This window comes from Coptis chinensis, chromosome 5 (genome assembly GCF_015680905.1).
Source record: "Coptis chinensis isolate HL-2020 chromosome 5, ASM1568090v1, whole genome shotgun sequence".
NCBI classification, from domain to species: Eukaryota; Viridiplantae; Streptophyta; class Magnoliopsida; order Ranunculales; family Ranunculaceae; genus Coptis; species Coptis chinensis.
In genome coordinates, this window is record NC_141460.1 from 11247826 (window position 1) to 11319914 (window position 72089).

Here is a 72089-nt window from a genome sequence, read left to right on the forward strand (position 1 = left end):
TCGGGCCTGGCCTAATTATCTTTATAAAGATACAAAACTGATATTCTTAAAATATCTTTTAAAAAATGAAATTTACTTATATACATATCATTAAATCAATTACAAAAAGTTATTTTATTATTATAATTATATTATAATTTTATCCCCTTTTTACAATTTAGATAATTAAACTAATTTAATAATTTTTTTTTATTTGGTTTTTATAATTATAAAATAATACATAAATATAATGTAAAATAAAAATGGTTTTATACTTTTGGGTTTTACACAAATATATAAAATAATCATATCACCTCTATTTTGGGTTTATATTTGAAATAATCATAATTCACTTTTTTTTTATCGTTTAGTTCAATAGGGATAATTGTATGATGCTACATATATAATGTAAAAAATAAAATATATCTTATCGAAAAAAAAATACCGGCCAAGTGAGAGGGCTTGGAAGGGCCAAATCTTGGGCGCCTATGCTTTCAACCCTGAACCCTAGCCCGCCCCTAACAAGCATGAGGGCCGGGTCGGGCCGGGTTGAGGGCCTGAGGGCCAAATTATCACCCCTATTCTCGACGCCCCATAACACAGTTGTAAAATGTGATGGACCATTTGATGTGCTTGAGAGCTTTGATTCCAAGGGAGGGCTGCTAAATGACTGCCACGTATGAATTTTAGCTTTATTAACTTTGCACAACCAAAGTTGGGACGACAAACTTCAAAAATCGTTCTAATGGGGTTTTAAACTTCAATATGTAAATTGATAATGACCTCCGTTCATTAGTTTGCAAATTTGATTGGAAATTTATGTTACAGGTAACACATTTTCTGCGGAATTTAACATAGGCAGAAAATTGTGTTCCTTCTCTCATAACTTAATTTTGACAGCTGTTAGATAAGACTCAAATTTGGTTGGATATATCACATCCGTCAAATTTTAAAGTCTTTTAATAGCTCCATTAGAATGGTTATTTAGTATTTGGAGTGCTATACGACCATTAACAAGCCCATATAACACTACCATTGGACTTGCTTGGAGAGTATTTTTTATGAAAGTAATGGTAAAATCAATGCGTCATTCGATATATACTCATTAGCCCATACACATCAATTCCATAAGCACTTTGATAAGAAGTTCATATAGAAATTTTTTGTGCATTAGAATCAAGTCTTGGGTCATTATCAAATGGCTTCAACTTTCATTATTCTTTGATTTTCTTGGAGACTAGGTACCTCCAATCCATTGGTTTTTAAAAGCATGGGGAGGAATGGCCCGAAAACGCATGTTACACGAGCTTCTCGCTCAATTAGTTGTGTATCCTTCTCTTCATGGAAGATGTTACAAGTTTGAATCTCACCAAGTGATAGTTGGGATTTCTTTCTTGTGTAATTATGTGATGGGCCAGGTAAACCTTCGGGTGTTGTTACGATAGTTGGACCGAAGAACGAAAGCAAGTCTTTCATGGACAAGGTGGAGGCTGTTGGGTCTACTCAAAATGGCGCATCGTGCGAGAGCCTTTAGGCTAAATTTCCTTCGGTGTTGATGAGCTTTCAGACAATGTAAGCCTTCGGGCTAGGGTGTTTCAATCTAACTGGTGTGGGTGTGCTTTATCTCTCTAAAAAAAATGCAGCTGTTTAAAAAAACTAATAATAATAACATATTAGGTGCCTTCGGGATCAAGGAAAAACTAAGACAATCAGTTAAACTAGTTGAAATTTGCAAGAGAGTACAGATAATATATTAGAACTAGTGTTTTAAAAAACGCTAGGCGGTAGTCGAGCGGTGGGAGAGTGCCTAGCACTTAGGCCTTCTAGGCAGTGCCTAGACGGATTAGGCGCTAGGCGGTTTTTTTTTAATATATATAGTAATGTACACCTATACTACAAGAAATGAAGAAAATCATTTACCATAATTCAAAAAATAAACACAGACAAAAATACTTATTACAAAAATACATAATAGTTAAAGAATATTGATTTCATATAAAAACATACTCTTTGTTATAGTGGTATATAATTTATATTAGACTTTAGTCTTTTAACTCATTCAAATCTTAAGTCTACACGGGATTTTAATTTTCGACATTTAATCATTCAAAAAAATAAAAAAACTTGATTGGACCGTCTAGACCCGCCTAATCGGTCCACCGATTTTTTAAACGACTTGGGCCTTAGTGCCTAGAGACTGTCTAGGCCGCCGCCTAGACTGATATTTAGAACAGTGATTAGAACAGTTCTGAGCAATATGTAACATATTCAGATACATCATTACTGCCAAATGGTCATTGTTTTGTGAGCACACATGAAGTACTCTTTAGCGAAAGGTTAGCTCTTGTTTCTGGTAAATGGTAATCTCATCGGAATCCTTTCATAAAATCGTAGCATCCCAAGATTTGCACCACAGAATATTTCAAGAAGTAATGATAATCAATATTCAATATTCAACTTACATCACATATGCAGTTCACGTACAACTATAATTTAGAACTTCTTTTGAGACTCGTCTACGCCTATATGTATCCCTAAAGTTTAGGCAAGGATAAGATGTATTGATTGACCTCCTTACCTGTGAATGTCAAAAGTGGTAGACAAAAAATTAAAAATGAATATGCAATCGTCATCGAATTGTACAATGTTCGATATGGATGTACAATTAGTTCACTCTGATTCACGAAAACTTGTTGCTTTGCAATCAGTTTCATGTTAAGCCATAATTCTTTGTTAATTTCCCATCTCTATGCCAATTACATCAACACTTTTGATTCCTATTGATACTTGGTCACGGCGTCACGCATCCTCAAAGTGTATCTTTAAACAGAGGTACACAATCAATCTGGAATTATAGATAACAATTCAGTTGCTTTCAACAGTTTCAAGTACAAGGATGTCCGGCACCAATCTTCGTTCTGTTTACGTGGTGTTTGAATCGCTTTCATTATCGCCAAAATAAATAAATAAATAAATCACTTTACCCTAGTTAAAGAAACAAAATACAATCTATGCGGGGAACTGAAATGATAATCACTTTATTGAGTGGACTTCTTGTTTGACTTCCGTAACAAATGGTTGGGCAGATCCATGCATCCGTGAAACCATGTCAAGCAAGACCAGGAGTGGCGAGTTCCTAAATGGGGCCAATGTAAAAGAGGGGAAAAAAAATAAAAAATAAAAAAATAATATATATATATATATTAAAGGAGAAAGTGATGTATTTTTCCATGATAAAAATGTTTAAAACTCAATTTAAAATTAGAAAATACAACAAAAAATTAGTAGAAACTAGAGAATGAGGAGTATTTAGAAGCACTTATTTCGTTTAAATATACAAGCATATGGGATATAAAGGTTATGAATCTTCCAAGGAAGCGATGTGGGGTTTGGTCTTCGATTATGTTCTAAGGGCGTGTGTTAATGTGGGTGATAATGAACTCGGAAAGCAAGTTCATGGATTGGCATTGAAGATGAATAATTTTTGGTTGTTGTGTATAGCAGAGGAGCAATTTTGAAGAGGTACTTGAGGTTTTCAAATAACTGGGAAGAGCAGGTACGAAGAGGAAAAACAACTTACATTGTCAAGCGTTATGTATGTGGGAGACTAGGAGATGAACCGAGTGGCAGGCAGGTTCATGGAAATGCCATCAAAATTGGGGTAGAATCAGATCGTTTTGTTGAATGCTGTTTAGTAGACATGTATGGTAAACGTGGATTGGTGAAGGATGCAAGAAAAGTGTTTGAAATGACAAAAGGTCACCCGGTCCAAGAAGAGAAAAAACGATGTGTTGGAAACTTGGAATGCCATGCTAACTACGCAGAATGGATTCTACAATGATGCCATCAAGTTTCTGTAGCAAATGAAATCTGCTTGAGTGCAACCCTCGAAGGCTCGAATCAATACTTAGGCTAGATTTTACTACTATTGTATACGGGCAGTGTCAGGCAGTCAGGGTACCAGGTTGTTACTTTGGGCTTTTGCTCCTATTGACTGTTGCATATTAATCGATTCGGCTTCTAGTATGAAATTTTGAACATCTCCTCGTTATCATAACTTTATCATAACTTGGATCTAGGATTAACGCCCCCGGGGATGGGGGTTTCCTAGTTAACCCTATTTATAGAACACAAGTCTGGGCAAAGGCAAAGAGAGGGTGAGAGACATGCGGCTTCTCAATATAAATAGTATAGATATGTTTCTTCTTACAATATAATTGCATTACAGAAAGCTAGCAGAGGTTATGTCAATGACCACTTTTGAGCACAAGAGCTAGATTATAAAGTTCGACACGAATTTTGAGGCGCCAATCTTAAGAGGTTATGCCAATTCAGCCTGACACAAAAAAGTATGGACCTATCAACTTTCTGAAGCCAATTGAATCTATTTATGTCCAGGCCGCGATCTTAAGAGGTTTGTAAGGTCTTCTGTATGATTCTGATCCTTAATAACATACGTTTCCGTACGGAGTTTTAATTTAGGAGCAACATGGCATTTCAAATATTATGGGCGATTGTACAAAAAATGCATGTCAATCCAAGTCTCCTGGGTATGAGCATGTAGAATTAGTGGCAAAAACCACACCTTCTGGGTATGAGCCCATTTAGCTTTACAAGTCCTACCAAACTCTAGTTCCGAAGGGCAGTTGAATACCTGCTACAGTCACCAAGCCGTGTGAACCTTGAATCCTTGATTTTTCTTAGCCATTTCCACAGCTATCTCTGCAACTTAAGCCGTGTATAGCAGTTTGTTGGCTTTGCATCTTGGATAACTTGTATTTGCTGCACCATTTTGATGATCTCTCTTAATTAGTCCAGCAGCTCCTCTTCCTAAGTGATTCCAAGGTGTACAACCGTGAATGACATAATTCACAGGCACAATCCAAAACATACTAATGTTAAATGAAAAGGAAGGCTGTATGGCAACACAAGTTTCTTCCATTTAAGGCATTGAGAAAGTATTTATGTTTGTTTGAGAACCGAACAAAGTAATAGTGAACTATGAGGAATGATAACATGAAGCAGGACCACGAAAACCTATCAGCAAAGGACCAAATATTTTTCTTAAGATGCCCAAAAAAGTACATGACAGTTTGGATTTTCAAAATCCCAGGAGTTTCTTGTCTCTCATATAGCTGATTTTCCTACATGCTAGCAACAGAACATAACCATCGATTCAAAAGATCCAGTGCCCAATTAACAATCCTGTTTGAAAAATAAAAAATTTAAAATGGAGTATTCCTCAATTTCTACCAGACCTTCAGCCGAAGGAAGATTAGCCCTTTGATTGAGATAATGGCATCGTCCACAGCTAATGATTTTCTACAGAAATATATCCTACTCTGCTCCTCCCATATGCCCCACATAACCTCAGAGGGGACACTATTCCATACACTATGCTACCCTCAGTGGAGTGAACTCTCAAGACCCAGGAAGCTAATAATTCCTTCACCGACGGCTAGGCTACCCAATTAACCGTACAGTGATAGAAAAAATAGCACCACACCTGCTACGGAAAGTGACGATTTTCCTCTCAACTAAATGTACTGCTTATACTTTGTATGGAGTTCATCAACATACTCGGTACTCTCTCAAATTTCACAACAATAGCACCATTTCTTTTATATCCTAATGCTTTGTTACATGGACACTCCATATTTCAAAAATAATCCGTGTCGGGTACGTATCCACAAGTTTGTGTTGGACACATATTGTATGTGATATACCTCAATTTTTTATATATTGCCGTATTAGACACTTCATATCCGTGTCGGATATGGACACATGTATCTGTGTGTCAATGTAACTTAGTCCTAATGTAATGCCTTCATCAAAGACAATGGCTAAAGAACCCTTACGGAGTATTAAGTCTTCCACAAATAGAAAGTACATTGAATAAGAAAAACAAAATGGAACACCCCATTTCTAGGTGTTTCCACCTTTCTTCTATCCCTGGACCCTCCTCTCGATTGTAGAAAAATCTGTCATCTCTACAAGCTCAACCTTTTAGAATAATTGGCAACTTGACATGGTACCAAAGCTTCACTTTTAAGATGTCTCGGGACAAACCATACAAATTGTTCAACAGTCAAGAGAATTTGACCCAACAAATCAATGTTTAGAAGGTTTTTTCCATATTAAACCCAGAACATCAGCGACTTGAGTCAAATAACCACGTTTTAGTACTTAATTCATTTTCTTAATTAAAGAATTGAAGTTGTAAATAGTAACAGGGAAGTTTAGGTTTTACTCCCTGCAGTTATAGCGAAATTAGGCTCCCCCCTCTTCTATTTAATTATTGAAAACAAGGGCTTGGCCCGAGTTCAGTTAAAAAACCGAACCAGAACCATCGACTGGCAGTTCGAAGCTACAGTTTTGTAAAGGCAAAACTGTCTTTACACATGCTTCTCAATATGGACGTTAAGTTGTTGTTGTTTTTTGTTTTTAAGCGGTTAAAGCCTTAAGTTTATTCGTTCCAGTAAAAGATAAAAATTACAAAAAGGTAATCTCGACTGAGCAAGATACAACAAACATGTGTCCTAATCTGCTATACCCATACAACTGAGACTATGAACGAGCCGTTGGACATCGCCTATCCTCAAGCTCTTCTTCTTCTCCAACTTTTCCATGACTGCCGCTTGCTCCTTCAAAGCTTGTCCCAATGCCAAACTTCTGTTAAGGAAGAAACAATACAAGAAGTTGCTTCTTCTCCCTCACAAAATCATGAACCAATTCAGGTAAGTAAAGGAGGGGCTAAATTTCTAAAACCTAAAGTTTTACAGGTAGAACCAAAACCCAACTTGCTATTTCACTTACAAGTGCATGTCACATGTCAGATTTGTGACTCAAGGGAGCACACTGCACTTGATTGTGGATATCTAGGGACATGCTGCAACCAACCAAAGTGTCATGGTTTGATGATACCAGAATCTTCTCAAGTTTTCTCTGCTTGGCAGTTGGCACCTGTTTACTGTCCTTAGACCTGTAGTTTGGATGATCTTTAATAATTTCATCCATTATTTCTGCAACCCAAGAAGCTTTTGCTTGCATTACCTTCCCATCCTTGTGATCCTCTGTGTGTAGCAACAAAATGCTTTGCTTTACAGTGTGCTCATCACTTGATTAACTTGCATGCAAGTACCAAGTACACCCATCAACTTTACACTTGCTCAATACTCTATACATTAGAGGGTCATTCTTTACCTGCCTATAGCTTGAGCAGCAGGCAACGAGGATTTATTCTACATGCTACTATGCTCGGACGGTAGGCCACTCGACTCCATCAGCCAAAGCATAATCTTTTGTACTGGTCTTATCATCAACAGGATTCTCACCCTGTTCAGCTTCATATGGTTTATAAGTCTTACTCACAAGGTCTAACAGTTCAGATTCATCAACCAAACCCTCAAAATCAGAGTCGTTCACAAACCTGATGGAGGGTCCACTACAGATTTAATTGAAATCGCAACATTATTCAGAAGCTACTATGTAGACCTAATTACTGCTTGTGATATGGATATGGAACCAACAATTTTCATTTCCATGAATAAGAGTTTACCTGAAGCTCATGTGCAAGCCCTTTATATTAAGCCCAAATCAGAGGAAATTAGAAAAGCCTTGGGAAAATTGGGTCAGACAAAAGTCCAGGTGTGAATGGTACAAATTCACACCTTTTAGAAAAAAATCCTGGAGCTGTATTGGGGGTCTTGTCTTGGATATTATCCAATCCATCTTCCACACCCATGAGGTCCCAAACCATCTTCTTCTTGTACCCAAAACCCATCGTCTCACTTCTGTCAAATAACCACTTGGACTATGCAATGTCCTGTTCAAAACTGTGACCAATGTTTTGGTCAATAGGTTCAAACCTTTCCTTAGTCAAATCATCTCTCTATTTAAGGGAGCCTTTGTGCCCACACGTCAACTCAGTGATATCACTGTACTTGGTCCGGAGGGCTTTATGAACTATTGCGCACAACTAAGAGGTCTAAGGGTAAGGAGAGCCTTATGGCAATTAAACTTGGACTGGCGAAGGCATAAGGGCCAATTGACAATTCTAGGAAATTTGCCTACAAACTTTGGGATTTCTTGGCAAATGGAAAGATCTAACCATGGATAGTGTTAGATCCCCTACAATTTTTGGTATTGTGAGTCTCCCACAGGTTTCTTTAACCCCACTCTTGGTCATGGACAAGGAGATCCGTTGTGACCTTATCTATTTGCGATTGTCATGGAATATCTTTCAAACCATTTCCTCGGGGACTCACTGGGGTTAAATAATGTTGGGATTAAAATGGCTAGAAATAGTCCCACTTATAAACCATCTCCTTTTTGCAGATGAATGCCTGGTCTTTGCCAAAGCAGATTTGAATCTGCCCTCACAATCAAACATGCCTAAAACCATTTCTGTGACACCTTGGGTGCAAACATAAATTATGACAAATCATCCATATTGTTCATCCCAAAAACAACTTCGATGTTTGAGAGAGTGATTGCTCATATCTTTAAAATCCCAGTGTATAATTGAAGAGCAACAAAAGCAGCACATCCGGAAGTTCTTGAGTCCCTTGAAAAACAGAGTACATATGTGGCAAAGTAAATTCTTCTCAAAAGCTGGAAGGTCACTCTAATGAAATCTTCTTTGACTGCTATTCCTGTAATCTGTGCATCAAATGGAAATCTTCAAGCTCCCCGAACATACTCTTGAGGATATTGATATGTGTCAAAATTTCTTGTGAGGATCTACGGTAGAATTCACCTCCTAAATCGGAAACTATGTAGTCTAACAAAACATCTTGGGGGGTTAAGAATTCGTAGCGCTAAACATCTTAATCTTGCTTATTTTGTGAGACTAGTGTGGAGACGAAACACCCTTCCCATCAGTGAGAGTTCTAAGGGATAGTTTAGAACAACACCCGCCCCCCACACACCCCAAAAAAGTCCCTTGGTCAGTCGTTTGGGTCGAAGGGGTGGTGAGCTTCATCCCCACGATCCCAAACTTTTTATTTTTATGTTTAACAGATGTATACCCTATATTGAGGCCAAAATTAATCAAGACCGCACTCTCCTTTCTCTCCAAACTTGTTTCTTCATTAGCAATAATATAATTTCATTCCATCTTTGGACGCAAATTCCATCAATACAAATATCATTAATGATGATAACCCGTCAGATTGGTTACTGCACTGAGTCAATTAACGGTCCACTTATTAGCCATGAAGCTCTCTAGAAATCAATACGACCGGACTCAAAAATCCTAAGTTACATTGACATCGGATCGGACACAGATACGGAGTATCTGCCATGGAGAAATTTCAAAAACTGAGGAATATCACACACAATATGTGTCCGTGTGTGTCCGACACGGACAAGTCGATACGTATCCGACACGGATTATTTTAGAAATATGGTGTGTCCATGTAACATAGCAAAAATCCAAGCCGGATAACTATTAATATGCCACTTAATTCTCTCCAAAGAGGAGAGGAAAAAGTAGGTTGCAGTAATGGAGTATCACCAATAACGTATTTTCCATCTGAAAAAACTAGCCCATAGAATGTTAATGTTGCTTTCATTGACTGGAAGGGTCAAGAACTCCCAAGCCACCCATGCTCTTCGCTTGTTACCTTCAGATTAACCCCAGAAAAAAATTCAGACATAGTTTTCTCCACTTTTTTTAAGACAATAGAGGGAACAACTGTAGTGGCAAGTAAATGAATAGGTGTAGATGATAACACATCCTGAATTAAAATCAATTTACCTCCTGTTGACAAAAGATTAGACATCCAAGTTCCAACCAGCCACCCTCTTTCGGATCTTAGCGATAAAATCATCAAATATGCAGGCAGAAATGTCGCCATAATGAGGTACAGCAAGATACACAAAAGGCATTTTCTTCACCAGAATACCACAACCATAAGCAATGACATTTTTTCTCAATTCGGAAAGTTTATTATGAACATAACAAACACTCTTTTATCTATTTAGCATCTGACCAGAGCAAGATTCTTATTTATCTAATAATTCCGTTAATCCATTTAACGACTTGCTATACACAGTTATACACTGATGATGTGCTCCTTTTCTTCAGAAGATAGTAAGTTCAAACCATCACTCTCTAAACTAATACCAAATCCAAGCACAACAATCCTCAAGCTACTACTATCGCATGCAATTTCAAACACCACCATACCTTTTTGAAGAACCAAACAAGAAGGATGAGTAATGGATTAAATCTCACACTCTGAACCTTTAAACACAGTAATCACTTGAGATTTCACGATTAACACAAATGGACCAAACCTTAACACTCTCTGGTTCTTAGAATTCCAAAAGCAAAATGAGGAAGAAACCGGCACAAAAGGGAGTTTTAATGGTGTACCATAGAGCCATTTGATTTAGATCAGAAGTTGGATTATTTACATGTGCTGCCCGATGACCTTCACGTGTCTAATGTGATGATGATTTGTCCAAACCACACGAGATGCACACGAAGGGCAGGTTTGCCAATATGAAAGGGCCAAAGCCTAATTCCTCTATAATTACAGGAAGCAAAATCTGAAAAACCCATAACCCATTGCAGATGAAGCTGTAATCAGAGAATCCATTGTTTCTAATGCGTATTTATTGAACTGAAATAGGATAGGAAGGTTGCAGCCTTTAGCTGTGTCCCTCTGTATTCAGTGACCCTCCTAGCCTAAACTTTCACAGCCTATTAAAGTGATCAATTCTTCAAACTGTAAGAAGTGGAACAATTTTAAGATAAAATATAGAGGAACGAAAAAAACCTTGTGAGTAGCGATAGAATGTAGGCCATGCATCAAATATCATATTAAATTGGCATAGGTTCTTTCTTCAGAAGTCCACCCATTTCCATTCTCCATGATTGATCTACTAGACATGATAACTCCCTGCAAGTCTCGCCAACAGAAAATGGAAAATACACCGAATTCAGTAACGAAAATGGGCTCATAACAATTAGCTAAGGCCAATTTTACTTGCAATTAGTCTTTTATGATGCAGAATAGTAAAGGTTGTTTGATTGCAGGAACGTATATCCAATAAGAGCATTAACAAAGAGTAATAGTACTTTAAATGTTATTTTCTAGAAATGATTTTCCAATGGTATATCTGATCAATCAAATATAGTAAAAATACAGAAGACTAATAATATTAAACAGCTTGTTATCATCTCCAAGACTCTTAACACTTTATTTCATACAAATATGTACGCAAGTAACACTGACACAGGTACACGTGTCGCATCCGAGAAGGTGTATGAAGCAGGACACAGAGACACAGCTAAGTAGAAAGAAAGAATTACTTTTCTTCTATGTTACATGGACATGCCATATTTCAAAAATAATCCGTGTCAGATACGTATCCACATGGACACATATTGTATGTTATATATCTCAATTTTTGATATTTCGCCGTGTCGGATACGGACACACGAATCCGTGTCAATGTAACCTAGCTATTCTTTAATTACACAAATCTTTCTAGAGCTCAAGACCTTACAAAGTGCCTACTTACAACTAAATTTTAGTGTGTATGTGTGTTTTTACAAAGGCACCTCAGACGATACCAAATATTATGTTAAACACACACACTCCACACTCTATTTCAAACTGGGGTTTCTTTTGAAGACTAAGTACTTAATCTATTAGCATAGTCATAACTCCATTTCATAGTAATTTCTTCCTATTGCCCACTCTCTTTCGTCTTTGTCATCTTTACTTAGAGTACTGTTGAATGGGAGAAATTTTGCTTCGTGCTCTCCATCCCTTCGACTCTATCTACAGGGGAAAGGCAAATCAGGATGGATTTTGGGCACTGAGAACAAACCAGGTGTTGAGGATCCTAAATTTAAACAATGGGATATGGATAATTGTACTATTATGGGATGGATATTTAATTTTGTGGAGGAGTGTGTTTATCATATGTTTATGTATCATGATACCGTTTCTGGATTATGGACTGCCCTCACTCAAATGTAGGCTCACGCACGTAATGATAATCACATCTTTGAGTTATAACGACAATTTCTCATGCACCTTAGGAGACTTTGGAATTGTCAGTGGCTTATTATTTTGGATTAAAGTCTAGGTGGGAGGGGTTGGCCCAGTATGAGCCTCTGAGTGAATTTTTGGCTGAGACAGCCTCTATTGTTCTCAAACGGCTTAATGGTCTGCGCACATACCAGTTTTTGATGGGTTTGAAATCCGAATCTAAGCACTCCAAAACTCAGATCTTGAACACATCACCTATGCCATTCATATTTGAGGCATTTGCTATTATTAATGGTGATGAGCGTCGACGTGGCTTGATTCAGCCTATGCCTATCCCTGTTTCTGAGCCACCTGCTACGGTTGATCAGATGGCTTTTGCTGCTAGTTCTGGATCTCGCACCATAGGCGGGAAGATTGTGTTACCATTGTGGTGACTCTAGAAAGGCTCGTTGCTTCAAACTTCATCCTGAATTCAAGCAGAAGTTTGCTAGAAACCGCTCTTCAAGTTCTAGTTCTTCCTGCATAGCTGCGATTGCGGAGACTACCATGAGTCCCAGTCTCCCCCCACCCCCACCCCACCCCCCTCCCCCTCTTATTTTATTCAGATTGGTCAACTTCAAGATCAACTTGGTCCCTTAATGCTAAAGTTGGTGACGCCCCCTACAGTCTGCACTAATACTATTGCTACAGGTACTCCTACTGCCTTTAAAGGCTCAGGCAGGGAAACCTCCTTGGGTTTTGGATTCTGGAGCCAATGATCATATGATAGGTGAGTTGTTGATTTTCTCTTCAAGTGTCATTCCTATAAATCAATCTGTTTGTAATTCAGAGTAAGGATTATGTGTGCCTATCTCCTGATATTACGTTATCTGTTTGTTGCCTAGGCAAATCTTCATTGTACTGTCATATTCCTACCTGATCATTGTTTATTGCAGGACCTGAGTCGAAAAGGACTTTTGGCAGGGAGTATGAGCACGATGGGCTGTACTAATTTGGGGATCCACCACCTTCACAGTCACCAACTCTTTTTACCTACTTCTAGCTCTTATGATTTTTCTTTAAAGACTTTGAATTTGTGGCATGCTTATTTAGGACATACAAACTTTCAATATTTATGCTTGTTATTTCCCACTTTAATAAAAGCTTGAAAGGATAATAAGTTTCATTGTGTCGCTTGTGACCTTTCTAAGCATAACAGAACAAGTTATATTCCACGCATGCATCGTGCTCCTAGTATATTTGTTCTCATTCAATCTGATGTGTGGGGGCCTTCCCCAGTTACCGCATCGGTAGTTTGGTAATATGTGACGTTCATTAACGACTAATCTAGATGTACTTGGGTTTACTTAAAAAGATATCTAAAGTTTTTCAGTTGTTTACCCAATTTCTGCAAATGGTTAAAAACCCAGTATAACTCTGTTGTCCGCAATATCCGTTCTGATAATAGGAGTGAGTATATCTCCAAAGAATTCCTTTCCTGACTAAAAGGGTATTTTGCAACAACTCACTTGCCCTTATACCCAGAACAGAATGGTGTGGCAAAACAGAAAAAACCGTCATGTTATGTCAGTTGTGTAGCTCGGTGTCTTTTACGTGGCACGCAGGTCCCTAAATCGTATTGGCACATGGCCGTACTTACTGCCACTTATTTGATTAATCATGCACCTAGTCGGGTACTTAGTGGTAAGGTTTCACTTCACGTTCTTCAGCCTGGTAGTATTTTATTTCCTCTTTTGCCTTGGGTATTTGTAGTCCACCTCAAACTTGATGATAAATCCATTAGAAGCATTTTTCCGGGATATTCAGCTATGTCTGAAGGGTATCGGTGTTAAGATCCAGTGTCTAGACATTTATCTCATTCACTCGATGTTACATTTCACTCGATGTTCCTTTTTATGGGAGTCACTCTACTGGGCAGGATTTATTTCTCGTGATCTAGAGGAGGATTCTTCCCTTGATTGTCCTGTTCCCATTTTTAAATCTCCTCATGTGTTGAGTCCTTCCTCTCCACCCTTGCAGGTTTATTCTCGTCGCCCTCGTGACCAGCATCCTCTGCCAGAATCAACTTTGGAACCAGTACAAGGCAACTCTCTTACTACTTTGGTTCCTCATTCCACTGAAACCCCACCTTGCTACCCTTCCCAGGATCATAAACCCCTTTCTCGGTATACTAATCATCCTATCTCCGTCTATGTTTCTTATAATAATGGTCTTTCAGATTCCTATAAAGCATTTCTAGGCAAGCTCGAGTCTGTTTCTATTCCTCGGTCTGTGAAACGGGATTTCAAAGATTCTAAATGGGACGCCGCCATAAAAATGGAGATGGATGCCTTGCAGCATAACCAGACATAGGAGCTTGTTCCCTTACCTCTAGGAGAGAAAAGACTGGATTCTAAATGGGTCTTTACTATGAAGCATTTGGTTGATGGTGTTATTGATCAATATAAGGCTCGCCTAGTGGTGAAAGGTTTTACCCAGGTTCCAAGGAAAGATTTTTGTGCTACTTTTGCACTTGTAGCAAAATTGACTTCAATTCGGCTTCTTGTGTCCTTAGTTGCATCTCATTCTTGGCTTCACCAATTGGATGTCAAAAATGCCTTTCTTAATGACTATTTAGTATTTACAGGAAACTATCTATATGAACCCTTTTCTGGGTTTTCGGATTGAGGGGGTGATGCATGAGCATGGAAAAAGATTACTTAATTAGTCTTTTATTAATTAGCAATAGCTTTTTTTATTTATTGGTAAGCCTGTTTTAAATGAGATCAGTAACTCTTTGATGCTGGCGGGGTTTGAGCCCCATACCTATTAGCAATAGCTATTTAGAAGTTTCTATTTTCGTTGGTTTCCTAATTCAATTAGGAATAGGATTTAGGATGATTTCCTATTTGGATTCCAATTAGATTTAGTAGGTGTTTTCTTATATAAAGGCATTTAGGCCTTCATTGCTAGATGGTTGTTATTGAATATTATTCTTTCTTCATGTTTTTTCATGTTTGGAGGTTTAAACCCTAGATTTAGGTGTTTCTTTAATTAAACTTAATTGATGTTTATCGATTGTTGAAGTTTCCGCCAACAAGATGCATCAAATTTGGTATCGGATCCATTAAAATCTTGGCAAATCTTTTTTATGGAGATTCAAAGAATTGCTTGAAGAAGTCATGACCGAGATAAATAAGATGCTTTGGCTCAAGCTTCGAAAACCGGTTGTTGTCAAGGACAGTGGTAAAAAGAAAGATTGTTTGCGGCGTAATGATCTACACTCCCACGGATCAAAGACCGATTCCAACCTATGGGTTGATGGTTTTCACCATCCCCAAAAACACCGTCACCACCCTGTTCTTGGAGATTATCGACGACAAAATCGAGAAATCCACACCCACCATCGTGATCAGCACAAGTACATGCCACAACAAGTATGTACAAGTACGTTGACGATGTAGCATCTATTGCTTCCTCAACTGGTCTCTCTTATACTTATTCTTCTCTTTCAAAATCCAGTTGTTACAGCACACTCATGATCTAAAATTGTTAATTTCAGATCAAGATGCTGCTGTAGGGGAGGAGAAAACCTTAGTTAATGATCACCTAGTTCCAGTAGTCCAGCTTAAAACCATCGCAGAAAACAGATACGTGGAGTACACAAATAGAGATACAAGTGTTGCACAAATTGTCGAGGAAGAAATAGAACAGAACCAAAATCAAAAACAACAAACACAGAGTCTCGATAGAGATGGAGCCTTAACAAGTTATGCGAATCTATACACCAATCTTCATGACTGTAATTTGTGTGACTTTGTGGGAAGGATTACAGCAGAAAAGGGCCACTTCAACGGCATGGATTTTATTTTGGTTCACTCTATGAGATCTGGAGAAGCTCTCGGCCTTTCTCAGATCGGACCATGTTGCCTTACGATCCCGGCATCATCAATATTGAGTCTGTTAGTGATGTTTACGTTCTGGGTGGAATTGATTTTATTCACAAAAGTTTAACACATGGCGGTGGAAGTTAAGTGGTCATTAATGAGGTTGAATCTATGGTTAGAAGTGTTAATGTAGAAGGTATCCAATTCACTTCTCATGGTAATGCTGCTTATCATCGTCTGCTACTTGATTCATCCCCCTTGTTCACCTCCTTTCAAAAGATTAACAGTAGCGTGCCTGCAAGGAACAAAGTGCTTAGTAACTTGCTCAAGGTCTACAAGTTGGAGCTGCTAAAGCCAGAGGTTGCTTATGCCCATCCGTTCTCCTTTGTGGCCACTACAACATGGAATTATTGGCTTTATTGCAGCGACATAGTGAACTGTACTCCCACTAAATTACACATGCGACATGTTGTGAGGGATCGAGAACAAAATATCTATGTTGATCCGCATTTTCTGGATCATGAGAAGGACTTTCCTTCAACGTCGATCAAATTCTTTGAGATATTTTTTAAACTGCGGTTTTCTGCTGGATGGAATTTCCAGAATGGGGCACCAGTAGCTATCTGGTCCTTGGTTCTTTTCGTGAGTCATTACAAAGCCACCGAGGGAAGGTGATGGTGAAGTATGTGACTTATGCTAATATTTGGAGCATGTTCATGGAATCAAACTCGAGGACGAGTTTCTTTCAAGACAGGGAGTATGATGCATGAGCATGGAAGAAGATCACTTAATTAGTCTTTTATTAATTAGCAATAGCTATTTAGTAGTTTCTATTTTCGTTGGTTTCCTAATTCAATTAGGAATAGGATTTAGGATGGTTTCCTATTTGGATTCCAATTAGATTTAGTAGTTGTTTTCTTATATAAAGGCATCTACGCCTTCATTGTTAGATGGTTGTTATTGAATATTATTCTTTCTTCATGTTTGAAGGTTTAAACCCTAGATTTAGGTGTTTCTTTCATTAAACTTAACTGATGTTTATCGATTTTTGAAGCTTCCGCCAACAAGATACATCAGGGGGAGTATGCATGAAAAGTGTGTCGTCTTTGTCAGTCTCTTTTATGGGCTGAAGCAATCACCCCGGGCTTGGTTTAGTCATTTTAGTAGTGTGATTCTATCCATAAATTTCGTTAGATGCCTTTCAGATCACACTTGCTTCGTTCGGTGACGCTATTTCCTTGGTATTGAGGTTGCTCGTTCTAGCCGTGGAACATCTCTTTGTCAGAGAAATTATACCATGGATCTTTTTCAGGACACTGGCGTGCTAGGGTGTCGACTTGCATCTACTCCTATGGACCCAAACCTTAATCTTTCTTGTGAGTCTGGAAAGTTACTTCCAAATCCACGTCTAGTTGGCCCAATCTATTTGACCAATACTAGACCAGATTTAACTATCACAGTGAGTTTAGTAAGTCAGTTCATGAATGCTCCGCGCGAACAGCGCACATGGATGCCGTCTATCATATCTTGAGATATTTCACGTCTTGTCCTGGTCTTGGCCGATTATAAGCTTCAGGTGGTCAATCTGGACTTTCACGTTTCACTGATGCAAACTATGCAGGATGTAAGAAAGATAGGCATTCCACTTCTTGTTTTGTACCTTCTATGGTGCACATCTTATATAATGGAAAAGTAAGAAGCAGGCTGTAATCTCGAGATCTTCAGCTGAGGAAGAATACCGTGCTATGGTTCATGACACATGTGAACTTCTTTGGCTCCGGTCTATACTTGAGGAGTTGGGTTTTAATGTTTTATGGTTAAAGCTTTGTCTACTTTGTTTTGTGACAGTAAGTCTGCTATTATGCTTGCTTCATATTATGTTATTCATGAGAGGACAAAGATTATAGAAGTATTTGGGAGAAAGTTCGGTCAGGTGTTATTGTTGTGTCTTTTGTTCCTTTGTCGGAGCAGTATGCAGACATGTTTACCAAGTCAGTAGGACCATCATTGCTTCAGTCCTCTATAAACAAGCTGAGCTTGATCGATATCTTCGCTCCAGCTTGAGGGGGAGTTCAGTCCTCATTGCTTCCGTTGACTTTTACTGCAAACTGGAAGATGGACCCATGTACATACCACATTATGTTAATGGAAAATAGCATGCCCATCCCGTGTACCCAGCCATGTCCATGTAACATAGTTCCCAGTCTCATTGTTATTCTGGTGTTCCTATTAGTGGATTGGTAACTCTTTAGCTAATAAACCTGGAGATTTAGTCTCTATTATAGTCATCCATACTAGTTAGTAGTTACACGAGTACCAAACTCTTTGTATTTCTTAATACTTGAGGCAAGTAAACAAGCACATTTGAGGTTCTTGTTCTTTTTCCTACAAGTTTCAACACAGTTGCATGTAATGCTGGAGTCCTATATGTTAACAACTCCTAACTAACAAAATGAATAAAACAAAACAAAAACAAAAATGAAAGAATACATGCAATATCTATAATGGTGATAAAAAATGTAATATTTTGATGTTGATGTCGGGGAAACTGATGATACTGCTGGGAAAAGTTAACAAGTTTATAATAAGTCAGCCAAAATATAAAGTGATATGGAGATTTAGAAGAAGAGACTCACTTGAGATCGTGGCTAACAACAAGTAAAGTAAGCTCCTTCTTCAAATAGTTTAACAACTTCACAACGTCAGCTCGAGCCTTCCAATCTAGTCATCAAGGGAGCATAAACAAAAAGCATCAGCTACAATATACGGTACCTGGGTGCTTATATCAGGACAACAACATGAGGTACGAGCATACGACAGAGTTTTGAAAAAGGTAGGGCACAGATACGGGTACAGCTGTTGCTTCTTTTTTCTTTTGTTATGCCATATAAGTATATTTTCGTTTAATAATGGGCAAGAATCTGTTGCTAAAAACACTCTGAAATGGCCCTGGAAGGACTACCAACATAACAAGTGAACTTTTAATATGTGTTGGCTTCTCTGGGTCAGCTTGTCATACGTTATAACAAATAAGCAAAATAGAAACTACATTTGTTCAATTAGTCATACACATCGAGATGCAGACGAGAGATTTTCTATATACAAAGTGAGTGAAAAGAATATCTGCATATCTTTTAACTCCTTTCACACTTTCGACCAAAACAATTTAAGACCCTTGAACAGTTCCGAACAACTTGAAAAATAAAGCTGCGTCCCCGAATGTCCTTTTTTCTGCCTGGTCACAAGCCCCCACATGGGGGCAAAAGGTATAATGCCCCAAAATCTACTTGGAACGGTGGTGGAACTTGTAAGAACCAAGGGCTGTTAGATCCATCAGCAAACCTAGATAACCCCACTTCACTCCTAATAGACAAATAATATAACACAAACCCACCAAATAAAGCAACTATAAGTTAAAATCGCAAAACCTAGAACAATATCGCCTATACTTGCAACTAGCCAAAATCCATTTATCTTTAACTGGATTCACTGTAGGAACAGTCTCACCTCCCCGTAAGGGCATAAGGGTATCAAGACTCACAGTATCCCTCTTCAAACCAGGGCAAAGATTACCATTGTAAATTGTCATGAAATCACAAATATGGTTATTCCCACAGACAGGCATGGGCATATAATCTCGAGAAAATGAAATACGGTCGCTCATGAATCCAAACGTAATACTCCTCTCCTTTCCAGACTATCCATTTTTGAAATCTCTCAAGCACCACATGAAGACAAACCTAATTAACCACTATTAAACCCCAAGGTACCCCAAAATTTAGATTTAATCACCCTACTCCTGGAGTAGTACGCACCTTTCTAAAGCACCATATCCACCTCCTAAGTAGTGTACGATTAAACGGGTGGATCCTACTAATACCCAAACACCCCGTCTCACGAATTAGAAAAAAGATACCCTCTTCGACTAAAAGGTAATTATGGAACTCCTAAGGTTCATTCCAAAGGAGACATCCTCTTAGCAATGCTTTCAATAATGGGAAAAAGGAAAATGAAATATACAAAAGCTCCCCAAGGTACTAATTATTAATCAGAATGAGTCTAGGTCCTTTGATAGGTACCGCCCTTTCCATCAAGCCAACTACTTATTTAAGCTCTCGACACTCGGGTCCCAAATGGAGAATGAGTGAACGGCATATACTCGTTGCAAAGAAGAGGACAATGGCAACATCCCCATACTATGCAAGCTCATTTCTAAAACACCGTAACCACCTCCTAAGTAGCGCCAGCTTAAACTCGTGGATCCTATCCCCCCCCCAAAATAAAACAAAAACACCCACACCCACACAACATGCACCCTCCGCTAGACAAAGACACCCTCTTCGACTAAATGGTACCTATGAAACTCCAGGTTGATTCCAAAGGGAGACACCCTATTAGCAAGGCTTTCAAGACTGGGTGTGGCATTACTTGAGCCTAACACGTGGACACACATACTTGGGTTACGTGGAGTAAACAACAGGCCCTTTGGGCCAAACACAATAGCCCATTTTGATACCATATTGAAGATGGGCATCCAACTTAAAACAATTGGTGATAAGTGGAGAGGCCCCAAGACTTAAGTATTTTTATGCGTGGCTTAGCATATCCCATGTGGGACTAAACATCTTAACACTAATTAACATAATCATAGGCTGTTATTAATCCCGAAAAAACATTAAAAAAAATGACAAACATTTTCTAAGTCTATCTTCCAGAACCTTGCTAGCGATAAGCAACCCATTCACAATTTGGCAAACATCGATGAATGCCCCTTGTTCATGACCAAAATCAGCCTTGAAAAGGACTCTGCAATCTTGGCGAGAGGAACTTCAAAAAAGTTCATATTGATTGCCCACAAGAGCGATGAGACAAAGGTCAACAAAGTGCCCCTTCAATGAGTTCAAACGGATGTACTTTTCAAACAATTTGACAAAATCAACATATCCAAGAAATTCTTCATAATCTCCATAATATCCTTGCTCAATGTCCCACCCTTAACAATTTACAAACCAATAGAGAAATCATCCAGAACCAGTGATAGATCACAACCAATGCTCGAAATAGCCTTCCAAAACTCCTCGAAGATGCTATCGAAGGTTCGCTCGTTCCTCGCTATTAATGCTTGCCAGGAGAGGATCTTCTACTAAAGACCTGTAAGGTGCGACTCAATATACGGATTGTAATTAAACTTAGGCACCTTCTCCCAGAAACAATCCCCCAACTTACCTCCTCACCATCAACAACAAGCTTGTCCAAATAATTTACCCTATTTCTGAACCTTGTCAATTGTCATAAGGTGGAAATATTAACCTGAAAATCATTGACTTTTGACTCCGAGAGATTTCTTCCAAATAAGTCACCTTCTTAAAACTCCACATCCATTTCTTTTCGATGCAATGTATCTGTTACAGATGGAACTGCTCTGCTTTAAAATTCAAGACTCCAATACATGCAAAGAGTTGATCTTTATTTTCATTAACACTGCCAAGAAAAATTCTATTCCAATCTTCAATGTCCACTTTCATATGCTGAAGTCTTCTTAGCTAATTTAATACTCACTTTATCCCCCACCGAGTTCGACCTCCCACCATTGTCTAACTATATTCACAAATGAAGGTCACAAACACATTGCGTCAAAGGGGAAAGGGGTAGGTCTGCCCCTATCCGAAAATTAATAGGATGATTTGTTGATTACCCATAGCCGTGCTAGGAACCATTGATTCACTAAGGGCAAGCCATTACTACCAATCATAATTAACCAAAAGTGTGTCCAACCGTAAAAGGAAGGTCAGTAAGATTACCTCCTAACAAGATCATCAAACACCAACCACTTTCTCTTATAGAAAACCTAACCATATTAAAAGCACACCCTTAACACGACCAAAGGAAGTATACTGCATTGACTGAGTGGCAGAGTTACGACAATAGGTCAACCTAGAACCCGGACTTTAGGATATCATTAAGAATATGGAGTCTTGATAGGTTCAAATGATCAATTGACCAGACCTTGTTTCAAATTTGTTTATCAAGTATATATCAAAGTTGGAAACAACCAATGAATGGAAAAGAAAATAAATGTGCTGAGAGTTCACAAAATGCATTTCATACCAAGACCAGCAAGAGGCTCGTCTAGTATCAGCAGATCAGGGAACTTTACCTGAAAAATAAAATTAAGAATCAGATGATGACAAGAGTAAGAAACTCCAGGAAAGAAAGAGCCACGTGCACTACAGCATTTTCGTGATTGGGAATTTGGTAATGTTACATCTTCAATTGGCTCATTGCCAGGATCTCAGCAGGAGAATGTGAAGACAAACTCTAATGAAGACGGAACAACGAGAATTGTTTTATAGTGAACTTGTTGTATAATCAGTTTGCTGTACTAAGCCGTTATTACGTAAAGCCAGATGTCCATTTACAGCACACAAACATATGGAGTTTACCCATTCCTTCCACAGTCAAATTCTTCCTTAGGTTTCTTGTACTGCGAAACTTCAGATATTTGCTCTTTTTACTATCATTTAGGGTGTAAGTAGCAGGAAACTCTATTCAGATATTTACTATTAGTAGATTGAATCCTTGAACCTCCAATGAGAATGAACTTGAAGGCCTGTTTGCTAGACAGAGTATAAAAAACTTGTTTGGCCAAGAGAGCTTCAGGCAAGGTTATATATTAAGATATTGGAGATGTCTTTTGGAAAAGTAGGTGATAAAGTGATAAAGTGAAATAGGATGCACTACATCGTGTTCACTATAATTATGTAGGAAATGGGAGAATATTTTCTTGATAATAATAAGGATCAGTTAGTGATAATGTTGATGATCTCCAGGATGGGGAGATCATACCCACAAAAAATTAGCACTTCATTCCTTGTGCAGGTCCACTTTTAAGTTGGGGTCTCTATTTGGCATGGCAATCGTGCCCCAGCATTGAGATCATCTCCAAATTAAATCAGCTCATTCGAACATAGCCTTGCCAAAAACGAAAAAACTGTGTCCAAGATTAAGTCATATCTGCAAGAGACTTTGGGTAAGGTAAGGCATTTCTAAGTGAGCTGATTTTTCATGGAGATGACATCCCAACTGTGCGTGTGCGTGTGCGTGTGCGTGTGTGCGTGTGCATGTGTGTGTGATACATCAATAACTAAACGGATACGAAGGTTTGTATTTTTTTTACTAGCTGGATTGCCAAGGCAAGACGACGCTTGTAGCCACCACTTAAAGCATGAGGATCTTCATCCAAGGAGATACCATTTAATCCAACCTATAATTTCCAATGAATGGCATCAGATTCAGAGTTCTAGGTCAAAGGGAATAGGGATGCATCACATAAATCATGCAGGGGATCAACAAAATTCAGTAAGCACATAAAGGAAAAACTCACAAATAAGGCTAAATACCGAATTAATAGCTCTTTGGAGTCCTGATGCAAGCTGCTCCTTCAAATGAATGTTTTCTCTTTGCCTTGGCCACCCAAACGTAACTTCCTCAAGCACGGTATCAGCCAAGAAATACCTGTTTCATGAATGTCACTGGATGGAAGAAAACAATATATAAACAAAAAACGAGGGATGGGGTACAAAAGATGAAGAATGAATTTTTGAAATGAAATTAACGTAGAAGTGTAAACCAAGTACACCAACAACAACAACAACAACAACAATAACAATAACAATAACAATCAGAACAAGAATAATAATAGTTCAAGCGTTTAGTTATATCCATAATAAGTACTAATTTAAATATGGTCCAACCAGAAGCTAACAGTTTTCCAATTTATTTATTTATTTTTTAGGTAGGAGGAGTACGGAAGCCAGTGGATTTGAAACTAAGTTACATTGACACGGATACGTGTGTCCGTATCCAATACGGATACGAAATGTCTGGCACGGTGAGGTATATGTGTCCCCCTTGGCTGTCTCAGCACTGCTTTTCACAAAAAACTGAGGTATATTACATACAATATGTGTCCGTGTGTGTCTGACACGGACACGTGATACGTATCCGACATGGATTATTTTTGAAATATGCCGTGTCTATGTAACATAGGTTTGGAACCAGGTCTGAGGTAAGAACCTACTTTGTCAGGGGCGAGGCAAAACACAAGGCTCTACATTTCCTACCTGCCGCTAGGGCAGGGAATCGGGTCGGGTTTGACCCGAATCCAACCCGACCGGACCCGACCCCGAATAGTTTGGCTTCAGGTCGATTTTTATATTCGTTTACTTATTCGGGTCAGGTCAGGTTCGGGTTCTATTTTTTGGGCTTTTTTTGAATTTTTAGTGTTATCCGGTCGGGTTCGGGTCGGGTTCGGATATAATCGGATTCAGGTTCGGGTTCGGATATTATGAAACTATTCGGATTCGGATTCGGATATAGCCATATCCGACCCGATACCTGCCCTACCTGCCGCCCTTGGATCACCTTTGACAACAACCTGCAACTATTATCAATACAAATTCCCACCGTGTCCGCCTTGGCTGTCTCAGCACCACCTTTCACAACATAGACTTACCCACCAAGCTATAAGGGATTGATTTATATGATACATCCATCAAAACTTGAAACTAATAATGAAGATATAAATTGCAGGTTTCTTAAGCTAAGGAGAGTTCTGATACAGTTACTGATGAGAGCAAACTTTCCTATCAATCTTCTAAGGCAAAAGAGCAACACAGTATCAGTTCTGATACTGTGTAAACTGGTCTCAGCCACAAGTGCATAAACTTGCCTGCCCTCGATGCCACAGCAGTTACAGGTAAATTGTATTGGAGTTGTATAGCACGTTGGGTAAGTCATTAGAAGGAAAGTACACAGTGATATATGTATCTATTCCAAGCCACAACACATTTAGGATCTAGATATTCTATGTTTTTCTTTCAACATTTTTATGACAAAAGCCGTTGTCCCTATAATGTTTGATCTGTTGAATCAACTCAAAATAGTTTGTGTCCTCAAACCATAATTAACCTTAGCCAAGTACATTAAAGATAGATTCCTTCAGGAGCAAAGTGACCAAGATACTGATACACAACTCACCAAGATCACACATCATCAGTGCTTTCACTTGATTGCTGACCAATTCCTTGGGATGATTAGAGTGACCTTGACCTACTTATACCCTATGGAGATTAAAGTGAATTATACAGTCGAATATATTACAGATTGAAGTTTCCTATCTAGAAGTTATACTTTTTACCATTTATATCACTTTAGATAACGTACTCACATAAAAACATGAAAAAGACTAAAATGCAGATTGTATCTCATACCTCTCCGGAAACTGAAATACAATCCCAACTCTTTCGGGTGGTAATTGTATGGGAGCTTGGTTAGGCTTCCCGTCTTCTCCATATCTTTGAATATTAATAGTCCCTGATGTTGGTTTCGACAATCCAGCAAGAAGCTATGGAAAAAGAGCAGTTAGTAATAATATTTATTATTATTCTTATAATGAGATGAATAAAACAGACCTGCAGGAGAGTAGTTTTGCCACTGCCACTTCTACCGAAGATCAAACCCAAGCTGCACACGTTGGCAAAAAAAAAACGTGAACTCATATATATATAAACTATACATGGAGCATAGATTATTAATGTGTACCTTTTTTCGTGAAGAGAAAAATGAACGTCACTCAAAAGGTTGAGTTGGGTCCCTGGAGGCCGATAACTCACACCCTTAACCTGAGATAAAAAAAGTCGTGTCATAGAAATTGCAACAGTGGTATATAAATAGTGTAATATTTCAAGAAAAGAGAAGTTACTTCGAAACAAGAGTAATCAGAGGTGATGTTTAGAGGCCGGGGATTTGCGAAATTGAACCTGAAAATAGGAATTCATATATGTGAACAAAATTGAGAGAGATAGTATACATGATTTTGGATGATAGTGTTTTACCTTTTTATCCTTGGAAAAATGGAGAGTGAGGTGGTTAAGGAATTTAAGGGAGGAGCGAGGGAGAGAAGAGTAGAACAACAATACCCCATTTCTAGTTTTCTACACTCTGTCAGCAGTCAACTCCAACTACTTTTCTCTTGGGCTTGGTAATACAATGGGATTAGATGCGTTGTTTTTGTTCGTCGAGAATAAAGATACAACCCTTTCTAAATAAATGACATATGTGGGGAGGTTTTTCGCTAGCAAAGACAAGTTTCAACTCGGTAAACTTATCAAGTCTGATTCAAAGACAGTGAGTGCACTAATTTGGATTTGTAAATTTTGAACTGTTGGCAACAAAGGAAGACAAGTGTTGATAGTCTGCAGTTGGAAGTCATATCGTTTTGCTTCGCATCGTGCAGGAAAGTTGTATACTGTGAATTTCTTGTTGTAAGACTAGTACTAGTAGTGTGTCAGGAGAAGTGGTTCTTTTCTTTGACGAATTCTGTTGTCCAGTGTTCTTTGCTGCTTCCAAGACCATATAATGCTGTTGTGGAATTGGTAGTTATCTTGAAGAACAACCAGGATGTCATCTTCCTAGTAGAAACTAAAGCTAGTGGTAGTAAAATAAATAGGTTAAAGCAGACTTTAAAGTATCCTAATGCTTTTGTGGTTGATGCCGAGTGGCTTAGTGGAGGTTTGGCTTTGCTTTACAAGGACAAGATCGATTGGGAAATTATTGGAGCCAGCAAATATGCAGTGACATGTAAATTCTCAAACGACATCTTTATTACTCTAGTCTATGGACATCCTGTTACAAATAACGCATGTTAGTTTGGGATCATTTACCTACTGTAGCTTCTAGTTGCATGGGACCTTGGTTGTTATGGGGAGATTTTAATGCTATTCCAAGTATGGATGAGAAGATGGGAGGGAATAGAGTTAATCTCAAAGCTCTACAGGAATTCCAATATTTAACTTCTGATTTGAATCTTGTTGATCTTGGTTTCTCTGGACCAAAATTCACTTGGTGCAATAATAGGAGAGGTTTTGCCAATGTCAAAGAAAGATTAGACAGAGCTCTTGCCAATACAGATTGGTTTAATCTGTTTCCCCAAGTTAAGATACACCATATCCCCAATGCTGCCTCAGACCATCTTATTTTACATCTTAATTTTTTCCTAAAACAAAAATCCAAAAAAAGACCTTTCATATTTCAAGAAATATGGGTTAGGGAACCTTCCTGTTTACAAGTAATAAAAGAAGCCTGGAGCCTAGCCATATCAGGATCCCCTTCGTTTATTCTTAGCTCAAAAATTACAAACTTACAAACATCCTTATCTTTTTGGAATAAACAAACTTTTGGGAACATTTTTCACCAGATTAGAGTGTGTGAAAATAAATTGGCATCCCTGAATGATCTCAGGCCTACTTGATGCCGCTACTCTTTCCATTGTGAGCACCAGAGCTACTCTAGAAGAACTATTCTTGAGGGAAGAGCAGTTCTAGAGTACTGGAGACAAAATTCTAGAAATACCAGGATTAAATGTGGTGACAAAAACACTAGATTTTTTCACACATATGCTTCTTATAGGAGAAGTAGGAACTTGGTCAAGTGATACTAAAGTTATTGAGCATACAGTGAATTCTTTCTTCTCTGATCTTTTTTCTACATCATCCCCCCCTACTAATCAGAACATCATCTCCCTTTTCAATCCTACCATCCATGATGATCCCAATCTTAAACTTACTTCCATTCCATCTCCCACATAAATTTTCAAGGTCCTTAAAAAAATGAGTAACCTAAAAGCTCTGGGCCCAAATGTCTTTTAGCCCCTATTCTATAAGAAATTTTGGAATGTGGTTAAGAAAGAAGTCATTGAAGTGGTGCAAACATTTTTTAGAGAAGAACATTTTGGTACAACTCTAAACAAGACATTCATAACTCTCATTCCCGAAGTGTCCAATCCCATTAAAATCCAAAACTTCAAACCTATAAGTTTGTGCAATGTCATATATAAGATCATCTAAAAAATCTTGGCAAATAGGCTCAAGTCTCTCTTACCTACAATCATTTCACCTAATCAGGGTGCCTTTGCACCTAATAGAGCCATTGGAGATAACGTAGGAGTGATGCATGAGATCCTGCATAAGATTAAGGGCATGAAAATATGGAAAATAGGTTGGTGTGCCATTAAATTGGATATGGCCAAGACATATAACAGAGTTGAGTGGACTTTTATCTTTCAAATTTTCCAAAGCTTAGGCTTTTCTCAAAAATGGGCCAGACTTATAAATGTTTATCTCTCGATAGTACAATATAATGTACTAGTGAATGGGATTCCCATGAAAACCATTCTTCCTTCGAGAGGCCTTAGGCAGGGTGACCCTCTATCACCATACCTTTTCATTATAGTCTCAGAGGCCGTATCAAGACTGTTTATCAAAGCTGAGCAATATGACATTCTCTCAAGTTTGAAAATATCAAGAAGAGCTCCTCGTATATCACACATGTTGTATGCTGATGATTTGATAGTTTTCCGCAAAACATGTGTTAAGGATGTGGAGGTGGTGAGTGACATTCTAGATGACTACTGTGAAGCTTCTGAGCAACTGATCAATTATGATAAATCATGTGTTTCATTTAGCCCAAACACTCATTGTCACCAGCAAAGAATTATCAAATCAATCCTTTGCTGCTTTGCATCAACTCGACTGGGCTCAAAGAGTTTTATCTAGGCTCACCTTTAACTTTCTCAGCTTCTAAGGTACAAGATTTTTCTTTCCTGGCTGATAAAGTCACAAAAGCCATTGAAGGTTGGTAGGCAAGTCTTCTCTCCCAAGCCGGCAGAACTACCATGATAAAAATAGTGGCTCAGACCATTCCTATATACTCTGTCATCTTTTGCAATACCTATCTCCATAACCGATAGATTGGACAAACTTTGCAGAGATTTCTGGTGGAAAGGCTCTCCTAATTCTAAGGTTGTTCATACTTGTAAGTGGGAGGATATATGTCAGAAAAAAGATGATGGTGGTTTGGGCTTGAGGAGTTTTAAGGAAATGAATGTAGCCCTGATGGTTAAACTGTACTTGAAAATCTTGATGGGAGATGATTGTATCTGGACAAAAATAATGAGAGCAAAGTATGAGAGGTTTCTGCACCCAATGGCTAAAGATAATAGGAAACCCACAGATGCTTCCTACATGTTTCGAAGCATATTAAAGGCAAAGGCAGTTGTTGCTAAAGGTATGATATGGCAAGTAGGGAATGGGAGTAGTATTAACTTCTAGTATGATGCATGTGTGTATGTCAAAGATGCATTGTTGCTAGGAGGTACTTGGAATGAATCTCTTCTTAGCTTTCTACCAGGACCACTCATTTGTGCAATCATAGATACTAAAGCCCGACCAACTATTCCTGATAGAATTATTTGGCAATATACAAAAAAAGGGGAGTTTTTAGGCAAGTTAGCATACCCAGAGATCTCAAAGGGTATATGTCACAAGCTTCCTCTAGCTCTCCTAGCTGTAGTCTATATCCCAAAGTCTGGAAACTTCAAATGCCTGCAAGAGTACAAAATTTTATCTCGAAAGCCTCTCAAAACATTCTTCCCATATGGGATGTCTTAATCTCACATCACCTAAACATTGACCCCATGTGTTGTTTTTGTAACAATACTTTAAAGGATCTTTATCACTTATTCTTTCTCTGTCCTTTGATAAGAGAAATTTGGTTTCTCTCAAGTCTTTGTATCAGAACTGATGCAAAGGACTTCATGGTTCATAGGTGGCTTCAGTTGTGTCTCAGTATAAAGAAATCACCAGACATTGATAACATATGCTCTCCCACTCTATTTTGTGCCATTATGGATGCTATTTGGCAGGCTAGGAACAACAAAAGATTCACTGGGCAAGTGATGCAGTATCAGCCCTGTCAGAGCAATGCAATACAATGCAGCAGTGGAATAAGCCTGTCAGAGTTGGTTTTAAGTTTCGAGTGCTAGTTTTATTTCAGTAGTTGTGGGCCTTCTGCGTGTAGCAATACAAAAGTCCAGTCCTTTTATTTTCGTAAGTATTTTGGAATGCCTATATCATGGCTTAGTTAGGGTTTTGGAAAGTTAGTTTTTGATTTGATTAATTAAACAGAATAGAGATTGTCTGTTCTTGGTTGTGAGTATTGAGAGCTATTGATCTACCGCATTACATAATCTGGTATCAGAGCCATAAGACTTCCTGACATCATGCCTCGAGCGAGAAGCATAGCAACCGGTCGTGGGAGAGGTCAGAGGATGGATCCCTTAGAAGATGTGTATGAGCGAGATTGTGTGGCCGATCTCCAACGGCAGGTTGATGCTCCACCGCCTAATTGGCGGTCTCTCCAAAGAAGAAGCCGAGCCCGCCATCGCCATCGTTCCCGCATTAACGAAGGAAGAGGATAGCGGTGGGGAGGATGTTAATCCTTTTGTTCCGATAGTTCGACAAGCAAACCATGAAAATAGGCGTTGGGAGTCTGGCATCAAAGTGGAAATTTCTGAATTTCAGGGTAATCTGCAGCCAGATGAACTTATTGATTGGATCTGTACGGTAGAGGAGATTCTTGAGTTCAAAGAGGTACCTGAGAACAAACGGGTTCCCCTTGTGGTCACGAGATTCCAGGGAAGGGCTTCTGCATGGTATCAACAGGTGAAAACCACGAGAAACCGTCAAGGTAAGACCAAAATCGCATCTTGGGATAAGCTAAAGAAACATATGCGTGCGGTTTTCTTACCATATAACTATAAGCGCGATCTGTACAATCGCCTCCAAAGCCTTCGACAAGGGTCTCGATCCATTGATGAATATACATAAGAGTTTAATTAGTTAGTGGTGCGGGCAGAGTTAATGGAGAATGATGAACAACTGGTTCACCGTTATATTGGAGGATTGCGGCAGAATTTTCATGACACACTCAACCTGTTCGACCCATGGTCGGTCTCTGAAGCCCATCAGCGTGCTTTGTGCCTTGAGAAACAATTTTCACGAAGGGGTGGATTTACTACTCCAGTTACAAATTCTCGGCCTATTGTTGGGACGCCAAACAGAGTTCCAACTGTGCCAGGTGGGAATCCGCGGTTCAAGGAGACAACATGTTTCAGCTACGGGGAAAAGGGTCACATTGCTTCGTCTTGTAAAAAGCGAAATTTGTTTGCGGATGCTGATGACCAGACGACTGAGGAACAGCTGCACGATTTTGACAATCCTCTTTTTGATGTGGGTGACGAGGAACCAATAGAGGAGGTTGTTCATGGTGATCGTGGTGAGTCATTGGTAGTCGCCAGTCCGTTTTTGCCCCAAAGGAGGAGAGTGGTGATGGGTGGTTGCGCACCAACATTTTTCATTCTAGCGCATAATTGGGGAAGGTCCGCGTCGGCTTGTCATTGATTCCGAAGTCGTGGAGAATGTGATTTCAAAGATGCTATCAAGAAGTTGAAGTTACCTGTTGAAAACATCCCAAGCCATATATTCTGTCCTAGTTGAGTAAGACTACGAGGTAATTGTATCTAAACGTTGTCTGGTTAGTTTTTCGATTGGTGTTAAGTATAAGGACAAGGTTTGGTGTGATGTGGTTCCGATGGATGCATGTCACCTACTGTTGGGTAGACCTTGGCAGTTTGACAGGAGTGCGGTACATGATGACCGCCTTAATACATATAGCTTCTATGTTGAGACAGTTCGGATTGTATTGATGCCGAGCAAGGAGATTGTGACTAAACCGAGTGCTGTGAACATTAACTTGGCTGCCTTGTTGTCTCGGCGTGGCTTTGAAGTAGAGATGGCTGATTCGGGTGTCATGTTCTTGCTCTTGGGCCAGGCCAGTGGATTTGTGGGTGACGTCCCTGAATGTGTTAAGGGTGTGTTGGGTGATTTCCAAGATGTGTTCCCTGCTGATTTACCCAAGGGATTACCACCTCTACGGGACATCCAACATCACATCGACTTCGTCCCTGGTTCTAGTCTGCCAAATCGCCCTCATTATCGCATAAGTCCTAGAGAATATGAGGAACTCAAGCGACAGGTGGCGGAATTACTGGAGAAGGGGCATGTCAGGGAGAGCCTTAGCCCCAGTGCGGTCCCAACCCTTTTAACACCAAAGAAGGATGGCACCTGGCGTATGTGTGTGGACAAATAAAAGTCGCGCCATTAACAAAATTACTATCAATTACCGTTTCCCAATACCTCGACTAGATGACTTGTTAGATCAGTTACACGGGGCAATGGTGTTCACTAAACTGGATTTGAAGAGTGGTTATCATCAAATAAGGATACGGATTGGGGATGAGTGGAAAACCGCATTCAAGACTCGGGAGGGGTTGTTTGAGTGGATGGTTATGCCCTTCGGACTTTCCAATGTGCCTAGTACCTTCATGCGAGTAATGAATCAGGTGTTAAGCCTTTCATTGGCAACTGTGTTGTTGTTTACTTCGACAACGTTCTGATTTACAATAAGAATTTGAAAACGCACTTACGGCAGTTGCATGATGTCTTTACTGTTTTGCACAGAGCATAATTATATGCTGCACCTCAGAAGTGTTCTTTTTGTGTGGACCAGGTTCTTTTCTTGGGGTATGTTGTTTCTAAGGATAGCATTTCGGTGGATGAAGAGAAAGTGGGTGTTGTTAGGCGGTGGCCTTGTCCTACCAGTTTGCATGATTGCCGCAGCTTCCATGGGTTTGCCTCATTTTATAGGCGTTTTATTCCTAATTTCAGCACTTTGACAACACCAATTACTGCTTGTATACGAGTGGGTGCCTTTGTGTGAACTGATGCGGCTGAGACAAGCTTTGAGTTGATCAAACAGAAACTGATCACCCTCCCATCCTTGCCTTACCCGACTTCTCGGTCCCTTTTGAGCTTCATACCGATGCTTCTAAAGGTTGGCATTGGAGCGTTCTGTCTCAGAATGGTAGGCCTGTGGTTTATTTTAGCGAGAAGTTGACAGGTGCACGACAGAATTACTGTGCTTATGATTTGGAGTTCTATGCTATCCTTCAGACGCTTAAACATTGGCGACACTACTTAATTCACGAGTTTGTGTTGCATACGGATCATGAGGCTTTGAAACATATTGGGAATCAGGATAAAGTTAGTGCTCGGCACCTTCATTAGTCTAGTTACCTGCAGGATTTTACTTTTGTTCTGAAGCATACATCTGGGGCTCAGAATCGGGTGGCAGATGCACTGAGTAGGCGTTTCTCTTTGTTGATTACTATGCGGACACAGGTGGTGGGCATTAATAGTTTCCGTGAGCTTCTAGTTGACGATCCCTTCTTTTCGCCTATCTTGGCAGATATACAGGCTAGTAAGCGCTCAGATTATCTTCTGCATGATGGTTGTTTGTTTAAGGGTCGTTTATGCGTTCCAGATTGTAGTCTTTGCTTGAAAATTATTCAGGAGGTCCATTCAGAGGGACATTTTGGGCGTGATAAGTCCTATCAGCTGATTTCTTATTCTTATTTCTGGCCTAGCATGACTAAGGACGTGCACCGGTTTGTGGATCGTTGTTGTATTTGTCAGGTGGCTAAGGGCAATTCAACCAATGCTGGTTTATATATGTCGTTGCCTGTTCCTTCTCGGCCTTGGGTTGATATTAGTATGGATTTTGTTGTGGGTTTGCCTAGAACTCAGCGGGGTATGGATTCTATGTTTGTGGTTGTTGACCGGTTTTCCAAAATGCCTCACTTCATTGCGTGTAAGAAGACAACTGATGCTGTGAATGTGGCTCAGCTTTTCTTTTGTGATGTTTATCGTCTTCATGGCCTTCCTGAATCGATTGTGTCGGACAGAGATACGAAGTTTTTGAGCCATTTCGGTCGGAGTTTGTGGAAGTTGTGTCACAATCAACGCATTTTAGTAGTGCATATGACCCTCCTTGACGGATGGGCGGTGAATTTAGGTGAACCGTTCTTTGGGTAATCATCTTCGTAGTTTGGTTGGTAATAATGTGAAAAAATTTAGATTTGGGAACATGAACCGATTTCGCAGAATTAATGGACATAATAGTTTAATCGCTATGTCAATTCGCGATTAAAGATATAGCCCCTTTCAGTTGTCTATGGGTTCAATCCTCACTCTCCTATTGACCTTGCTCCCCGCTTATGGATACAAGATTTAACTTCGTATTCATGGGACAGAACGGATGAGTTTATTACGATTTCGGAGATCCAAGTCTGCAATTGACAACATTTAGTTGCTTCTAATTCCAAGTATAAGGTGTGGTACGATAAACACCGTTCTTATAAGGTTGTTACCTTTGAAGTAGGTGATTTCGTGGGGTCGCCCTTACTAAGGATCGTGTTCTTGCCGGTACTTATCGGATAAGAGCCCAAAACTGTAGTTTTAACCCCGTAATACTATAGTCATACTTTTAGACCAATTATGTGAGTAATAATTAAGAAGTTAACACCGACACGGTTTTTATGCATTTCGAGCTTCAAAGTCCATTATGTGCGAAATGTGCCACTTTAGCGAGATAAAGGAGCAAAGGTCGGTTACTAAGGAGTTCCGTGATTAAAGGCCAAGATTCAAGAAGACAAAGCCTTTCTAAAGCCCGGCCAAAGCTGAAAAGTCAAAGTCCACGCGTAAAACAAATATACAAAGTCAATAGAACTTCCGAAAGGTAAGACCATATCTTTGGACTCAGACCTCGAATTGGGCCTACCTTATGTCAAAACGACCGACTCGAAAAGAGCTTTCCAATGGTCTAAGCCTTGACCCAATCAGAGGAGCAAAAGTGGACGAAAAGTCTGTTGAAGCGAACTGCACTGAAGAGGCCTTTTTTGATCGAAAGAATTGGGTTTTGGGCCTGATTCTCGCCCAAAACATGGCTCCAAGCTCATGCACGATTTTTGGATCTGAGAGTATAAAAACCAAAGCTTCACTCTTTGTTAATGGTAGATAGTTAGACCTAGATTAGTTAGCCTCCATTAATTAGTTTTAGAACTTAGTTTAATTAGTTTCAATTCATTGTATTAGATTAAACCTTTGAATCTTGTTCTTCATTTGATTAGATCAATAAAGTAGTATTTTTATCAATTTCAATTTTGTCATTTTCATTTCTAGATCTAATTTCAATTCCTGTCTTTATTTCATTTTAGTCATTAAATTAGATTTCATTATTGTTTAATTAAGTAAATTTCAATTCTTTATATCATGTTTAGTTTAGATTCAATGGGAAATGTTAGTTTGATGAATCAAGGCTAAAACCTCCATTAGAGGGGTTGATGAAGCCTTGATGAAAACTTAGTTGTTAGTGTATAATTGTTTGTAGATTCTATTCCACTCTAGAAGGTCGTGGTTTTCTGAGAGAATGGGTGGATCGACCTCACATGCTAGTTAGTATTTGGTAGAAATGCCACGAACACTAGGGATTAGAACTCGAAATTCTTGCCGTAAGAACGTAAGAATCGAGATACAACAATCTATGCTAGGTTATTAAGTTGGATTCGAGGTGAATTCAATTCCCCTCTAATCCTTTATCTAGATTCAAAAACAATCATATTTCCATAGCATTCGTAGTTTAAATTAAAATAATCAATTTCATATTGCATCGTAGTATAATTCCCCCTCGTAAAACTCTCATAGACTTAAGACCGATTAGTTAACTAGAAAACATCCCATGCTAGAGAACTAGGAGTGGAACGAATTTGTTACTCCACTCTATTTCGATAGAATTGAGAGTAGGAAACTTTGATAACATAGCAACATAAATAGTTTAGTTTACTTACGTTTTGATTTCATCGTTCATTTCGTAGGTAAGCTATTCATTTTATGATTATCACTTACACTAAGCTAGGTCCTCGTAAAATTGGCTATTTCGAAGTGATTCGCAAGATCAATCCTAATGCCTACTAATTGCAGTTATCGAGCCATATCCGCACTTTTGATGTCTTTAATGTGAAGCACCTTCGTCCTTTTCATGCTGATGATTCGTTGGGTGATGACGTTCCAAATTCGAGGTTCCAAGAAGGGGAGAATAATGCAGTATCAGCCCTATCAGAGCAATGCAATGTAGCAGTGGAATAAACCTGTCAGAGTTGGTTTTAAGTTTCGGGTGTTAGTTTTATTTCAGTAGTTGTGGGCCTTGTGCGTGTAGCAATGCAAAAGTCCAGTCCTTTTATTTTCGTAAGTACTTTGGAATGCCTATATCATGGCTTAGTTAGGGTTTTGGAAAGTTAGTTTTTGATTTGATTAATTAAACAGAATAGAGATTGTCTGTTCTTGGTTGTGAGTATTGAGAGCTATTGATCTACCGCGTTGCATAAGCAAGTGATTAGTCAACAATCTGTTCTACATCATGCTTATGTTATATGTCAGAACTGGAATCTTGCTTTCTCTATTACTGGAATTGAAGTCTCTGAAATTGATGCAGAGGAAAACTATTCCCAACCTACGGAACAAAGTTGGATAGAGCCACCACCTGGCTCCTGCAAAGTTAACTTTAATGCAAGTTATTACAGTGATTGCTCTCATGCAAATGTAGTTGTTGTTAGCAGGAACAGAGTGATGGTGAGTATCTTGGTGGGAAGGTTGGCAGGGTCAGAGCTTCTATCCCTGGTGAAGCGGAAGCCTTAGCAGCAGAACTAGCAGTAGATTTTGCTGCTCATAAGCAATGGAAAGAGGTCATTTTGGAAAGAGATGCAAAAATGATGATACAAGCATGTCGCAACTTCGATGCAGCATCCTCTTGGACATGGCAACCAGCTTTACAACATATTATTAGTCTTTCTAGTAGTTTTAATTCACTATTATTTAGATTTGCCCCGAGAGTGTAATGGGTCAGCTCATATTTTGGCAAAATGGGCTGGAAGTCTTTAGATATATATTATAGATATATCTTGGCTCTATTTTTTTAGCATTTACAGAGTCTCCAATATTTGTTAAATTCTTTGGCTAATTACGAAAAAGTAAGAGACTAATATGGAAAAATCAGGTAATTTGAGTACTCACATCGACTCCAGTTTTTTCTAAACTCTATTACTAATTACAAAAAAATATAATATAAAGAATGAAACAATCCCATTTAGAGTTTCACACATTCTCCAATTTTTCCTAAAACGATATAGCTAATTACGAAAAAAAAATAGGAGACAAAAAAACTAAATTGCTAAAAACAATAGCTTCCACCATAAAACTCTTACGCCACAAAGAATAGTTTTCACACTAATCTTAGGTGAAGTTTAACATAACAAAGTTTCTTTCTAGAAAAAGACAACGAAATATCGAAGGAAAAAATGAATTGAGTTGCCTGAACATTTACTTTCTACATTTGTTAACCTCACATGTGACTGAGACAAAAAAGGAAAAATAAAAGTCAACTAATCATAAAATAAGTAACAGTGTACACTAAAAACTAAGTGTACACCCAAAACTAAGCGGACAACATGAAACTAAGTGTACACCCAATACTATATGAAACTAAACTCAACGAACAATTAATGGGAAACTGAAAACTGGATGCAAATGCATCGAACTAACCTCAAATAATATTTAATGAAAAATTGAAAACTTGATACAAATGAAAACACTAACTAATCTTAAAAAGTAATTAATGGGAAATTGGACTATGTATACAACTGCATTAAACTAACCTTAAAGAATAATTAACGGAAATCAAAACTTGGATGCAAATACATCGAATTAACATAAAAAAATAATTGTTGGGAAATCGAAAACTGGTTGGAAATGCATTGAACTAACCCTCAATGATTAAATTAATGGAAAATCGGAAACTGGATGCAATTGCATTGAACTAACATCAAAGAAAAAGTAACTATAAATTGGGAACATGATGCAAATGTGTAGAACTAATCTTAAATAATAATTAATGGGAAATCGGAAATCGGATGCAACTGCATTGAACTAATCTCAAAAAATAAACTAGATACAAATGCATTGAACTAACCTCAAGAAATAATTAACGGAAAATCGAAAACTGGATGCAAATTCATTGAACTAACCTCAAACAATAATTAACGAGAAATTTGAAACTATATGCAAATGCAACCTTATCGAATAATAAACAAAAAATAAAAAACTGGATGCAAATGTATTAAAAAAATCTCAAAGAATAATTAACGGGAAATCAAATATTGGATGCAAATGCAATGAACTGACCTCCAAGAACAATTAATAGGAAATTAGATGTAAATGCATTGAACTAACCTCAAAAAATAAATAAAGGAAAATCGAAAACTAAATGCAACTGCATTGAACTAACATAAAAAAATAAATAACAGAATTGAAAATCAGAAACTGGATGCAAATGCATTAAACTAACCTCAAAACATAGTTGTGTTATATGTTGTTGGAATGTCTCAATAAATATAGTTTTGCATTTAAAATAGTGTTTATCTTATCTATTTTCGTATGATTGGGAACGCCTTGCTATTCAAGTAGCTTCAATGAACTTCGTCTTATTAGGCAATCTCACAAAACTTCAATCAAACTTCTATTATTAAACAACAAAATGAAGTTGAAGGGTTTTATCAAGAGCGAGTTCTTTTTTTTAAATGGATAGCGGGGATTTCACGTTATAAGAAATTTGGATGAGTGATCAATATAATATTCATATATAATAGTTATGTATATATAGTTGCAAATATTTTTCAGAATAATTAATATAACATCACACGTTCGTAGATAATCTTTGAAGATCCTACATAGTGAGTCATGTATAATTTAAAGAATAATTAACGGGAAATCGGGAAATGGATAATTTTTTATGACGATCCCACATAGTAAATGAAACATAATTTATTTTTATGTCATGTTTGAAGTTGGTATTACACACCACATTGGATAATTAAAAGAAAATCGGAAACTGGATTCAAAGACATTGAACTGAGCTTAAAGAGTAATTAATAGGAAATCAGAAACTTTATGCAAATACAATAAACCAAACTCAAAAAGTAATTAACTAAAAATCGGAAACTGGATGTACCTGCATTAAACTAACGTCAGAGAATAACTAGCGAGAAATTATAAATTGGATGCAAATCCTTTATAAATATTTAACGGAAAATTGGAAACGGTATGCAAATACATCAAACAAACTTCAAATAATAATTAACGGAAAATCGAAAACTGGATGCAAATGCATTGAACTAATCTCAACAAATAATTAATATAAAATAAAAAACCGAATGCAACTACGTTGAACTAACCTCATAGAATAATTGGCGGAAAATCGGAAATTAGATGCAAATGCATTAACCATTGAAATAACCTCAAAGAATAGTTAACGAAAAATCAGAAACCGGATGTAATTGCATTGAACTAACCTCAAAACATAAATAATCAAAAACTAGATGCAGATATATTGAACTAACCTCAAAGAGTTATTAACGGGAAGTCATAAACTGTATGCAAATGCAATGAACTAATCTCAAAGACTAATTAACGAAACATCGAAAAATAGATGTAACTGTACTGAACTAATCTCAATGAATAATTAATGGGAAGTCATAAATTTGATCCAACTACATTGAACTAACCTAAAAAAATAATTAACGGGAAATCGAAAACTTGATGCAAATGCATTGAACTAACCTCAAAGAACAATTAACTAGAAATCGAAAATTAGATGCAACTATATTGAGCTTACCTCAAAAAATAATTAACGAAAAATCAGAAACTGGATGCAACTGCATTAAACTAAAATAAGAGATTAACTAATGGTAAATCATAAATTGGATGCAATATCTTGAAGAATATTTAACGGAAAATCAGAAACTTAATACAAATGCATTGAAATAACTTCAAATAATAGTTAACAAGAAATCAGAAATCAGATGGGTTAAACTAACTCCAAAGCATAAATAACCATAAATTTGAAACTAGATACAAATGCATTGAACATCGAACTGACCTCTAAAAATAATTAACTGGAAATCAAAAATTGGATGCAGATGTATTGAACTAATATGAAAGAGTAATTAATGAGAAATTAGAACCTGGATGGAAATGCAATGAACTAATCTCAAAAACTAATTAACGAAATATCGAAAACTGGATGCAATCGCACTAAATTAACCTTAATGAATAACTAACGAATTCATAAACTTGATGCAACTGCGCACTAAATTAACCTTAAAGAATAATTAACGGAAAATCAGAAACTTGATGCAATTGCATTGAACTAACCTCAAAGAATAATTAATCGGAAATTGGAAACTAGATGTAATAACTACATTGAACTAACCTCAATGAATAATTAACAGAAAATCGAAAACTTGATGTAAATGCATTGAACTAACCTCAAAACATAGTTCTATTATTTGTAGGGGGAATATAATGTCTCGACAAATATAGTTTTGCATTTTAAATTGTGTTCATCATAATTCTTTTATTATAATTGAGAGTGTATTGCTATTCAAGTAGTTTCAATATCATCTTCGCCACATTGAGCATTCTCATCAAACTTCAATCAAACTTCAATTATTAAACCTAATAACTAAAAGAAGTCGATAGATTTTATCAAGGTTTGGTGTTTCTTTTTATTGAGAGTGGTACAAGAAATTTGAATGAGTGATTAATATAATTTTCATATACATCTCATAGCTCTGCATAATTGCTAATATTTTTTAAAATAATTTAATATAACGACACCCGTTCGTAGGACGGGTTTGAAAACTAGTAAGACACTGCTAGCTTAACCGGAAATATGTAATAGGTTTTTAAACCAACTTTTAAATAATGAATGAATTAGGTACCTGTGAATTACTCACGGTTCCCACTATCAAAATAAAATAAAAAAACGCCTCTGTGCTTGATCAATAAGAAACATGTTGTTAATTATAAAATTGAACCAAACGTGAGCCGTGGTATTTGAGAATTTGCATGGTCTTGATACCAGTATGGCATAATTTAACATGCACGCATTATTGCCTTTCCTTTGTAACGTGTACAAGTATGCAAACTGAGCTACACATCAGTTGTTCAGTGTTCAAACCGGTCTTTCAAGATCGATAGGTAGTATGGTTTCAATGGATTCTGATTGTGTGGAATAAAAACAGTGGGGGGCTAATTGAAAAAGGGGAGGGGGGGGGGTGGTTTCTAAATTATTAATAAAAAGGGAGCTGGTTATAATTTCAGTGAGGGAGGTACTTCTCAATTAGATAAATAGAGAGATTAAAATTTGCCTGTTCGGTGGAAACCCGTGTATTGGTTCAAGTGTTGCTGTGTCTAACATGCTTGACAAACAACTATTGCTCAGGGGTGCGGTCCCAGTTAAAAGGTTAAAAAAAAATGACAGTTTGAGACGCGCAGTTCAGTAAATTTCAGGTTCACCAACTGTTTCCAGGTAGTTCTCCATACCCTGTTGGAAAAATGATGGAATAGTCCCATATACGCAGGTGTAAGTGCGTGTAACTAACATTCAAGAGGCAGAAGGTTTTGTTTCCCATCCTTGGAACTTGGAAGTTAGACAAACTTAAAATACACAGGCGACATCAAAGCCTACGGTTGATGTCGCAGAAATCTCATTGCTCACATGGCAGAAGGGATCTATCCGATGTTTGACACTAACTGCCTGTTTCTATGTACCTACTATTCTTCTAAAACAATGCTCAGCTCTTTGAAAAGAACTCTCAAATGCTGAACTACAAAATATCGAATCCTACTCTATTATTCAATACTGCGAAATTGATCATACGAAAAGAATAGGTCGTTCATCAAAAGCAAAAATAGACGTAACTATCTACCTGTTGGGAAATCTGTGAGGATATTGGAGACCATAGCTTATCTGTGAGGAAATCAATGTTGTTCGATTCACAAACCATTGAGTAATCATGTAGACACAAGAGGAAATACTTCTTGCTTATATGAATATAAAAATGTAAATCGAACAACAAAGTTACACTAAATACAATAAGAAATATAATAAGATTAAAAAACGGGAAAGGCAAAAGGACAAATCGAGCACAACAATCTGATCATAAGAGAAATCACAAAAATTTACTTCGCCAAGTATGGACATAAGATCATGCATGCTTGAACAGCTTCATGCTAAGCCAATGAAAATACACAGCTACCACAAGGACAGGAAGTGTTATTGGCACCAGGATGCAGTAGTACCTGTTATATAAGAAAACCATTCCATAATGGAAAAAAGTATTAGATCCTAGACTCCAGTGATCTACTAAATCAAATTTACTTGATAAACGGCAGTTCAAATTAATAGTTCATAATAGACAGGCTTGGAACTTTGGAGAGTTATTGAGGTAATGCGATTTTAGAAGCGAACCCCAGCACCTTCTGTTCTTTGAAACTCTTCTTTACCCGCCACCGTGCATTACCTTCAGGCATTTCTCCTATGAAACCTCACCCACTTACCGGCGATTTGACCGGTGACAACATGGAACCTAAGGCTTTCTTACCATCATCTTTCCCATATCCTCTACTTCTACTACTCCTCATTTACCTACTGCTGAACATATCATCCCTTCCATCTCCAACCCCGTACTCCACCACCAAACTCATAACCTAGACAAGGTCACAAGTCACAACTTATCCCTTGCAGAAAAACAGGCAAGATGTGATACTGTGAACTGGCAAGATAGGAACAAGCTGAATTGAAACAGAGAGCAGACTGTGATTACTATTGGAGACAAAAGAAATGCATATTTTCATTAAGTCATCAAAGAAAAGAAAGGAAGGGGGAACACATGGCTGGAGAAGATAGAAACGGATGTAAGCATGTTGATATCAACTCATTTATTAGAGCCTCTATTCCTTACTAAAAGCAAATGTAGGGTACAAGTCAGAGAGCACAACTACAAGTAAATTTTTGAGGAGATGGAGGTTAGGAAACACTAGATACACTGCAACAGAACAAGTTAGAGACGGAGCCTACAAATGAAAAAGTAAAGATTGCATTGTTCTCTATGGACGACAAAAAGGCACCAAGGCCTGATGGATTCAATACACACTTCTTCACAGCGTGTTGGAATAAAGTGGGTAGTGACTTTTGAATATTTATTCACTATGCCTTATCACATAACACCACCACTGCAGGATTGAATTCCACTCTTATCTGCCTGATTCCTAAAGTCTCAAAACCCACAAAGGTAGAAGACTACAGACCAATTTCTTGCTGCAACATCACCTACAAATGTATTTCCAAGCTTATTGCAGTGAAAATGAAGCCTTTTGTAGCAGATCTTTCTTCTCCAACCTAATATGGAGTTAAAATATAAAGCCTGGTAGTGCAAGATGCTCTATTAACTTATTAAGCTAGAAATTCAAAAAACATATGCTACTCTGAGCTTGGAGGCTATCGAGCTCATTCCAATGAGGTAGAACCTTCTGCTCAAAAGTTAATAATTGGCTCTCGTTTTAATATACTTCTACTTTTCTCTCTATTAATCAATGGTGCAGCTATCGGTTATAGATGGCCGAAGAGGTTTAAGACGAGGAGATCGTTTGTCTCCCTATTTGTTTGTTCTCATTATGGAGAATCTGAGATCCTTACTCGGAAAGAAATGGACACAAAACTACTTAAATATCATCCAAACGTAAAAGATCTTTTATTACTCACATTAGTCTTGCAAACGATGTACTCATATTTTGTAAACATAGATACTATATTGCATACCAAAGAGAGTCTATGTACTTTCAAGGAGTACACAAGCTCCAACTCACCCCCCTCAAAACCAACTTTCCAGCTAGAGGCATGACACAAGATGATAATTGAGCCTTTGTTTATATATATATATATATGGACCTACAGTTGGTGGCCGCCACCTCTGGGTCTACCTCTCATGACTTCGAGGCTTAGTATTAGGGAGTGCTTTCCCCCGGGAGAAGATCACTACAAGAATAAATAATTGGAAATCCAGGTTTTTGGCTTAAGCAAGGAGGCTTCAACTAGTACACTCAGTAGTAGCTTCTGTTACTGTTTATTGGGCAAAAGTATTGCCCATGGGAGTTCTTGTTATGATTGATCTCTAAGATATGTGCTAAGTTTCTACTTGCTGGACCACGGATGGAAAACAAGATGCATCATGCTAGCAAATCTACAATCTCAATGAGCAAGCAACATGGACAATATACAGTTTCACGATATTACGTACGCACATAGCACACATGCCTAAACAACATAGCATCCAACAGTAATACAAATTTCATTCTGAAGCAATTGAACCAATTTATGCATGAATGAGTGCATTCTAATAGCCAAGCTAAATTTAGTAGATTTGAAAAAACACGACTACTAATATTACCTGTCTTTCTGAATAGCTGATAGAACCGGATTATCAGATGGTGGAAGAAGCTTAGAAAGAACGGCTGCATAGATAAAACCCAGAAAGGACATGCAGCCAAACACAATAAAGCACCATCCCCATAAAACATTTGTCTTCAAACCAGTGGGCTGAGTTGATGTTGACTTGTCCAACATAATGAATTCTTTTTTAACATGAAAATGAAGAGAGCATAAACAACACTTTTAATCCATTGATGTTTAAATTCCAGGTGAACAAGTGTTCTGAGAGAGTTACCTGCACCAGAAAGTGATCTAAGCCAGGGTCAAGACGTCTACAGTTTGAGGAAAAATTTGTGCGAATGTCAGGCCAATGTTTAAAGGCATGCACCTACAACAGAGTCATAGTTCATTGAATCTTCAGCTGCCAAATCACCACCTATGCAAACACCTAATGTACTACACCACGAAAAAGTTGTGACCTGTGACACATTTGAATATATTCCCACTACTCCACGTACACTAGCGATGGGATTAGTTTAGTCATGGGTCCATAATAATATTTCATTTCATATACTCTTGGTTTTCCACTGCAGGCACATCTACTTGAAGTCAAATCGGTTGGGTTGTCCAAAATAATGGAAAAAACAAGATGTATAAAGAAACTCCTGCAGTACAAGTGCTTCTAACACTCAGCTCTTCTGAAACAAAAATAAGTAGTGATGGTAGATGCAGTAGTGGAGGAGAGAGGGGGAAAAGATGGGTGTCTATAAAGTAAACTACCGTGTTGAAGACTGTTCTGGCACAAAAGTTTCCAACGGTTGCTTAATTAGTGAGGATAATCTCGACCAAGGGAGATATTGACATCATGGAGAGAATCATACCAAATAGAATATTTCATTAAAAGAACTATGAAAACTCATTAAAAGGCCCTAACTTCAATATGACAACCTTCATGATATCAAGACCATCTTCGCTAAAAGTCAGAACTTAATTCCATGCTGCTTGTTCACCATAAGCAACCACTGGACACTTTTCTGTGAAACTGTATAGGATGCTTGACGAATTAGTCTATAAAAATCTTTGGGGTAGTGTAAAGATTACTTTTCTTTTTTTCAATATTAGAATTAAATGTGAAATTGAAAAAGGAAAAAGATGGTTGAATATGATTATATCTCGTCTATAACTAAAATCATAAATAAAAGAAAATACTTTGAGGAATCACAAATATAAGAAGCAGTGCACCAATACAAAATAAAACATAAAAAGAATGATAGTCAAATTCTAACATGGAAAATTGTAAAATAAACTTGTGAATGAGGTTTAAGTAGCTGCTTACTTCAATTGTAATGAGAAAATCTTGCAATCTTCCGCGAAAGTTTCCTTCTTTCGGCAAAGCATGTCATGGTGCCACATATAGTACAAGTTAGAAGACCAAGGTTAGAAGAGACAAATTTGATGCTGTGCTCTGCCTACATACACATTTATGCATCAGATCCTTCGGGAAGAGTTTAGCTATTTTTGAATTGCAGTTTTGTGACAGTTACAACTTACAACTTACCTCTCAAATGTTGCACTCCGACGTAACTTTATAGCCCACCAATCAGGTATTTTTGCTCACTAATGTTTATGCTAGTAAGCAGTAACACTAAGAATGCAGGTCTGCTGCAGAGTTTCTTCAACAAGGTGTATCAGACCTTATCACGGTACAGATACAATCAAAAGACATTGATTTAGTTTCTGTCGCATGGACCTTGCAACCCACGTTCTTGATACTATTAAGCGTTCTTGGGATATGCAGATTGCAGACAACACTATATCTATTCTAATAACTGAGAAACTGAAGAAATTAATGGGCATCTGCAGTCAATAACTACCCAGACAGAGTTTAGTAAGAGAACAGAGGCTGCTAGGTGCAAGTTATCTAAAGTTCAGACAAAGCTTCAAGTACTACCTACGGATCAGACCTTATTATCAGAGAGAAACAACCCACGCTGGACTACAGCAAATTTACTCGAGATGGAATATGAGTGGAAATGGAACTTATTTTCACAAAGTCATTAAAGAGAACAAAGGTAGGAACAAAATCTGGTTTATTCATGGTTCTCAAGGAACAAAGCTAGAGGAGCAGGTGCTGATATTGGAACGCTATAAAGATATCCTGGGAAGAAACTTAGACCATGCATTGTTTGACAAATTGTAGGTGAGCAATTTTATTGAAAAAACTGAATTATTAGATACTTAACAGCAGACTAAAGGATATGTATACAGCCTCTGGCGGAGATGGCTATTTATGCCTAATTATTCTTCGAACCGATTCTATGACTAAATGCCCTAGCTCTACGCTTATACGCCTAGATCCAAAAATCCCAAATCCATCCAAAATAATGGACTATAGACCCATATCCTGTTGCAACATTGCCTATATATAATGTATTATTTCAAAAATCATCTCCAATAAAACGATGTCTGTTGTTGCCGCCTTAGTGAATATGATCCAGTAATCCAGTATGCTTCTGTACCTCAAATCTGTCTTATTTAGACATGCAGATCTCATTTTCCCCTATCCTTTTGTCCTTGTTATGGAGTTTTTAAGTTACTTATTACTACAGGATTTGAATGCTGGTAGGACTGCACATCATATTGTAGGTATACCAAGGTCATGAATATGTGCTTTGCAGTTTGCAGATGACCTACTGTTCTAAGGGTAATGTTAACTCAATGCAGGTGGTCAAGGATATTCTACAGTAGTTCACCAATGCTACAGGCCTAAAGATCAATAACTTGGGGACTTAAACCAGGGAGAGAACCAACTACTATACTATCAATTTCAATTTCAGTTGAGTCGACTAAACAGGGGACCGGACCTGTAAACTATGAAATGGCAGTTTAGTGTACATGGATCATGGATGATGCGGCAAGTCGTGTTTCATAAGTGACAGTAATAATAACTAACGAATAGGAAACAGAATAACATTAAAACTTCAATAGTCAAGTTTATAATATGGACCAATCTTAAAAGAAATCCTATTTAATGAGATTTAAGTAGCAGCTTACTTTACTGGATCAATATGAGAAGATCTTGCTTGCAATCCGGAATGACGATAACCAAAACTAGCGAAATGGGCTTTTGGGTTGACGTACGAACAGTGGTGCAACTTGGGCGGGCCAACCCGAACTTTTTGCCCCACGTCCAGGCCCGTTTAACTTTTGCCTTATCAGAATCACCAACGAGATTCCCAGTATACTCCTATATTTTGCTTTACAAGATTCCTAGAGTATGTAGGTGATAATTCTTAAGTGGATTGTGGATTAGGAGGTACGGTTCTTGGGATAAAACTCCATCCACTGAATATGGACGGTGCACACAGCCAATTTCCACTGATATAATACTTAACCAAGATTAGCAAATGTGATTGTCTTTTGGTCAAGGTTCATGGAAGAGTGTACTACCTCTGTCTTGAAAAATTAAAGGTTCGTGACAATATGTCAAGCAGATGCGAAAATTTTGTTGAAATTTTCTAGTTTGGACACTTGATACAATATGAATGGACTTATACAATTTGATGATAGTGAATAGGAAAAGATGTTGAGAACTCATCTTAGGGCTAAGAAAATTCCAGAATGAAGTAGCCATATATTCCATATCTTTAAAGTTCCTAAGAAAATGGTAGATAGGAATATATCTGACCACCTTTAGAACTTTTCCCACATGCATTCTAGGAATGTAGCTAGATACTACTTAATTAGCTTTGGTCCCACTGCCCATCAAAAGGTTCATGTCTATCGCATCTCAAAGGCTTTTAGATAGCACTGCAAAGTACTAACAAGCAAACCACTATAAGTAGATCTTTAGTAAAATGAAAAACTCAACATCTGATTAAAAGACTCGGAATGGAGTCAAATGGTATGCTCAGAGGGTTCGTTAAAGGAATGTCGTTCACTAAATCATCCAAGCCTTCCTCCATTATGAAAAAATGTAGCGATGTTAAGCCTAGTGCAATTTCTTCAAATGCTTCTGCTACTAGTTTCCACTTTGACAAGGAGTTTGCTATTCCTCCTCCAGTGCATAAAATATCTCATGTAAAATCGTCAGATAGTGAACATGACTCGATTGGTGTGGATAATTATGGCTCCCATGGTGCTGGACTTGCCACTGCAGATGAAACAGTGGATCGAAGGGCTGCAGCATACATCTCTAATGTTCGAGAGCGGTTTAGGCAAGAAAAAGTTGATTCAGATCAGATCGCGTTCTAAAATAAGTGTCAGACATATATGCAGTGGTGATGATTCCCTAGCAGTGTTCTTTCTTACCACATTTTGCTTGCTTGATCATGACTGACGCACCAGTTAAGTTATTTCATAGATTGGCGAAACTGCAGTATCCGAGCTGAGTGTTTTGTGGTTTGTTTTATTGTATATATTTAAGTTGCCTTTTACAAACAACTGAAAGGTGACTTTGTTAGTTGGAAAATTGGTTTTTTGTGAAATCAGACTTCTATTAGTTTAACACTAGCATACATACCAGGACTAGGGAAGCAGCCAAAATCCCAGACCCCAGCAAAACCCAAAAAACAGAGTTGCGCCCTAGGGACAAGGTTAACCTGGATTAACCAATCAAACAAGACAGTTCCACGTACATAGGCCATAGCACATTAATGTTTCACTCTCAAGTCTCAACTTTTATCAGTACTCAGATTTTGGTGTCTTTCTTTTTGGCTTTTTATTTACATCAAATTGTACAACTATCTTTAAGTCCGGGGCTGCGGCGTGGCTTCATTCTTAGGTAGGAACCGTCATTGCAAAGAAGACATACTGTGCACCAAAATATACAAATACAAACTAGAACTCGCAATTAAGTTTTTTTTGGATACATCAAATTATGAAACTTCAAATCCTTCAGGTCCCTCACAATGTCATTGTAGACGGGGTGCTAATAAGCCACCCCTCCAACCTCCTTGCTGCTTACTGGAAGAGCTGAAAGCCAGAAGAAGCAAAGCTGTAAGCAGCGCAATTGGCAATAATGATGATTGAAAATGTATCCACAGATAAGAAGCATCATCTACGGAGATGACAGAGGAGTTTCAGAGTGACATACTCAATGGATCCTCTCCATGTTTTAACTTGGCACCAAGGCCTAATGTGAACAATTTTAAGTTGACTACCTCTACTAACTCTAGCTTTTGTTCAATAATCTACAGAACACCGTCCCCTAGATCTTCCTATGGCCGGTCTAACAGCCTAACCAAATCGACTAAAGCGTGGTCATATACTTATTGTTTATAGGCACAAATTACAACGATAAAAACACATATCTGAAAGAAAGTGGATGATGCTTCTTACACTTTTTCTAAGATAAGCATTCTCGTCCTCCAAAGCCTTTTGCTACAGCAATATCAAAATAATTTAGCAAACTGTATGATTACCAATTTCATACCACTAAAGAAATAAACTGCGGCCATGAGCCAAACATAATCAGATCATACATAATTGTATCCGAAAAGTGCGTTCAAAGAACTTGAAGGCGGATTGGATAATTGTGACCATCTCTCATGACTATTCTCCATAATTTAGTATGGAGTTAACCTCACTATGGTACTAAGGCAAGAATATATTGGAAAGGTACGAAGATAGAGACACACCTTTCTCTTCAACAGGCTAGTATGCTCCAAGATTATACGCCTCTGTTGCAAATGATTACAAGGCGGATTAGATAATTGTGACCTTTGTTTATAATATAATGTTAATAAAGAGATTCTGAAAAAATAGCTATCTACTTGCATTTATTTGATTACTATATTGTGAGTTATTTATCAGCAACTGGAATTCTCACTAGCGCATGTACTCTGCACATTAGGAACCTGTAAGTCTTATTGCCATCGATCACTCCAAAAGACGAATAATATAATCAAACTAAATGTCTGTTAGGGTCATGGGCGCATGGTTGAATATTTAAAATGTACTGTCATTCACCTTTCTAGCACGAATACGTTCCACTCCAGTTTTTAGTTGTCGCTCGAGTTGTTTCAAATCTTTGATATCCAAGGATAGTAAATTATCCCCAGCGAAGTGCCTACAGGTGGGGAAAAAAAAGGAATTACTAATAGGATATAACGCATGTTGCATTTACATTACATATAACATATATTGAAGCTGTAAATCTATCGTACATATTTCTGGCCTCCATCTCGTCTATTGCTTTCTTCAATTCCTCAATTTCTGTTCTCCAAGACTGCAATATATACAGTGGAGAGATGAAAATGATAGCTATACCATAACTAGGTTTAAGCTTCTCACACTATATGGAAATGACATGTTTCAAAGGTATCATACATGGCAAATGTGGTGTTATGACTTGACGCATCATAAAGCAGGTATTCGACTTAAAAAGCTCTCTAACAATAAATTCATACACTTAAAGAGTTTCTCAAATATCACATTTAATATTATCTGAATCCTTAATTTGTTCTCCTCGCATCAAAGAATCGCCGCTTAATATTTTAGATTAACTTTCCCCATGGAGCTTATGTTACTCTTTTTATGATTGAATGATCCATTTCCTTTTTTCAGATCACCGGACAATGTCTAGCGAGCTTTTCTCTCTTGCCATGTGCATTGTTTCCCCTAGTCATATTCTGTCAAACACTTTCGCTTAATTTATATTACAAGTATGTCAATTCTTAAGTAGTAGTAATAATAGGTCCCATTATGGTGGATTAGGAAACTGAAATTTCCTTTGAGCGGATTTCGAAAATTATGTCTTCGATCCAACTTTAGTTATAATACTGAAATTTCTGAAATTTCAACAACAAAATAACTTACTATTATTTTAAGGTTGATCTTAATTGGTTTACTAAATGTTGATTCATGGAAAAAGCAGAAAAGAGGTATATGTAGTGCGATGTTTTTAGGAGGGACCTGAGAGGAGGTAGTGCCATCTGTTCTTAAGGAAACCATCGATCCGCTATCTCCCTCTCCCGCGTGTCTAATGTAATCGTGATTCTCTAAGCTATTACTACTCTTATTTGCTTTTAAAAACCAATGATTCTTTAAACAAACACAACCTAATAAACAAGCTCCGGGGGAGACAGTATAGGTGATTAGGTGCCCTTCCTCGGCTCCCATTGGATAAACAAGAATTAATAGTAGTGGATGTCCATGTCCTTTATGTATATGTTAAGTTCCTATATGTACAATATATGTTACCTTGTCTTTTCAATTCCTATGCATAAGGATGTCCCTGTTTCTAGGAACTGGGTCAGTCTATTATATAAGCCACACACTACATGCTGCAGTAGGTACGGAGTGCAGTTGGTATGTCTTTCCCTGTGGGGAGATCTGGGTACTGAGTCCAATTAATTGTCATACAACTATACTATTTAGCACCTAATGAAAGACCTGGTTATATCGTGGAGCCTGATCACCCCCAGTTGCCAATGCTCCATCTCCAATTCTGTCCGTGGTGAAGTCTCGGGTCTGGATCCTTTCCGATCCTCGAGGAGTCTAACTGCTGGGAGATCGAGTCCAAGGCAAGGCCATCACTTGTAGAAATTGCGATAATATCTGGTCGCTTGGACAAATAGTGTGTGGCAACAGTATATTAATTGCTGCTGGCTATCCTGTTATGACCGTATTTTCCCCTAATTACGCTAGAAATCTCAATAAAATTAGAATGACAAAGGATACACTTTGTACATAATACACAGGAAAGTATATATATTGACCCTAGTCGATCAAAAGTCAAAAACTAATAATCCCGGCCAGAAGGCATTTTTTAGGTAAGCCAACTGATCGATTATCTTTTGGGTAGGTAAGCAGCTGATAGGCAGAGCTTGGGATGAGTATTTGGAACCACATACGTACACTTCTTATTTGCAAGTTAAACAGTCTTAATTATATATTTTGTTTGCATATATACTTAATTATGATCATGTTAACTAGGCACAGAACAAGTTCAGATCAGATCATGCATGTATAGAATTACCTCAACGGATCTAGAACTCTGATCAGAAGGTTGAGGCAATCCTGCTACTTCACTACGATATCGCTCAATGGTCCTACCTATGCTATAAAACAATATCGAAGAATAAACACAGAACAAATGAAAGTTATGTAAACGAATATACGATTCCATGCATGAGGGTGATTCAAATCCATTTATTACTCAAAAGGATTAATCATTGAACTCACTCGTGACTAGAAAACTGAAAACGTTTGTCAGTAGGTGAGATGATAACAAGAGCAACTTCAGCATCACAGAGGATAGAGAGCTCAAAAGCTTTCTTGAGAAGTCCATTTCGTCTCTTAGAGAAGGTGACCTGCCTACTTGTTGTATTCTCGATTCTTTTCAGCTCTACTTTTCCTCTTCCCATAATAGCAACAGAATCAAGTTCAAAGTAGAATAGAATGTAACTGAGACGAGAGGAAAATGTAGCTAATGAAATAAACTTGACCTACAATTGGTAAGGAATTGTGTGGATGAAGGCGACAATATATATATATATATATATATATGGGGAGGGATATAATTATAGTTTTCGATAATTAAGGCCTAATTTTTGTGGAATGATCTCCCAAAGACCATTCTCACAAAAATCATAATATTTGGATATGTCTAACCATGTAAAAATTAGTGTTCATTTGTCTTCATTTTGAACTTTTCATCTAATGGTCTAAAAGTTTTGTGAATTGCATGTTATAATGTTAGATTTCTTTAAATAAGCTATATAGATCATATCTACAAAAAATCAGCCCTTAATTCAACTTTTAAGTCCATGATTTTTGCACCATAATGTGCACTTTCTATCCCTCCCTATATATATCTCATATATATATATATATATATATATATGAGACACCATGCACTTTCCACATTGAAGACTTTAATAGAAACAACTTGGAACTCAAGGTTCTTTACACTGGTAATTTGGTAAACATCAGGTTGTTGAGATATGACGCCATTATCTGCTCATGCGTTAAACTTGCCCTCACTTTCTACGATTTTACCAAAATGCCATATTTATGCAAGCCTCTATTTATGAATAATTGAAGCAAAATAAAACCGCAAAACAGTCGAGAAGACATCCCGGGTCTGCAACGTTTGTGCCACTTTCAAAAGCAACAAGGTGGAACCTCAATTTGCTGTCTACCAATTAGATCACCTCAATAGCATATACTAGATTTTGGACCCGGGCATACGCTCGGGATCTATTAAATATTTTGTGTGCTGAAAAAGTTTTACAAAATATTTCACACAAATTTTCAAATCAGAATATATTTTTATTGAAAATATACCGAAATACGTTAATGAGCAGCGATTATGGTGTATAAGTATTTGGAAACTAAGAGATCAAATTGAGATAGCCTCTTCACTTTGTGGTTTATGATATTAATCCATAATTTTCAAATAGAATTATCTTAAACTCGATCTAACTTGTATAATAATTTTCTTATATTTATGGTGATTTAGCGGCAAATTTTCGAATCAGAATATATTTTTATTGAAAATAAATCGAAATACGTTAATTAGCAGCGATTATGGTGCATAAGTACTTGGAAACTAAGAGATCAAATTGAGGTAGTCTCTTCACTTTGTAGTTTAGGATATTAATCTATAATTTTCAAATATAATTATCTTAAATTCAATCTAACTTGTATAATAGTTTTTTTTAGATTTATGGTGATTTAGCGGCAAATTTTCGAATCAGAATATATTTTTATTGAAAATAAACCGAAATACGTTAATTAGCAGCGATTATGGTGCATAAGTACTTTGAAACTAAGAGATCAAATTGAGATAGCCTCTTCACTTTGTGGTTTAGGATATTAATCTGTAATTTTCAAATAGAATTATCTTAAACTCAATCTAGCTTGTATAATAGTTTTCTTAGATTTATAGTGATTTAGCGGTAAATTTTCGAATCAGAATATATTTTTATTAAAAATAAACCGAAATACGTTAATGAGCAGGGATTATGGTGCATAAGTACTTGGAAACTAAGGGATCAAATTGAGATAGTCTCTTCACTTTGTGGTTTAAGATATTAATCCGTAATTTTCAAATGGAATTATCTTAAACTCGATCTAGCTTGTATAATAGTTTTATTAGATTTATGATGATTTAACGGTAAATCATCACTGCTCAGCTTATGTACTAATGTGTACAAATCATTAGAACAGATTGATTGTTTCCATATCCTCAAAGAATACACTACTCCCACTTGAAAATATTTATCACACGAACGTGTCCTATGAATGGGTGTCGTTATATTAAATTATTCTAAAAAATATTAGCAACTATACATAGCTATGAGATATGAAAATTATATTAATTACTCATTTAAATTTCTTGCACTATTCTCTATAAAAAGAAAGCATCAAACCTTGATAAAACTCATCGACTTCGATCTTTTTATTGTTAGGTTTAACAATATATATTTAATTGAAGTTTTGTGAGATTGCCCAATGTGGCGAAGATAATATTGAAGTTACTTGAATATCAAGGCATTCCCAATCACAATAAAAGAATTATGATAAACACTATTTAAAATGCAAAACTATATTTGTCAAGACATTTATTCTCCCTACATATAATACAAATATATTTCAGGGTTATTAGTTTAATGCATTTGCATCAAGTTTCTGATTTTGCATTAATTATTCTTTGAGATTAGTTTAATGTATAGTACGTTGCATCCAGTTTCCAAATTCTCATTAATTATTCTTTGAGGTTAGTTCAATGCAGTTGCATCAAGTTTCCGATTTCCCATTAATTATTATTTGAGGTTAGTTCAATGCAATTGCATCCACTTTATGATTTCTAGTTAGTTATTCATTAAAGTTAATTCAGTCAAGTTGCATCCAGTTTTCGATGTTTCATTAATTAGTACTTGAGATTAACTCATTGCATTTGCATCAAGGTTCCAATCTCCCATTAATTACTCTTTGAGGTTAGTTCAATACATCTACATCCAGTTTCTGATTTCCCGTTAATTGTTTTTTTAGGTTAGTTCGATAGTTTACAATTTCTATACAATTTGTATACATGTAAGAGTCTATTTTTATAAACTCACTTTCGTTTTGGGTTCCTAATTACTCGTAATTACTCGTGTGAGAAAGCTAAAAAAATGGACATTTATACTTTGAGGTCAGTGCGATGCAGTTACATCCGACTTCCGATTTCCAGTTAACTATTTTTTGAGGTTATTTCAATGCATTTACATCCAATTTCTGATTTCCCGTTAGTTAATTTCTGATTTGAGTTTAATTCAGTTGCAACCAGATTTTGGTTTTCCGTTAATTATTATTTGAGGTTAGTTCAATGCAGTTGCATCCAATTTTCGATTTTATATTAATTGTTCTTTGAGGTTAGTTCAATGCATTGGCATCAAGTTTCTAATTTTTCGTTAATTATTTTTTGAGGTTAGTTCAATGTAGCTACATCAAATTTATAATTTCCCGTTAATTATTCATTTAGATTAGTTCAGTGCAGTTTCATCCATTTTTCAATGTTTCGTTAATTAGTCTTTGAGATTAGTTCATTGCATTTGGATCCAGTTTTCGATTTTTCGTTAATAACTCTTTAATATTAGTTCAATATATTTGCATCTAGTTTCTGATTATTTATACTTTGAGGTTAGTTAGATGCAATTATATCCAGTTTCTGATTTCTCGTTAATTATTCTTTGAGATTATTTCAATGCATTTGTATTTAGTTTTCGATTTCCCACAAATTATTCTATGATATTAGTTCAATGCAGTTGCATTCGATTTTGATTTTCTGTTAATTATTTTTTAAATTTAGTTCAATGCATTTGCATCCAATTTCCGGTTTCCCATTAATTATTATCTGAGATTTGTTTGATGTATTTGCATACAATTTACGATTTCCCATTAAATATTTTTCAAGGATTTGCATCCAATTTCTTATTTCCTATTAGTTATTATCTGACCTCAGTTTAATGCAATTGCACCCAGTTTCCGATTTCTAGTTAATTACTTTTTGAGTTTAGTTTATTGCATTTGCATAAAGTTTCCGATTTCCCATTAATTACTCTTTGAGCTCAGTTATGTATTTGAATCCAGTTTTCGATTTTCTTTTAATTATCCAATGTGGTGTGTAATACCAACTTCAACCGATCCATCTGTAGTGTCCTTGTAAACATGACATAAAAAGTAAATTATGTTTGATTTACTATGTGGGATCATCGAAGATTATCTAGTTCTCGATTTCCCATTAATTATTCTTTAAATTATGCATGACTCACTATGTGGAATCTTCAAAGATTATCTACGAACGGGTGTTGTTATATCAATTATTCTGAAAAATATTTGTAAATATGCAGAACTATTATATATTAGTATTATATTGATCACTCAACCAAATTTCTTATAACGTGAAAACCTCACTCTCCATTAAAAAAAAACTCACATTTGATAAAACCCTTCAACTTCATTTTGTTGTTTAATAATAGAAGTTTGATTGAAGTTTTGTGAGATTGCATAATAAGGTCATATATATTGAAGCTACTTGAATAGCAAGGAGTTCCCAATCATACGGAAAGAGATAAGATAAACACAATTTTAAATGCAAAACTATACTTATCGAGACATTCCCACAACATATAACCCAACTATGTTTTGAAGTTAGTTCAATGCATTTGCATCTAGTTTTTTATTTTCCGTTATTTATATTTTGAGGTTAGTTTAATGCAGTTGCATCCAATTTCTAATTTTCATTATTTATTTTTTGAGGTCAGTTCAATGTAGTTGCATCCAGTTTTTGATTTCTTATTAATTATTTTTTTCGATTAGTTCAATACATTAGCATCTATTTTCTAATTTTCTGTTAATTGTTTTTTAAGATTAGTTCAATGCATTTGCATCCAGTTTTTGATTTCCCGTTAATTATTCTGTGAGATTAGTTTAATGCATTTGCATCTAGTTTTCGATTTCTCGTTTATTAGTTGATAAAGTTGCATTTACATCTAGTTTTCGATTTTCCGTTAATTATTGTTTGAGGTTAGTTCAATAAATTTGCATCTAGTTCCCGATTTTCCGTTAATTATTTTTTGAGGTTAGTTCAATGCATTTGCATCTAGTTTATTTTTTGAGATTAGTTCAGTGTAGTTGCATCCGGTTTCCGATTTCCTGTTAATTATTTTTTAAGATTAGTTCTACGTATTTGCATCATGTTTCTAATTTAAAATTAATTTTTCTTTGAGGTTAGTTCAATGCAGTTGCATCCAGTTTCCGATTTCCCGTTAATTTAATCTTTGAGGGTTTGCTCAATGCATTTGCATCCAGTTTCCGATTTTCCGACAATTAATTTTTTATGTTAGTTTGATGTATTTGCATCCAAGTTTTGATTTTCCGTTAATTATTCTTTGAGGTTAGTTTAATGCAGTTGTATCCATATTCCAATTTTCTATTAATTACTTTTTAAGATTAGTTTAATGTTTCCATTTGCATCCAGTTTTCGATTTCCCGTTAAATATTATTTGAGGTTAGTTCGATGCATTTGCATCCAGTTTTCGGTTCACCATTAATTATTTTTTAACATTAGTTTCATTCAGTATTATATATATTGTTAAATATTTGTCATTATTGCTTTGCCGTTATTTTTTTTTAATTTTCTATTATATATTTTGTGATGTTATTTTTTTGTATAATTGTTTTTAACTATGTTTTGAGGTCGTGTTAAGGATATATTCGAAATAAGTTGGTGTTTTATCATAGATACTAAAATTGTATGATTTGTAATAGGAAATTAGTTTCTACGAATCATTTATTTTTTAGCAATTTTTTTTATTTGATCAAATATATAAGAATTGGAACACTAAAAGTGTTCGATTCGTAATATGAAATTACCTTTTACAAATCACCTATTTTTTAGTAATTTTTTTTTTTGATTAAATATATAAGAATTGAAAATACACTCAAATGCTCAAAATATAAGAATTAGAAATACACTCAAACTCTCCAAAGAGGTTCCATGTAGTGGGATTGTAGGCTATTAGAAAAGACTATCTTTCATATTGAGAGAAAAAACTAACTCTCATATTAGAGTGCCACATCGGAGAGAGAAAATCCTCTATTACACTTATCTGCTTTAGCATATAGATAGTAGATAGTAGATATCAAGTAATGAATAATTGCTTTATACTTTCAAAGCAAAATTAAGGTACTCCGTCCCCATGTAAATAGGAAATTTAAGGTTTTGGTTTCACATCATGCGCATGCGCTGATGCACCCTTGAGGACGTTTCTTTTGGAGACAATAACAAAAGTGTAGTTGCCATGTGTCAAGCACCTGGACATCCTCTCTATCAACATGTATTGCCTTATTGATTTCCAGTTTTAAAGTCTATACTGTCAGTATAACCTACTTTTTAGACCTACTATTGCGATTCACGTACTATTTGGATAACGTTGGTTTGTATTGAAATACACACGGATACGTATCTCGATGTAAATCAATGGTTACCATTAGTAGGTCGGTTAAATAGGTTAAATTAGTAGGTATGTGTATCATTACTACAAATTAAACTGTCCAATATACTAGTAAAAAATTTCTAGTGGCTCGTCATTGTGATGCATAAATAAAAGTCTAAGCTAGATGGCTAGGTAGGGGTGTTAAATGGGCCAGCCAGGCCCCTCAAACAACGAAGCCCTCATACTTTGAGGTAGGGCCGCAGCCCTACCCTTATCATTTGTTTTTATGGCCTGATCGGGTAGGGCCAATGTTTAAATCTTGAAGCCCTTACCCGCTCCTCAACCCTTCCGAGAGGGCTTTAATGGCTGGGTACTATGTTAAAGTTGTATTAGTCAATTAAAATCAACTAAATTCATTTGATAAAATATTATTATGAAATTATAAGGTTGGCAAACTTAAAAGATAAGCGTTATTTGAAGTGATATTTAGTATATTAATGCTAAAATGAAATATATTGCAAAAAAATTCATTAAAATCTATTTGATAAATGTTGAGGGTTCAATGAGGCCGGGCTTGACGAGGGCCTAGGAGGGACTAAAAAAACTCGTTAAAGTTGTATTAGGCAATTAAAATCAACTAAATTCATTTGATAAAGTATTATTATGAAATTATAAGGTTGACAAACTTAAAAGATAAACGTTATTTTAAGTGATGTTTAGTGTATTAATGCTAAAATGAAATATATTGCAAAAAGATTCATTAAAATCTATTTGATAAATGTTGATGGCCTAATGAGGGCTTAAGGAGGGTTGGACTTAGGAGAGGGCCTAAGCATCAAAGTCTAGGCCTTTATCCTCCCCTCAAAGGCTTGAGGACCGGGTTGGCGAGGCTCATGAATGTATGAAGGCCTAATTTTGAGACTTTTTTTGGCCCATAGGACAGGTCGAGGTGGGCGGGCTGAGGGTTTGTGGTAGGGGTGTAATACGGGGCGGGTCGGGTCAACCACGAGTCAAATAGTGATGGGCCGGGTCGGAACGGGTCTAGAGGATACAAATCCAGTAGTTCCCGACTGGGCGGGGCGAAACGGATTGAAGTGTCATGTCTTAGTACCACCACCCGGCTTGTTGGGTCAGCTTACGGGGCGGGTTTCGGGCAGATCATTCGGGTCAAGTGGAAATTGTCATTTTAACCCAATTTTACAAAAAAAAAAAAATAATAATAATAAAAAAAAAATCCTAACTCTGCAAGTAATATATTTCCAATTCGTAACATAGAGAAAATTAATAGAATCAATCAATGAAAAATAAACAAAAATAAAAAACTATAACTTGAACCCAAAACCATATATATTTGAAAATTTAAAATTTCTTTATCGTGATTTACCATTTGTAAATTGATTATCTTCCATAACAAGATAAAATGAAGATGGGATGATCTATGGTACAAAACAATAAAATATAAACTAAAAGAATTCAAAATTAATACAATGATGAATTATTCATCTTCTCTAAAATTCGAAAGTTGAATTTGAACTTTTGATATTTGCCCAATGTTCAAACTTGAACATTTGAAATTAATGATGAACTCATAAGTTTGTATTCATATTTCTCAAATTCTTACGAAAGTTAAAAGAAAATATAAACAAAATACAAAAATATTGGAGTTAGAATCTTGAAATGGTGCGGGTCAACTGGGTTAGGTCAACGACTTATGGCATAGTGTGGGTCGGGCGGCTTGACGGGTCGGGTTTGAGTATAAAACCTTCACCCATTGCCCGACCGCGTAGAAACGGTGACAGAGCGGGCGGGTATTTTTTCAGGTTGTTGCGGGTTTGAATTGTGGGTGAAAATCGGGTGCCCTACCGGGTGATGGGTCAACGGTTTTTTTTAGACTCATAATTTGAAGGGCCATTTTGACACCCCTAGGCTAGGCACGGTAAATTACGTGTACACTAGCCTAGAAATTGTGGGAAATTTTCATCAACTGCACTTTCCTGTAAGCAGTTAACTCAATCACATATTTTACTTTCTAAAGTAGTCAAGCAGCCTCTTTCCAAATTCCAATCGACACGTTGATGAAATTTTAGTAAAAAAAAAACACTCATGATACAAGTGTCAACAAGTCCATATACACAAGGCCCACACCAAAGTCATATAGATGTAATAACACGTCATGATTACAGTCATATATATCGGCGTTTTGGTAATTGCAGTAAGGGCAGATGGTAGTTTTGAACTTTTGGTGTTAAGTGGGATATGGGCTGGCCCATATGTCGCAGCCATGAGACACCTGATGACTTGATGCAGGCCCAACAAATAAAGTAGTAAGGAATTTAACTAAATTTAAATGCATGAAACTGGGGTAAAAACCGGTCTTTATTAAACAAATGTGATAAAGAAGGTCAATGAGGATAAATTATTCATCCCAATTCATTTAGCAATTGTGATTTATATCGATTGATTTGGAAGATAAGATTATTAGAATGAATGGTATCTCACTATCCCTGTGCAATGCAGGTACTTGGTATTAGGTGAAGCTTGTTGCTGTCTTGGATTAATAAAAGATATAATGGTTCTCCTACAAATAGTAAGCCGCTGCAATTCGAAGAGAAATCATATTATGTTATGAGGGTATCTTTACCTTGTCTAATGCCGTTTTGTGCAATAACATGATGAATAACATCACGTTGCCTCCCTTTGAGATTGCATCAGGTTTCCAAGGGGTATTATGCCGAGACATTGTTTGTGTTTATGATTCTTCTGAGCATTGGACCGTGCGTTGATATTGTTGTTCTTCTTTGATCTTCTTTTTCTTTTTTTGACAAATCGTAGTTTTACGAAGGATCCATAAGCTCAAAATGGAAGAGCACTCATTAAATGAGAGAGTGATGGTTCGAGTCCATTTGGATCCAATTCTAACATCTTTTAGAGTAAAAATAAAAATAAAAATAACGTTTGATGGTAGTATTTGCATAGGAGGTCTCTTTGCATAGATAATAGCATTTGTATATGTATTAGATTTTGTATTAGGTTGAAGACATGTTTTAGATTTGTTTTTCGCACAAACAGTTTTGCATTGCCAAGTAGGGGTGTTAATAGTCTGGTTCTTAGTGTTGTAAGAACCAAGAATCATATAATTTTGCGGTTCCAGTTTTTCATAGTTCTTAAAATTGTGGAACCTTATCCATAACCACTTGTTCCTAGAGTGGGTATTTTCGGTTCTGGTTATTCATTTTGGTTTTTAAGAGATTCACTATTTACAGTTTTACACACATTTTTTATTAGTCTTATTAAAAAATGTGTACTAAAAATCAGTGTTATCAGACACAGCCCGAACACTGGCCCGACAAAAGGATTGGGTCACCTATCTAACCAGTGGGCCACTGGTTCAACTAGTGGGTCAGTGGTTCAATGCTTGGGCTGAAGATAAAATATAACTAAATATCTACCATATGTCTCAAGAGTTTTTAGTGGCTGGGTGGTCATAGTGCCTCTCTTCCCAAGAGACCAAGGTTTTCCCAATTAATATTGTATTTTACTATATATTGTGTACTATTTGTTTCCAATTAATACGATATTTTACTACTATATAGTACTTATATTTGAAACATTGTTATCACAAATTATCAAGACAAGCTATTGTGGTGTGTGATCAGCTCCCAAATGTGCGTTTAATTATTCTTACATTACTGCATTATAGTCCCTTTTATGTATAATGAAAAAACAACTCATAGCTTTTATTATCTTTTTCAAGTTACAGAGCAATTCAGACTATTTATCATAAAAGCTACGTCTTAGCACCAAAAGGAGCCTTATTTACGCTTATTATGAAGACTTGAAGCTGCTATGAAAAAGTGTTGAAAAAGTCAAAGTCAAATGTCAAATGTCAAAGGTCAAGAACTCAAAACCAGAGAGCTGAAAGTCAAGTCCTTAACTCAGAAGACCAGAGATAGATGTCCTTGATACAAAAGAAGGCTTTCTTTAAAACCTAGCTTGATCAAGAAGAAATGAAAAAGCAAAAGCAAAAGCAAAAAGCAAAAAGCAAAAGCATAAAACAACCTTGGTGAGGTTTCTTGATTGTAGAGGGAGAGGTCAAATCAATCTTTTGTAAAAGTAGGGGTATAAGAACTCCAAAGTAGGATAAGAGAATGCACCTAGACTTATTCTAGTGTCATGTAGGAGTAGTGTAGGATTTTATTTTTTCAAGTCATTTACATTCAAGTTGTTTACTTTTTGTTCTTCAATTCAATCAAGTTATTTCTTTCAAGTTTGTTCTTCATTTCAATCAAGTTATTTCTTCTAAGTTAGTGTTTTCAATCATTCAAATCAATAAGTCTTCTCTAATGTTCTTCAATACAACTAAAGTTAACAAACCAAGTCCTAAAAGCTAAGAAACCTACCTTCCTTCCTTCAAACTCCCATTCATTCAAGCTCTAAACAATTTATGGTGAACCTCACTCAACAAACTTTGGAATACTAACCACTAGAACTTCAAATGGCGCCGCCGTCATGGATTGGAGGAGCATAGATGCTTGGTTGAGCATCTAAGGAGGGAAACATCACTCTCACCATTTCCTTTCTTGTTTTTTTTAAAAAAAATTTTCGTTGTTATATTTCGTTACTTTTCAATATTGATCTGTTTTATTTCAAATTCAGGTACAACATTCAACTGCTGGAGAGGAGCTGATGCTGTTGCTGGAAGACGGTGTAACTTGGCCATAACCGTTCGGGAGACCGACCACGCCGCCCAGCCACCTCAGCATAGTGGTGTCTCATTTTTTCACAGTTTGAAGATTTTTTATTCGTGGTTGTAACTAAAAACCTAAATTTTGTAATAGAGTAGTTAGTATAAATCAGTGGACTTTGTTGTAATAGATAGAGATAAAAAGAAAAAAATGAAAAGAAAAAGAAAAAAAAGGAGTTTTGGTTGATTATGTGGATGAACATGAGTTGAACACTTGGTTGAAGTTGTGAAACTTACCAAGAGTTAGAGTTTTCATTTCCTTGGGAAGTTCAAGTGTGTGAGGCGAGTTGTGAATCATTTGCTCGTGCACTTTGAATCAACTTGATAATTAACACTCTAATTACAATTAACTCTAGTTAATATAGGTAATCTAGCTAAAATAGTTAATCTATTAGTATTAGTCTTAGTGTTAGTTTACTTTTATGTTTTGGGCCCTTGAAGGCAAAGTTTTTTAATTATTAAAAACCCAGATTGTGGGCTTTCTAAGTGGATCTTTTTTTGTAACCTAAAATAGGGAACGCTCGAACGGTTTGGCCTGATTCTCAGATCACGCGCCAACCAACGTCGCCTTCTCCTCAAGCAGCGTGTAAGCACGGCTTGAGAGGTAAATTCTAAACCTCATCAAAGCCCATGTAAGAGGATACCTTGTGTGTTCAAGCATGCTTAGATTATTTGAATTTTAATTTCTGCATTGCAATTTAAATTCATGCATAAGGTTGAACCCGAGCCACATAACAACCATTGGGAAGTCATTCCCCAATGTAGATAAATCGGTCGTTGCTTGATTCTTGAAGCACTAGACCAAACAAACAAATTAAAATCAATCAACTAAAGCCTAACACTACACCATAATAGGATATTTGCAACACGCACCTTTTTTGATTTGCAACGCTTATTTAGCGTTAGTAATTTTCCAACGTTAAATAAGCGTTGGCAATGTTGTAAAGCGTTGCTTTATTTGGGTGAATTTTCGGAATTAATTGCTAACGCTTAAAAAGCGTTGGAAAAGTGTTACAAACTTAAAAATTTCGCGAAAAGATGAAAACGAAAAAAAATCGAAATATAAAACATAACTTTTTTTTCTTTCTCTCCTCTCTCTCTCTCTCTCTCAATTATTTTCGCACTCCTCAAAACCTAATTTTCAGATTCAGATTCAATCAAAGAAAGAAGAAAGAAGAAGAAGAAAAGAAAACAAGGTAATAATCTTTCATTTTCTTTCTAGTTTTTTTCATTCCTTTCTTGATTTAACCACCGTTTCATTTTCTCTCACCGCCATTACGTTTTTTTTTTACTATTAATAGAAACTCTCATGAAATCATCTCTTCGAGTTCCAGTACTAGTTTGTGATGATGAGTTGTTTTTGGGTTGGGTTTTTCTTTCTACTTTTAGTAAAAAAAAAAAAAAAACCGCGGTTTGCTTGTTTTTGGGTTGGGTTCTCTTTGATTTGCTTGTTTGTTACTTTTCCATGTTTTCAAATGTAAAAGATGGTAGCTCTGAAATGAACGACTGTTTTACCCACTTGCAAAACTTGATTTACTGCTTCCATTTCAATAATTCAGATATTGAAATGTATGTTTTTAATAATATGTATGTTCTGTTCTGTCTTCTTCCATTTCAATTTTTTTTTTAAAAAAAAACACACATTCAAGGCATGCTTCCGTTCAACAGACAATAAAATTACGAAAACGACCCATCACCTAAACTCAGTGGTCTTCATTGCCTCTTCCGCAAATCCAGTATGTTGAGGAAACAAATCCATTGCAGGAGATTTGCCTAAAGAATAAAAAAAATCCATCGGATAAAAACTTTCTTGAATTCATATACTCAAAAAAAAAAATCAAGAAAAATGTAACTTGTATCGCACCTAAATCACAAGGGGAACCGCTTCCAAAACCGATCACCAAAACTACCCTTCTCTTTCAAATCTTCGACTCAAAAGGTTACAAGTCCGTGAGAAATTAGATTTGTCATATACTTTCACTTGTAACATGGCTGTTATATGTTTGATTTTGTGACCTTTATCAGAAATTGATGGTCGCCTCGTAGCTCTCGCTTTGTATGAACTTGAGTTGTTACCCATTACCATCATTCATATATATATCTTGTTGGCTGTTTATCAATAATCATTTGGGAATGTTCTCGTTTGTTAAACTTTTGAAATTTGTCTAGTACATTGAGAATGTGGAATGTGGTTTGCATAGTGTCCTCTCACCACAATATTTTTTCGACCGTAGGTCATCGCTGATTGTGCAAAAAGCCGCTTAGATATTGAGCGACTCTTGTTGGTAAAAGCGATAAACAATGCAGATAATAGCAAACCCCTAAGTAAGACGTGATCATCTATAAAGGGGCAGGGGGGGCATAAATGGTGTGCTAGTGGTTGTTTTAGTTAGTTTAGTTAGTGTCTTAGAAATGGATGTTTAGCTAGTGGTTGTTTTAGTTAGTGTCCATAGCCCATATTTTGTCTCAAGTTGCAGCTTTACTTGGTATCTAATTCCTCTTCTTTGATCCGGTGGTTGGTGTAAAATTGAACATGGTGGTTTGCTACTAGTTGTGGCCTTCTCGGTTTTGATATGATAATTTCTCTCGTGGTGCTTTCGAATATGTAGATTAGGTTTGATTTGTTGGCATTTATTCTAGTATGTTATTTAGAATACTAGCGGGAAATCAGTATATGCCTTTGACTTGCTAGGCTTCTCTCGATGACTCTCTCTTAACAGTTTTACGCTCACTTTTCTAGAATCTGCCAAGAAGAAAGGGTTTGATTAGGTCGGTGTTGGCATTACATTGCTTTATTTGAATTACAATGTGGTCGCTCACTTAAATGAACATTATAATCGATATTTCACTCTATATAAAACCCGAGCAAGTATCACACTTGAACCACAGCGATAAGGCTTTTTAACACAATTGAGGGCTGGCGTTGTTCATTTGTTCACCTGCAAATTACAGCTCTTGGAAAAATAGGTGAATTAATTCTCCCGCCGAGAAAACTACGGGGTGGGAAACCAAGGCCCAAACCAACACCCGACCGTTTCATATAACCTTGGGCCGATATTGGGTTGTCACATGAAAGAGATTTGGAGTGAGGGGGTCTTCTTTGCGTGTAGAACAAGAAATGAAGTACACATGTAAACAACTATTACGTGGAAAACAATGAGAAATTATTAGTGCAATTTCTCTTCATCGGAAAAAATAATAATAACAATAGCGATTGCAATTTCATATTGAAAGTTTAGTAAAAAGAATTCCATTTGACTTCATAATTTAATCTCAGTATTCGTATTTTCTTTTCCATGTAACTACTTTGAAAGTTTGTCAAAGAAAATTCAATTGACTTTGGAATGTATTATTATTATTCCTTTTTTGATGAAGTGGTTTCTCCATAGATTACAAAAATTCTTTAAAGGACTTTTTGTTCCCCTAGGCCAAAGAACTGAGTTGTTAAACACACGATAGAGGAATGCAGATATTTTCCTTTGAGTCCGGCTACACAATGAATCGGTTATCGATCAAATTCCAGCAACCATTACTAGTTGTCGTTGGATTGTTTCGGTTACGGATCTCGGCACACACAGATCTTGGTGCACACACACGAATCTTGGATCTAAATCAACAGTGACTTGTAACGGTTGCTGGGATACGTAAATATTGTGTATGATCAGAGGTGTCAATTGTTTGTCTCAATCAATCTCAATGCAAATTTTTTTTTGTGGACTAGCTAAGATAGAAACTATTTTAGACAAAATTAGAAAAGGTTGAGGTGTTGGTTTATCGAGTCCACGTAATAACGTATGCAAAGACCTCACGCAATTGTGTAGTAAACAAAGCAATCCAATGAATAACAACTCTATATAAGAACCGAGCAAGTATCACAATTTGACGTCGAATGAGTATTGATAGCTGCTGTTGTTTGAAGTTTTCTTATGTTCAGTGGTGAAACAATGATGAAGTATATGTGGTTGCTTAGATAAAGATATGTCGACCGAGGGTTCGACGGGCCGTGCCCTTTTAAGGTGGTAGTATAGCCCAATGTTACGGCAGATTAAATCAATTTTTCTTTGTTAATATTCTTTGTTAATTCTATTTATAGCTATTCCTTTAATATCATAGACTTAGCTAGAATTCGAGAATACTAGTGCTGCTTGCTACCTAGGCCATACTTGGCTGAACGACCGACTTAGAGCTTACTTTTGATGTAGTTGAAGTCGAGTTTAGGATTCAACGACTTACACAAATGCCGTAGTACTCTGTGTCTATATTCAAGGTTTGATTGTGTATTATGTTGTATCAAATCGATAGATTACACAATGTTTGTTCAACCCCCACGCCTAATTTTGCAGAATGTCTCGCCAATTCGAAAGAGTGGATGAATGAATTGGACAGATTTGGAGATGTGTACAAACAAGGGGTGGCTGATTTCATTCAATTTGCGATTTGTGAACAACAACGCGCTCGACCCGCGTGTCCTTGTCCTTGCAGAGAATGTCGAAATGGAAAAAGCTTTGTGTTTGGTACAATCTCTAGACATTTGATTAAGTACGGGATAGATAAGAATTATCGTGTATGGGGTTTTACATGGTGAGAACCCATGCACGGATCCATGGGTGGAGCCGTGATTGAAGAAGAAAACACCGAGGCCGAAGGGCTTGGGATGGGGAATTTTGTTGATGCTTCTTATGGAGTGCATGAAGTAGTTGCGGTGATTTGAATGAGGATGAAGAAAATCATATGGAGGATTTTGAACCACCACCGTTCTTGAACGCGTGATTTGGGGAAGAGGTACAACGAATACAAGAAAATGGTCAACAAAAGCTATACCCTTCATGTGAGGCTCCCGTTACTACACTTTCAGCCAGTTGTTGACCTTCATAACTTGAAGAAGAAATATGGTTGGTCGGGAACTAGTGTGTCCGCACTTTTGTCCCTTTTGAGGATATGGTTCCCGTAAAGAATCACTTTGCCATCAAAGTACCCCTCAGAATGAAAGCAATGCTGAAAGATCTAGGAATGAAAGCCACAAGTATCGATGCATGTGAGAACAATTGTATGTTATACTGGAAAGATGATGCTAAGTTAACGGAATGTCGTCAGTGTAAAGCACCCAGATACAAAGTGAAAGAAGGAAAGATGGGTAAGAAAGAAACAAAAGAGCCAAATAAAGTTTTGAGACATTTTCCCTTGATTCCAAGGCTCAAGAGGTTGTACACTATCCCATGGATAGCGAACGAAATGACATGGCAAACCACGACCGAGCTACACCTTCTTGGGATCATATCGACATCCCATCGACTCAATCCATTGGAAAACATGTAAAAGAGTTGGCCTGATTTTTGCTCGGGAAGGGCGTAATGTTTGGCTTGGAATTGCAATCGATGGTTTCAATCCTCGTGGAATACAATCCACTAGCTACGCTTGTTGGCTGTTTACTTGGTACCTTATAATCTCCCCTTCTTTATGTATGAAACCAGAGTTCCAAATGATGTGTTTGTTTATACACCGGGCGGAAGGCACCGGGTCAAGATATCGACGTTTTTTTCTTCACCATTGTATGAGGAGTTGGAACAGTTGTGGAAGGAAGGGGTTTGCTTATGACATGCATAAAAAAATAGCATTTTACCTTGAGAGCTATGCTAATGTGGGGTATTCATGATTTTCCCCGCTTTTGGAAACTTAGCGGGCTGTATAACACATGGTTACAAAGCATGTCCAATTTGTTCGAGATAACACTCAATCGATATATCTTGAGCATGCAAAGAAGATTGTTTACACAAACTATCGCCCCTTTCTTCCATTAGGTCACCCGTTTCGGCCGGCAAATACTTGGGACTTAAAGATCAAGAGTTGAACATTGCTCCACTAAGGTTAAGTGGAGAAAAAGTATATCGGCGGTGGAGTCATATCAAGTATAAGCCGGTAAAATCCCAACCGGTAGCAAAAGAAGCACATCCGATGTGAATTTGGATGATAGTGTAGATGATGAAGATGTTCAAATTCTGAGGCTTGGTATAAAAGGTCTATTTTTGGGATATGCCCTATTGGCCCACTCATAAATCCGACATGTTGTTGATGTGATGCATACCGAGAAAAATGTTGCGGAACATCTACTAAATTACATCCTAGACAAGAAAGACAAGTCAAAGGATACGATGGAGGTGCGAGAAGATATGAGGAAGATCTTGAATTCCGCGATTAATCGATGGATGCAATCGGACCGATCCGCGGGGAAACCAATAAAACCGAAGGCTCCATTTGTCTTAGCTAAAGACGAAAGTTAAATTTCTGCAAAATTTTGAAGGACTTGAAGCTTCCTTACGGTTTCTCATCAAATCGAAAGCAACATTGTCACTTTAAATCCACCGGGTTTGCTCGTAATGAAATCTCATGACTATCATGTCATTATGTGTTATTTGCTACCCCAGATGCTTCAACATGCTTTTCCTAAACATCGTGACTGCGAAGAGCTATTCATCGATAAGCTTATTCTTCAACTTGTTGTGCTCTAAAGTCTTAGTCCGCAACATATCCAAGAGGCCAAGTACATGGTTGCGAAGCATTGTCGTGCTTGAAAAATATTTTCCACCATCGTTTTTGATATCGACATCCACCTCATGGTGCATTTGGTCGATGATGCGCTTCTTTGTGGAACTGTGCATCAAAGGTGGATGTTTCCATTTGAACGGTATGTAAATTACTTTTACCTTAATATCTTCTCTAGCTTTTTCTATAATTGGATTTTAAAATTGAAAAGTGTATACTTAAATTTCTTATTCTAATAGGGCGATGAAAGAGTGTAAAAATATTCCCGAAAGAATAAACGATATGTTGAAGGGTCCATTCGTAGTCGTTATATTGTTTCGAAGTCGATTAGGTATGCTATGGAGTATATGCCCAATTCGCGGGATGGAAATCATAAATCGAAGCGTGTGGCCTTTCTGGATGAAGATGGCGAGTATAGTGATGAAGGGCCTTTGCTCGATGGTAAGACTGTGACCTTAAGTGTTAAACAATGGATTCAAATACGTAGATGGGTCTTGTTTCGACTAGACGTCGAAAAGCTTGATGATTACTACAGGTGTGTTTTTTTTTGACACATTTGGTTTCTAAACCCACTCTAGTACTCTACATGAAAATACTCATGCGTAATTGCATGAATGATTTGTAGTGAATACCGCTCCTTACAATCTCTTGGTAGGTAGAAAAAGGGGTTGCAAAGTCGGCGCGCGGATACAAACAGATTTCATTGTGCGGGTTATATAACAAGGTATTGTTTAATTCATCCATTAGTTAAATAGGAAATCTGAAGTTAGTAATATTAGCTTTCTAACTATCGCCTTTTTACGGTTATTGGCTGCAAATGACACCAAGAGTGACTTATGGCGATTAGTTGAAGGACCATTGCACCAAGCTAAAATGTATAGAAAGTACCGCATCAATGGTTTTGTCTTTTCTACTAGGTCGCATGATCAAACAGTTGCCACACAAGATAGTGGTGTTTGCATGGAGGCAATCAATTCGCCGTTTACGTCAAGTAGGAAAGACAAAAATCCAGAGATGATGCATCGGCCGAAGTGGTATGGGGTTATTGAACAAATATTAGAGCCGGACTATACGGACTTTCAACAAGTAGTCTTTTATTGCAATTGGGTGAGGGTGGAGGACAAGACCAATGGCTGCAAGCTCGTCCCGGACTCTAATTTGGTGTTGGTCAATCTTAATAAGATGAAAAGTGTTGATCGAGACTTTGATGAGCGGTCATTCTCGCCCGAAGCTAGTCAAGTGTTTTACTCGAAGGACTTGAAAAATCCTAATTGGTCGGTAGTCATCCATTCACCGAGGCGATTGACGTGTGGAGTTGACTCACTAGATGTACCAACTATTTTCCAATCTACCCTTGAGGACCAACCTAATTTGAAGCCTTTGATGAAGTGCTTAACCTGATTGTAATTGTTTTAGTTTCCAAACTATGATACAATTTTTTGCTTTAAAGTTTCCAGTCTTAATATGTATGCTTATTGTGTATATTATTATTATTATTCATTTTGTTTGTTATGTATCTCTCCTCGGGTTTATTAAATTGGTGGTATGTGTGATAAGGTAATGAAATACTTTTGTTTGGATTGAATTGTTTATATACTTTTATTTATTCTTCTTTCTCACCTTTCATGATTATATTTTTCAGTACCAGACTACTAATAGACTATTTTGCAATATATGTTAGGATTTCATTTGAAATGGTATCAGGTCAACCACAGCCTAGTGCATCTCAACCTTCCGGTTCTCGCCTCACATGCATCACGACCTTCTACTTCAGTTTCCACGGGCATCTCGACCTTGAGGCATATGCAAGAATCAGAAAAAATGTTAGGAAGTTACCTGTATTGATTGATATTGATGGTGTTGTCGTTGGTGATAATGCCTCCGGATGGAATACTACGTCTTTGGTAGTCTTATTCGAGCTCGTATCCCAATTAGTTACACTGATTGGAGGCTTGTACATCCTGACTTCAAGGATAAGGTTTGGAATGCCTTAATGGTAAGGTTTACCTCTGATTTTTTTTTAATGCATACTAGACATTTTGAGTTTTAGCTTCATTCACATTACTATATAACTTGTGTTTTACAGCGTGAATTTGAAGTTACAAATGTCGACCAAGCACTAGCTCGTTCACATGCAGAAAAAAAACTTTTGTACTAAGTTTAGATATGGAAAATGGGTCTTGAGAAAAGATATATTGAATAAGTTTGAGACCTTGGAAGAACAAATCGCCGCATGCCCAGATGGTATTGATCCAAATCATTGGGAACAGTTTGTACTATATGAGAACACTCCTGAAGTGATGGCAAGAAAAGCGAAGAATGGTGAGAATATAAAACTGAATGATTCTCGACATACACTTGGGGGGATCATTATGCCAACATGTTGCATAAAATGGTAGGT

At 37.0% G+C, this 72089-nt stretch overlaps 2 protein-coding genes across 20 annotated transcripts; both read right to left on the reverse strand.

Annotated features, from left to right (window-relative positions):
* Window positions 1–2399: 2399 nt before the first annotated feature.
* On the reverse strand, window positions 2400–26430 carry ABCI11 (non-intrinsic ABC protein 14). 12 transcript variants are annotated; one of them, XR_015194853.1, is made up of 11 exons: window positions 25753–26412; window positions 25620–25677; window positions 25460–25539; window positions 25330–25381; window positions 25129–25262; window positions 23257–23371; window positions 23034–23120; window positions 21965–22013; window positions 18493–18577; window positions 10767–10897; window positions 2400–2557 (listed from the first exon to the last, which is right to left on the reverse strand). XR_015194853.1 is itself a non-coding variant. In XM_086559606.1 (11 exons), exons 1-10 carry the CDS (start codon window positions 25839–25841, stop codon window positions 10811–10813), a joined length of 828 nt encoding a protein of 275 aa, XP_086415732.1. In that variant the 5' UTR covers window positions 25842–26393; the 3' UTR covers window positions 4451–4809; window positions 10767–10810. The 12 variants fall into 12 exon arrangements, 7 of the variants coding, with proteins under 7 accessions (XP_086415731.1, XP_086415730.1, XP_086415732.1 ...); XR_015194852.1 differs by lacking the exon at window positions 2400–2557 and adding an exon at window positions 2826–3115; XR_015194850.1 differs by lacking the exon at window positions 2400–2557 and adding an exon at window positions 4451–4809 and having other exon boundaries at window positions 25753–26410.
* Window positions 26431–41564: 15134 nt separating this feature from the next.
* LOC147496664 (agamous-like MADS-box protein AGL11) lies at window positions 41565–52475 on the reverse strand. Of its 8 annotated transcripts, none has more exons than XM_086559613.1 (11): window positions 52163–52475; window positions 51957–52038; window positions 50143–50204; window positions 49946–50045; window positions 49615–49656; window positions 49316–49351; window positions 47030–48949; window positions 45312–45355; window positions 44271–44363; window positions 43995–44178; window positions 41565–41847 (listed from the first exon to the last, which is right to left on the reverse strand). In XM_086559613.1, exons 1-7 carry the CDS (start codon window positions 52342–52344, stop codon window positions 48938–48940), a joined length of 516 nt encoding a protein of 171 aa, XP_086415739.1. In that variant the 5' UTR covers window positions 52345–52475; the 3' UTR covers window positions 41565–41847; window positions 43995–44178; window positions 44271–44363; window positions 45312–45355; window positions 47030–48937. The 8 variants fall into 8 exon arrangements, 7 of the variants coding, with proteins under 7 accessions (XP_086415739.1, XP_086415736.1, XP_086415734.1 ...); XM_086559610.1 differs by having other exon boundaries at window positions 44271–44287; window positions 49316–49357; window positions 52163–52473; XM_086559608.1 differs by having other exon boundaries at window positions 49316–49357; window positions 52163–52473.
* Between the last annotated feature and the right edge of the window lie 19614 nt (window positions 52476–72089).

Bases quoted from the DNA above. Each gene is read 5' to 3' on its own strand.
- ABCI11 (XM_086559605.1), bottom strand. From the start codon at position 25,841: ATGGGGTATTGTTGTTCTACTCTTCTCTCCCTCGCTCCTCCCTTAAAT. The intron at 25,540-25,619 runs GTAACTTCTCTT...TTTTTATCTCAG, and splicing joins CTGATTACTCTTGTTTCGAA to GTTAAGGGTGTGAGTTATCG. The intron at 10,890-18,492 runs GTGAGTCTCTTC...CGAGACTTGCAG, and splicing joins GTTGTTAGCCACGATCTCAA to GGAGTTATCATGTCTAGTAG.
- LOC147496664 (XM_086559612.1), bottom strand. From the start codon at position 52,344: ATGGGAAGAGGAAAAGTAGAGCTGAAAAGAATCGAGAATACAACAAGT. The intron at 50,046-50,142 runs GTACGATAGATT...CCCCACCTGTAG, and splicing joins GAGATGGAGGCCAGAAATAT to GCACTTCGCTGGGGATAATT. The intron at 49,358-49,614 runs GTGTGTCTCTAT...ATATTGCTGTAG, and splicing joins CTAGCCTGTTGAAGAGAAAG to CAAAAGGCTTTGGAGGACGA.